The sequence below is a fragment of the Botryllus schlosseri genome, chromosome 3 (assembly GCF_051294905.1).
Source record: "Botryllus schlosseri isolate E-star chromosome 3, Bs_hap1, whole genome shotgun sequence".
In the NCBI taxonomy this organism is placed as follows: Eukaryota; Metazoa; Chordata; class Ascidiacea; order Stolidobranchia; family Styelidae; genus Botryllus; species Botryllus schlosseri.
The window spans coordinates 14,367,056-14,438,227 of NC_137238.1; the positions used below are offsets into that span (position 1 = coordinate 14,367,056).

Consider the following 71,172-nt stretch of genomic DNA (forward strand, 5'->3'; position numbering starts at 1 on the left):
TTGAATTCGTATTAGCCACCAGATTAATCTAATTTTTGCGGATATAATATTTTCGACGTGGTCTGGTGCACAAGACCTTAGTAGTTAAGCACCATTAACCCCACATACAACACACACACTTAACACAAATTGCTGTTTCTTTTTGACTAAGCACTATCTAAAAAAAAACAAGCAAGGTAAATGAAACAGACCATAGTAAGTAAACAATAACATAATCAAGTTATAACGAACTACGATAGATCTACTTGCGTCATCCCCCCTCCCCCCATCCCCCTGTCTTGCTCACTCTCACTCTTAAATTGTAATAGCATGTATCGTAGCATTAGAATCTTGAAAGTGGAAGACATTTTCAAATTTGAGGTAATGAAATTTATGCATAGCTATCATCAGGGTGAACTGCCACTATATTTTGATAATCTGTTCAAGATACCTTCAGATACCCACCAACATCATACCAGATTTTCTTCTAACTTGTCTCTGTCTGTGCAACACCACTCTACCAGTCTAGTACAAAATTCGATCAGTTTTATTGGTGTCAATGTTTGGAATAAGCTGCCACCTAATCTTCGCAATTTAGACTCTTGTGCATTTAAAAAACAATGTTCTCATTCTCTTATCTCTAACTACCACTGAATTGTATTTGCATTGTATTTCAAATTGGTCCATGATACTGTGTCTTATTTTTCCTTTCGTTCGTTATTTTATTTTAATTTCATTTTTTATTTATTAGTTATCGACTGAGAAAATTGCTCCTGTCCCGGGTGGCTCGGCTCTGAAGACTATGTCATATCGAGCCTCCCGTCTACCTTGCATGTCACATTTCACTGTTACATTTGTGTAGTGTTATGTTGATATGTAATGTATACGAATAAAGATTCTCTCTCTCTCTCTCTCTCTCTCTCTCTTACCCCCTGAAACAGATACATAATTATATTTTTATTTTCATATATTCCTTTTGCATATATATCCTGCTTTTCTGTTGATAATTCATTAGTTTATAGCCTTTTGTTCATATTTTTATGTTAATATTTTCCCCAATTTGAATTTTTATCCTTTGGAACGTTTTTGGTCATAACTTTTTTTCCCCAAGAAAAGCTGGTAAAATTATCTTTCCAACAGTATATAATACGTCTTAATGAGAATTTTTTCTAGGTTGACCCATTTTTAGACCAAATTCTACAGGACTAAAGCGTAGTCGCTTGCATACAGGAGATTGAAACAAAACAAGCTGATACAACCAAATCTGCGACTGTTGTATTTTACAGCGAAACCTTTCGATTATCTCATACCCTTGTATTTCCAAAAATTAATAAACGCCACTTCCTACTGTAAATTTTGTAAAAAATCAACTTTCTCGCGATTTTAAGTGCAACAAAATCTTGCCCTAATTATGACTATTTTCACAATTTTACTTACCTACTTATTCGACTACATTTGAAGTCAGACAATTCTACATGTAACTCAAGTAGCTGTAGGTTGCTTCTAAAAGTTAAAAGTGATATTTCTATTGGTTTTTGTGTAGACCTTTACGTCGCTAAGCTTACTACAATTTGAAAAGCTTTCTTGACTACTTTGCCTACTCTAGGAGCTGTATATATATCTAAGTACGGTTGGCGCATTTGAATGACAACATAGATTACGACATGCACTGAACTGGAGCAACTGCAACATCCCAGATGCAAATTTTTTTGCTTTTTAAAATAACAAATACAAAACACTAAAATAAATTGACTAGACAATGTTCTTGATAGCATGAATGTATATGAATTGCACCTTATATAAAATTAAGGAACCAGACTACAATATGATTGCTCATTTAAATTGATGCAACAGTTGAGGGCATCTTTCCCCAGCTAGACACTAGCTGATAACATTGAATATGCTTCAGCGAATTCATCACTGCACCTTGGTTATAAACGATGATCATTCAATGTGCATCATACAAAACAAATCAATATGTATTACGCTTATTCTTACATATGCACTGTTCCAAAATACAGGGTTGTAAATTGTAATGACTCGAGCCACGACTTGACTCCAGTCGCGATTTTGGTGACTCGACTTGACTCGAATCATTTTTGTATTCTGCGTGGAATGCTTATTTGCTATAGTACCCATCACAGTGACCTACGAAACGAAAAACTGCCAACAGGAAATTGAGCGAAGCACGGAGATATTTTTTAGCAGGAAATTCAACAAATAAAACATATCTATTAGCAGATATCGTTTCTCACAACCAGAACGCTGTGTTGTAGGAAACTGATTTTGTTGTTCCCTCGTTGTATTTTTCGTGTACCAGCTACAAATAGTCCAAATTTCATGCTGGTGACGTCATATTTAGTGATACGATTGTTGATATACGATGTCCTTTTGAATTATCTGCTAGTTTCTGACGATTACTCCAGACGGGTGTCAGCCGGAAATATTTGGATTCCTTCCAATATGGATATACTTACTATTCAATGGTACATTGAATCTCTGTACCTCCATGAAGCTGTTCAATAAAAATATTTAAAAATAAAACTAGATAAATACAGGAGGGGCTTCAGAAGCGTGCAAGTAAAATGAAGTATGCCTGAAAAGCATTGAATCGCTTTCTTATTGACTGGATTGACCTCTGGTATAAATATGCGAAGATTCTTCTCTGCTAATCACGAAATTATTTGTTTGCTTCAAAACGAAGTATTAGGGGACTTTTGTCACGAATCCAGAGTTTTAGTGATTGATCCATCTGTACGGTATAATCCTAATAATGGGTACACCGATTTTTAAGTTTATTCGCTGATTGATAATCCTTGAAAATGCGCGTAAACCAACTGTGCCTACTGGGTCTTCGAATGATCTCACTTCTAAAGTCACCGCTGCAAATTGTATACTAATTGAATATATGATTACAGAAGCCGAAATTCAGTCCAACAAGGTGTGGATTTTCATTAAATACTCGGATCGCTCAGCGAAATTCAAGGGTAGATATGGACTGGATCAAACAATTTATGACGTAATCGCTGATATGCTGGAAAATACTGAGAAAAAAGTTGAATACATTCGAGGTCCTGAATCGGATAAAGCGCTTGACGATGACACTCTTCTTGCGACCCTTCGGGATGACGGACACTTGCACAAATTGACAGCAGTGCTCTCAGAGAAAGAGTTCCATGCACAGTAAAACACGAGTGATGACGATATCTCATTGCAATTCACTAGAAAAAGACGATGTCAGTAGAATATTCATCTAAAATGCATGAATGTTGGTTTTCTGATCGTTACTCACGTAATAATTGAAATATGATTGCTGCATAGCATACAATATATATATATTTTCACAAGGGCCTTGTATATATAATATTGTTTGGCATACTTCTATTATCCGATTGGCTAATGCGTAATGAATTGTTGTAGGGATGGTGTGAACCTCTGAAAGGTTCAGGTATGTGTGAACGCGAACCTTTTTGAAAGGTTCTGTGCAAACGTGAGCCTCATGACGTCAAGTGACGTCATATTCCTCGTTCCAACCCTACATATCAGCGAAGGGATAGAGAGAGAGAGATATGGTATTCTTTTTCGCCTGCACCATCGAGATGCTTTGGCGACGGAGATGCGATACGGCCTTTATAGTATGGTCATCTAGTCTGCACCCCCGGTTTTTTCTCCTCCATGCTATCCGTGATTGCTGAGCGCCTAGCAGGATAGCCGCGGATACCAGTTTTCGAGTCTTTGGTCTGACCCGGCCGGGGATCGAACCCACGACCTACCGATCGAGAAGCCGGACGCACAACCATTACACTATCTCGCTCGGGATATTGATGTACTGTACACGATACCCAGCGACGACTCGGGCCACAAAATGCCACAATGCTAAAAAAATCAAAAAATCAATCTCTTCCGTCACTTTGCCAGCAATTTCGACGAGGACTTGCAATAGAATATAAGCTTACGCCTTAACGGCCCAGGCCAGACCGGACAATGTATGAGGCGTTCGAGTATTGGTACGTGGATATTTAGCAGAGTGCAAAACGGGTTTCTATTCTTGCCACCAATATCACCCAATTAACAAGTTATACAGCAGTAGCGACCTCCACAATCACGCGGATTTGGTTTTTATGACACAGTAAACCTATGAAATCAAGATTGACCCGTACGCCAGCTAGATTTTTTACATCAGACAACGATATCAATTTCCGTAATTGCTTAAATATGCATCATTCCCTGACTACGTATATGTAGTATATTTCGCTCTTGATGTTATGTGATTGCAGGTCAAGCTCACAGCAGATAGTCACTAAATATTCACTTAAGGGAAGTTGGATATTTCGAACAGGCTTTTGTAACAAAGCAAATAAAAATTTTGAGATTGTCAAGGCTCATATGCTCGTTTCGTGTTTTTTTTTAAATGCTGCCAGCACCATTGTTAGAGTGGCTCGCAGTTGAAATGCAATCAATTTCGACCAAAGATGTTATAAATAAATGAAAATTGTAATATAGGAAAAGGTTCTCAGTGCAGAACCTACCAAGGTTCGTTTGAGAACTTGAACCTTTAAATTTCTGATATTCACACTTAGACCCCAAACGTGAACCTCACGCTCACACCATCCCTAGATTGGTATTTGTTATTCAATATCAATGACTATGATCACGCCTGTAAAATAATCAAAGATGAGTAATTAATTGGGTGTAACCTCAACGAACTCAAGTTATAGTCTCGAACATTTAATCGAAAACGAGCCTGCTGTGCTAGTAATAAAAAGACTGCAAGCATTATATTGTAGACGTAGAGTTTCACATTGTAGACGTAAGGTTTTTGACATGCCAATTTCTGTAATGATTTCCGTATTATGTGAATGCATCACTGGTTTATAAATAAATATAGTTTTTGGTCCCGAGAAGATGATGTAACCATGCCCCAATCTTTCGGTTTGTACATCTATGCGAGACAATTTCAGCTAAGTAGTCTCATCCTTCGTTGGATATGCGTTCTCGTACACTTCCACTTGGATGCTGAAGCGAACACTTTCGCATTTTTTTTTCAGAATTGTATTTAATATTTGGAGTAGGTAAAAACAACTATTTATGATGCCTAAATACAAGTATCAGAATTGTCGCTAAAGTTCACTAATTGAAGGTAGAAGTATTTTCCATATACTCGATAACTATTTTAAGTAGAAGTAGAAAACTGCAAATTTGTGAATTCCTTGAAGCAAATAATTTTGAAAAGTGAATTGTGACGACGATTCGCAGTGACGATAAACCGAACCTTCGTTTCGTACGATCTGTAACACGAGAAATTAGGGATGGTGTGAACCTCTGAAAGGTTCAGGTTCGTGTGAACGCGAACCTGTTTGAAAGGTTCTGTGTGAACACGAACGTGAACCTCGTGACGTCACGGGACGTCATTTTGCTAATTTCATCTCTATCTTTCAATGAAGCGATAACCTATATCAATTTACACGATACCTAGCGACGACTCGGGCCACATAAGGCCACAATGCTGAAGTACATATTGGTGTTTTAAACGCCGCTAAATGTATCAACTGAGGCAATCAAAGGATATAACACTCCCATAAAATCAATATCTTCCGTCGCTTTGCCAACAATTTCGACGAGGACTTACGAAGAAATATAAGCTTACGCCTTGAAGGTCTAGGCCAGACCGGATAATGTATTCGGCGTCTGGGTATTACTACATTGATATTGAGCAGAGTGTAAAACGGGTTTTTATACTTGCTACAGATATTACCCCATTAACAAGTTCTACAGCAGACAGCAGTAGCCAACATCTCAATCGCACGGATTTGGTTTTAATGATACAGTAAAGATATGAATTTAAGATTGACCCCGTACGCCTGCTAGATTTTTTGCATCAGAAAACGATATCAATCTCATTGATTGGTTGAATAAGCATCATTCGCTGACCACGTATTCGGCTCGTGATGTTGTGTGATTGCGGCTCAAGCTCACAGCAGAGTGTCACTAAATATCTACAAACGGAAAGCTGGATATTTCGAGCAAACTATTGTAACAAAGCAAGTAAAACTTTTGAGATTATCAAGGTGCATGTTCGTTTAGTGTTGATTTTTAATGATGCTAGCGCCATACATAGAGTGGCCCGCAGTTGAAATATAATAAATTTGAACCAAAGATGTTACAATGAAGTGAAAATTGTAATCTATGAAAAAGGTTCACAGTGCAGAACCTACAGAGGTTCTGTTGTGAACGCGAACCTCTAAATTTCCGAGGTTCACACACAGAACACGAACGTGAACCTCGCGTTCACACCATCCCTACGAGAAATGATCACATGATTGTGAGCCTCACAGCTCAATAGTGACCTCGCTGGGGAGATTTTTTCCCGTGTCCTGATAGTCACGGGTCGAAGTTTATTCTTTTGTTGCTTGTAATATAAATCAGTGATTGAAATTAGGATATATTTAAGGATACCAAAGGGCAATATTTGTATTGTGTAAGTGTTGTATAATATCAGGCCATCATTCACGTGACTGTATTTTATTGATTTAGATTGTAAGTTTAGAGCCTAGAGAGTAAACTGTTGTCAACCTCTATTGTGACTATTGCCTCGACGTTGACGTGATCTTTCTATGTAGTAAATTTGTTATTCTATTCTGTAATTGTTTCAGTTACATCTGACCGGGTCTCAGGGGTAGGCTTGGAATATAGGAGGCAAAGAAGGGACGTGGTAGTCTCAATTCCAGTTGGCAAGCTAGTCGACAAGCCCAAATTCTTACAGCCAAATCAAGTAAATCGAACGAACTATCGTTTGAGATAGGAACGAACAATACCTAAGTTATACGATCCCTGACATGGAAGTTCAAGTGGTTGTAATGGCTGGATAGTACAATTTCAATTGGCACATTGGCAATAGTTTCACATTGCGGAAAAACAGAAGAGGCTGTCAGAGAATTTCGTTATTGCTCATCGTAAACAGAGCTGGTTAAATTTAGCACGGTTATTAGAACAACTTGACCCGTAAAGATTTTTAACTGATGCTAACACTACAATACGCCCGGACTTATTAAAACTACAAATTAGAACAATGAAGAGTTTCGCCTAAACAAGTGTTTAAGTAGAGGTAGTCCAATGACGAGCGATCATGGAAGCAAGTAAGGCACAGAGGAATCAAGCCTCTCCTGAGATACCATGATTCATCGTGGAAAGACATATATCTGTTCATAAAAGGCTCTTCGACTGACTCTTGTTATAGCCTACAATCAAACGTTAGTAATATGATGAACCAGCATCATCGAAGTTTAGGAAATATTATGGCTATCATGATCTTCTGTTAAACACAAGAATGGGCTCTACCCTCTAGTGCGGAGCATGTACCGGAGCCGGATTGCATATCCGGCTGGATTAGTTCAAATTTGGCGGACCGGATCGGAGCTGCATCAGTTCTTTTTTGATAGGGACAGAATCTTTATTAATAAGTATGAATTTTGTAACTGAATAACTACCGACCACACGTCAGTAACTGCCAAGCCAGTGCGAAAGAAACGAGCCATATTTATAAATTCACGGAACCACCGTATTTATGCACAGTCAATTCTGACTAGGCATTTTCTCTCCAATATTCTAGTCTCGTTGTTCAGTGAAGTGGCATGTATTGTCGAAGACAGCAATTAAAGCTCCTTATGCAGAAGACAAACCGAAAGTCGATACATCAAGGGCAATGAAAGTGGAATACGAAACAATGTTACCATGATCAATCGCACTTGTGAGGGAAACTAATCTGGATCTGTCGTGTCAGGAGTCAGCAATGAGTGTGGTGACACAGTCAAACAGGAGAAGCTCATTGGCACATCACATTTATGCACCCATATTAAGATGAATGCATTTATCCAAAGAGAGCGCATAAGGGCAATGTTTGATGTCATAATTTGAGAGAAACCAAAAGATCTGCTACTTCGTTGCAAAATAATGCCAAGATCCAATTACTTGAAACGGCCAAATCATATATTTTGAAGGATTTTATACCATCATGTCATCCAGATAATGCTGTTGGAAGAGGAGTTATGCTGCAGAGAATAAAATAGTAATTCCAGCAATTTGAATTAGGCTATCGACGAATATGGAATGATTGCGTTCACCACATAGACGTGGACTGATAGTGATATCCCTGACTGAAAGGGAAAGAGCCATGGTACACCGGCTATCTGGTCTTCTTGCATAAAGAAGCAAGATCTCCAGATATCAAAAATGAAGATAAAAAAAATATCAAAAACGAAGAACTGAAAATCTGGAATTTCAGTCAGTCAAAAGAATATTTCGCTTCTTACAACGATTGACATTGACTTCTGCTTCAATAGCATCATCTAATGCTGCTAGTGAGCGACTATATAGTAAATGTGGCGATGCTGTTACAAAGAAAAGGTCAGCCATGTCCTCTTTAACCCTGGAATCCAAAGTTACATAGAACAGTTCATGGAAATGAACCGCTTGCTAAGTCCAAGTTGGTAAAATTACTTCAGCTAAAGGCTGGGCTTGGTTGAGTTTACAATTTCTTGTTTGTTTTGTTTCAATCAATATTCAATACCAACCTGTGAACTTGAAACTTATTGTGATGATGTTCATCAATTTGCAATAACAACATATGAGGTTTTAATGTCAGGCTGTTTTTTGGCAATATAACATTTGCCCTTATCGCATAATCCATTGTTTCTGTAGTTGAATAGAAGTAGGAACTGACAGATGATTATTAGCGGAGTTTTCCGGACCGGATATTGCTCATTTTATGAATCCGGCTTCGGAGTCGGATTGGAGTCGGACCAGAGAATTGAACCACAGAATCGGAGTCGGACCAGAGGATTCGTCGATCCGCTCCGCACTACTAACCACACGTTCGAAATAGCTACTCAGTCGCTGTGCGATTGGATGGGGCCTTTAGAGTTATATTCTTTTACGTGGTGAATTGTGTCGAATGATGCTCAGTTTTAGATAGTTTTGAGGATTTTTAAGGCAGTGTGCAACATGAAAATAGTGCCTTGAACTCAGAATAATATCTACTGTGAGGTTTTGTGTTATCCCGAATCACAACCGCCGATAAAACTCTGACATATATGGAATTTTAGTAGGCTACGTAAATCGCAGCACTGTGATTTTAGGCGAATTCCCCATTTTCAGCCAATATTCTTCCAGCTCAACATGCATACAGGTCCAATGAATGAGTTACAAATAAATGTATCTAGAATACGATTTTAAGATCTAAGGCCTAAGAAATGAACTGAAAAGCATGACTTTTTGAAAGTCGGTCCGTTCTGAACAATCCCTCTGCGGTTGCATATCATCGGCATTTCGACACTGACGATTTCCGTGCCAGGATATATCGCAAGACAAAAGAAGGTTAGGCCAGCATGTGACTTCCCGAGAGGAGAGTTGCCACATAGAACACTTGCGACAAAGCTGTAGCCAAAAACTGTTACCGTATGTTGGATAGAACCTTCAGTATTGATTCTGGCACTGAATAGTCCTAATCTTAGCACCACGTGGTAGACATGCTTCCCATGTTGAAGGTCAACTATATTGACCAAAACAACTTTGGCTCATTTTGAAGAGTATTTATGCTGATTATAATAATATACATCACACCTTCTAAAATTAAGTATTTTCTGAGATATCGCAGTGCAAATTGCCGACGTCTGAGAAACGGCTGTATAACCAGCAACCGTGTCCATGACCTACAACCAGGAGCGACACATAGGCAGAACCCCCACCTCGGAATCCACGTATGCAGAATCACCATGCACGTAGATGTATGGCTGAGTATCGTCCACCATCGCATCCACCGACGTGGTGACAACCTGTGCGAATCGGTTCGGCGACGCTTCATACGGCTTTGTCGCGACCACGACCTCGCACGTATTCGAAATATATCAGTCTGTGCCTATGAAAAATTCCTTCCGCTATTCCCCACACTTGCTGGTTCCGTAGCCAGGATTGTGGTTGGCCGGAACTGCTAATCTGCAGTTTATTAATAATCACTAATCAGGGATAGTAGTGTTATGGGAATTGTTTGTTGCAGGCCAATCCCCGACCTGAGGCTATTTACGTTCATCGTGCACCGGTAGACTATCGCCGTGTGTATTTATGAGCATCTCTCGCCGCTACACTACCGAAACTTTCCTCCGACATTCTATTATGTGTATTTAGGACTAATGCGACATCTATTGCGTAGAATATGCGTACTGAGCTGATTTTGAGAATATGAATTCTCGCATAATACACTTAACGTTGAACTAGATTTCATGACATCATCACAGAGGAATTAGGCGACTATCTAGGTTGTAGGTTCGATTCTTGTAGTCACCATATTTCATACGATTCAGTCATTTTCATGTCACTAGAATAAGGGTAATTAAATCGACAGATGTTCGCGAGATATTCTATGTGTATTTAGGACGACTTGATAAGTGGCTATATTCGCCGAATAATTTTATTATGTGTATTTTTACTTTGTATTTTAGCGGATAACATGACCTCTCAGATAATACTCATCAACGTTGAACTATAGTCGCAGTTTTATGATGATTACGTTAGATGATTAAATTCCGAAACTTCATAATAACTTGCTTTCATGGATATAAATAACATTCAGATTATACACATGAATTTCGAAAACTATGATGTCAATGCAAGACTCCACCGCCGCGATCCTAGTTCTTGCGTTCGATCTCGATACTTTTCTCCGATATTTTATTATGTGTATTTAGGACTAATGTCATCCGTCCATATTTTTTAAACTTGATTTTATGTGTAGGCCTACAAGTTACGGTCTCTGCGGGTTCCACATTTTACGACTTATTTTCATTAGACGCAGGCAAGCGATTCTCAAGTTCGAAGCTACGGAAACAAATCACTCGCATGTGCGCGTTCCGACGTCGTAACAGCTTATAGTAGCATATACGTGAATCCCAAGACGAAAATAATCGAACGAACTATAGCCACAGGCGTGCGATTCGCAGGGCTTTAATTATACATACACTTTCGATGCCTGTACGTGAACCTCAGCGTCATAACGACAAGGTCTAATTAGCGCGTTCTGAAGCAGTAAATTTAGTCAACGTCATTGAGAAAGCCATGATTTAAAGATGGTAACCGAGTGTGACAAAAGCACTCGTCACGGTTATACAAACATAACCTTAAACTACTTTCTACTTCACAAAATATAAAGTAATAAAAGTAAGCAGATTTGTATGAAAACCCGTTAAATAGAAGTAAAAGTAGCCTAGAAACATAACTACTTACTGAAAAATCGTTACGTAGACGTGGGGTTAATCTACGAACGTAACCACTTACTTACTTTGAAATCTCTATTTGTACTTGTATTCGAGCAGAATTGCGACCGATGCATTAATGACTTTAATACTATGTATTTTAAATTATCCACACCTATGAGTCGAAATGTTGTTAAGTAACTCATGTTTTCAACATAACCTAAACGCAAAGTGCACGAATTTCCATGTTTATCAAATACCACAAACTTTGCTTGCTTTCAGAGTTAGTAACTAAGCGCATAACAGAATTTAGAAGTACATTTCGCGCGATCAACTACGCATGATTTTATGTGAATTTCATCGATAGTATCTGAGCTCTATGTGACATAAGTACAATACACTGTAGAAAATAAACCGTGTATTTAACGTGTTTTTTGCATGTTTTTTCCAATAACACGTTAAACGACGGAAAACGCCGACGTGTTTTTGAAATAAACAAGTTTAAAACCGAAAACACGACGTGTTTTCCAATTAATCAAGTTCAAAACTGAAACGTAACATGTTATGTAAAAAACATGTTGCGTTTCAGTTTGGAATAACGTTGCTCTGATTTGAAAGCTACTGTCGCACTGATTCCGAAAATATGCATTAAAATCTAATCAGGGCAATGGAACGCCTTCGAAATACACCCCAAAGTATGAAATTCGGCATTGTTCCGAATATTCGCAATCAAGTCCAAAACTGAAACGCAACATGTTTTTTACATTCTATGTTAAGACCATGCAACTACCAAATATATTGGTTGGATATATAAAAACCAAAGATAACTATGATGAGCACCAGACGGACACAGAAGTAGTGTCAGGGACGCGGATTCTGCGCAATGTTGATACAGTTGGATCAGATTCGGATTTTACTGCACCAATCGGAACGCAACATAATTGCTAATCCTATCGCTGACGATCCGAGCACTCAAATTAAATAAAGTTGAGCTTATTTATAAGCTACTGTCGCATTGATTCCGAAAATATACATTAAAATCTTATCGGGGCAATGGAACCCCCTCGAAATGCACCCTAAAAGTCTGCAAATCGGCATTGTTCTGTACAATCGCAACAACGAAAAGGCCGTTGTTATGGTGATTGTGCTGCATCGCTGCACGATGCCGATTTTCAGATTTTGAAGGCTATTTCGGGTTAGTTCCATTGTCCTAATGAAATTTTAATTTATATTTTCAGAATCAGCGCGACGGTAGCTTTCAAATATGATCAACTTTATTTAATTTGAGCGTTCGGGTCTTCAGCTATTGGATAAGCGATCATGCTGCGTTCAGATTGTTGAGCACTTCAGTAGTCATTTCCTCACGGCGAGCAAGGATGATGATGGGTGCTGCGAATCTATGCGTAGGTTAGTTATCTATAAAATAAAAAAAGACATTTGAGTATTGGTCGTGATTGGTTGAAAAACTGAGGTATAATTTCAGTTCACGGCTCACACGATTTCCGAATCCGTGTTTGGAAAACAGGAAATTTTAGTTCACGGTACTCGATTTCAGTATCCGTCGTGTCGTGATTGGTTGCAGAACGACGGTAAAATTTCAGTTCACGACTCACACTATTTCACGATCCGACGTGATTGGTTGAAAAAACGGAAGTTCTACTTCACTGCTCACGTGATTGCCGTATGCGTTACGATTGGTTTAAAAAACTTTCAGTGCCGGGAAGCCACTTCCCTCAGAGATCACTGCGCGGCCAGCAAAGTTGGCGAAACTGAGTGTAGAGTTTATTACCGGCTGACGGTTATTGATCGGATTTGTCCAGTTAGTAGAGGATGCATTTCACATCAGTTTTCATCGGGAAAAGTGTTTCCGATTCATATACGCGCCTACGGGGTGTGTATAGTTGGTGTGCTGCATTTAACTGCAGTATGGTACCGTGTGGAGGCAGCAATCCACCAGTATCGTTTAGCACTTACCATATAGCTTCAGAGTGCATACGGTAACCAGTCGATTACAGTATATCATGTTGGGGAATGTCTTCGCTTAACTATGTAAATGATGGACCTAATAAAGTTGAGCCAGTTAACATATTATAAGGATGTGTACACCAAGCCAATATGTTGCATTTTGTCGAATGCAAGATATGGAAGGACAAGTTTGCTCTGTAAAATTGTGTGACAAATACGGCAAAAGAGAATTCATGTTGTCAATCAGGATCAAGATGGTCCAATATTTTTCTATGAAAATTTTGACGGGCACTGTCACATTTGTGGTATCCTCAAGTCAGACTTTGGGCGATATTTACACTGTTATTCCTGTGTTTGCTCGCTCACGCATTGAAACAGAGAGTTCGGTTCTCTGGTGGAAGAGTTTGAAGGAACATATAACGACTTTGTAACGAATGCAATGCACGCTCCATGAAGGGAGTTACTTGCGCCGCTGGAAGATACTTATTCTCACAGAAATACAGCAACTGCAAACTTTCGAACGCCGTCCATCAAAATGTCCTAAATGCCAGTATGCGATTGGTGAATAGGCGCGCTACAGAAGCCCAAATTTAATAGTATAGCCCAAAAATACATGGTAATAATGTTCTGCGGCCCGCAGCGTCATTTACTGTTGAAATGCGGCCCGCTATACAACGGAAGTTGAGAACCCCTGGCTTAGATTGTGAACTTACAATGCCAACAAAAAATTACAATTATGGCTGCGACACTTGGGATGTTGATGACTAAAATATCAGTTCCGACGCATTGGCAGATCCAGGGTCCAGTCACATTTTCAGTAAATCGTCGTACATTACAATAAATTAAAATAGCAGCGAAATTTTTCTTCACGCTTCGCGTGTTTAATTGTCGCACGATGTCTTGCTTGGTAGCCTATCCCTACTGAAAACGAAAAAAAACGCCTAATTTATCCGATTTAGTCTAACTGTATTCGCAATTACGGGAGAAAGTCTTTTCGCGTTTGCGCTCGCATAAAGATCGTCAATGGTGAAATGTAGGCACAAAATGATTTTCGCATATTATCGGAGATCTTCGATATCAATGTGGCCAGACGCCGAATAGTCGTGTCCTTGCAAACTGAGCCTAGCGGGCGTTATATAATAGACCCGCAATACTCAAGTAATAATATTATTGACCTTGTTTATTCATAAACTTCGAAATTTTTGCCCGCTTGGCGTGGCTAGTGGATCGCGCACTCGTTCGTCAATTGCATGTGGCCCTTTAGCCGAAAAGGTTGGCCATTTCTGGTCTATATAGATTACTAATCTGCCATAGAATAGAACATGTCGGAATATGTTGATATGAACTTCTTCAACGAATACGTGATGTTTTCCTAGGGTGATTTTATTTGAATCTAAACACCGAAGATTATGACCGATAAAATCTGACATTCTGACAATTTTGACATTTTTCAGCCTAAAAATCTTAATTTTCATGAAAATCGTGATCTCGTATATGTAAATTGCCTTTTTTCCACCAGCTTAGAATTTTAGGCTACTGCTTATCTTCATTTCTGGTCGGAACTGTCTGTTCTTACGAAATAGTTAGGCCTGAAAAAACTTTTGTTATTTCTGCAATAAATTGACTCAATATTACCGGCAAGCTGATGATTGGCTGGACTTTAATGAAGATATTTATTACAGAGTCAACCTCAATCGGTATATTCTCCAGAAGACGAGCGCGGCATCGAGGTACAGCAAAAAGCAATAAGTGTCGAGTGGGTGAAAAGACTACGTGACAAGAAAAGATGGGATAGGCCTATCAACACAAAGTCTGTTCGAGATTAAGCCGATGTTGATCGATGCGCATTGGGCAGGTATAAAGCAGTGTTGGGATCAAGTCACTGATAATGAAAATCCCCCTACCACTTTCATGCAATAGGCTAGTCCTACAACGTATGCATGCACCAATTATTGACGATTAATATCAATGTGTAATATCATACAGCAGGGGCGGCATTACATTCCAATTTATCAATGTTGGTGACAGACATGTCAGAAGTTTGTCCAAACTTAATCCAAACCTTTCTTCAACCATGCCTCATTGCAGGGATCATGGAAAGACAAGCTCTGCAACAAGTTGAGGGAATGGCGAAGACACCATGAAAAAGAAGTTCCCGTCTTAAACTTGAAATAGCAGAAGCATGGACGCTGCGGCAAACGGAAATCTCAGCAGCTTGTGGAAAAATCTAGTCAACGCTGCAAGAATTCTCGAGTCTCAACATGCAATGTGAGCATTTTAGTATCTTGCTTTCTTCATCTAGATATCCTCAATATGAATATTTTGATATGATACTGATACCAACAGACAATGATACGTCTAATTTTTCTCGAGTCTGTGCGCATGCGAGCAGCTTAGAAGGAACATTGGCGAGAAGTAGCACCTTGCACCGATAACCAGTCATGTTTTAATTAGGATCTATTTTGTCCTACAGAGTCAACATGTATACTATCCACAGACGACGAGCGCAGTATCGAGATAGATCAAAACGCAATAAGAGGCAAGTAGAGAGTACCTGACAAGGAAACGATTTTGAATAGGATGAAATGAACATTCGAATCGCGTCGCGAGGCCATTCTGAATGGGATGTCAACACAGTCTGCTGGAGATTTACCCGATCTTGATCGATGCGCATTGGGTACCGTCGGTATAAAGCAGTGTTATGATCAAGTCACAGACGGCACAATCCCTCGGCATTTGTGGCATGCGCAATCATTTTTCATGACACAACAAATGACATATATATTATAACTGCGGCCATTTTTATATGACCTTAAAAAATCAATAACATGACTTTATTTTCTGGAAAATATGAATCTATGTGAAAATGGTGTATTTTTACATGCAAACATCAGCACTGACGGAACTAAAGAGTAAAACCTATGCACAACAACAGTTATTCACGTCCATTTTCTATTCTAAATCACTGTTGTAGTAGAGTAGGCTAGTAGTGTGAAATGTTGAAGTCTTTGAAGTTACGATTCGGACGTGAAATGACTTTGGTAAGGAAAGTGAGAGCTCCACAGACGCTGATGTGGGTTGCCACTTCTGCAGGTGTGCATAAAGCGCTGGTGAAATGTCTTGTATTTGCAGCTCCATTATTTGATAAACCTCGTTTTAGTCCAATCGCTTCTTAATGTACATTTTGAGCTTTATGACCTAACCAGGAAAATGTGACTTCATAGCTTTCTTAATATACCTCAAAGGGATACGGTTTTGTGTTGAAATTGATTTCACGTCTTGCTGATGCATAGAACAAAATATGACTTTGAATGGCCCTAATTATAACCATGGGTTAGCAAAAAGTGAAGTCAGTTTTTAAAATGTACAAAACTCGTAGGTGACCTAAAGATACTTTTTAAATTAACATACATTGCTCTTTTCGAGCAGATTTTAGTTTTCTTGAATTTTTTAATCGCACATACTTCCAGACGTAGACATTTCTTCCTTAGATATACGGGCTACCAACCCTCGGGCTGCAAGGCGATTCTAGAAATTGATTATAATATTTATTAGTACTCGCAGAAATATCGTCAGCGGTGAAACCTTTGCACAACGCGATATACGCAGCGTCGCCGCAACCTTGATATTCATATGTCCAAGCTGGGAATATTACTAGTCAAATGAGCCCAGCGGTATACAAAGGCGACTTGCAACTCCGCGCAGGACATGACTGCACACTTGCTTGTCATAACATAATTGTCATCGAATTTGCTGCGTAGTAATATATGTCATGTTTTCACCCTTGCCCAACCCTGTTCCTTCCTGTCGGATGACTGAAAATCTTTATCAACATTAGAGTGGCCCGCGCAAGGTTTCGAAGTCGCTGATTTACTTTACGACATCGCAGTCGCGTCAAAACATACATTGAGTTGATTTCTGGCACTTCTCGTTCAGGTCGTCAAAAACTGGGGTGGATGGTCGGGATCCCAACGATCTTCAATGACAACTATGGTAGCTTCCTGTTTGTTGACAAAGTGAGTTGTTTGGTATATGTGAAAGCATTATGTCCTACTGTGTTGTGGACACAAGCAAATCGCATGGCTCACTGCCATCGGGCTACATCATTCACATCATACAAAAAAGGCAATTTACGGCACTATTAACACTGTATTGCTGTATTCACACTGAATTTGATAAAAATTGGTATCTCGACAGGTCACTGTAAATCTTAAGAACGATGTAGTCCAATTTCAGTGAGTAACGAGATTTTCCCGTGTCCATGCTACTGTAGGACACTATGGTGAAAGTGTCACTAGTATATGGTGTCCAATCAAAGAAGATGATGTGAAACCAATATTGGCCCCTACTATTTCACTTAGAAAGTTGCAGTGTTACGACTGATGCTAAAATCATTCCACTCTGGGTACCATTATGCTCGCTCGATATCCTTGAAAGCACCATCACGTATGATCGTTTTCTTACCTCTTTGCATGACCCCGACTCGCGCGGTAATGACTTATTAGGTAGGCTTACCATATTTTGGAAATCTAAATAGAGGACACTTTTTCATGAAATTTGAGACTTGCAAAACCAGAGAAGAATTCTCAAAAATCGGTGAATTTTTCCCACTTTGTGACCGGTTGACTAAAAAAATTAAAAAAAAGGTCAACTTTTCGCTCAGAGCTCCAATCACCGTTTTTCATTCCGAAATACCCGCCGTAGCGTCACTTCTGTGCTGATTTACGGCATATCACTCGCATTTCGCTCTAAATGTGACCTAAATTTTCAAAAAAGAAGACAAAATCTCAAAAAAGAGGACAAAACGATAGGCTCAGATTTGCCGTAGTCTTTGATATTCATTTGTCCAAGAGTGGATTAATCCTTGTCGAATAAGCTTAGCGGCATATAGAGGCAACCCGCTAATTCACGCTGGACATGACTGCACACGTGCTTTTATTAACACATTTTTCATCGAATTTGCTGCGTAGTAATATTTGTTGTAGAGTGGCCCGCGCAAGGTTTCAATGCTGCTAATCTATTTTTTTACGTTGAGTTGATTTCTGGCACTCCTCATTCAGGTCGTCAAAAACTGGGGTGGATGGTCGGGATCCCAACAATCTTTAATGACAGCTATGACAACTTCCTGATTGTGGACAAAGTAAGTTAATGGTGTATGTGAAAGCATGATGTCCTGTCTTGTGGACACAAGCGAATCACATGGCCCACTGCGATCGGGTTACATCATCAATTGGTATCAACTAGAACAGGGGCGGGCAACATACGGCCCGCGAAAAGATTTTGTCCGGCCCACGGACTGTTTTCCGTCTTGCATCGTAAAGTGGCCCGCTGCCCTTGTCCGCCGAGATTCCATACTACTTGCTTACTATTAGGTTCAATTTTAGTGACTGTATGTTATTATACATGTGTATGCGCAGCGTGCGAGAGTGGATCTTACGCGTTAGTTCATTGTAGACGGAAGACTAAGGCCTTGTGGTGATCACGGTGTTTGTCGACTGCAATGGTCATTTACACCAGGCTGATATTTCTTATTTTTGATTCCGTAACTGACAACATGTAGCACGGCACACTTATGGGCTTTTGTAAGGCACCGCTTATGCCAGTGGTTGCCCACTCGAAATGGGTCGCTGGTAGGACTGGGCAAAATTATTCGAGTACTCGAATCTGAATCGAGTATTAATTTTAATGATTCGAGTCGAGTAGTAAAAGACAATTTTTTCGCTCGCTGAAATTATTCGCTCCTCGCCATTGAAAGTTGATTTATCAATGAGAATTATAGTTTCAATACCAATTTTCCCTGCTGAAGCCTTGAAACAGTGAATGACCGTATTGTAGCATACGAAACATATAGTAGCCTACCAAGCTACGAATGTGACTGGAAATTGCACATTTCCGAAGTCATGACCATCCAACAACATTGTCAACTAGTGCAATGAAACCTGTATGGTCGAAAACATACCAAAGTATCTTAAATGTGATCGATACACCAGGCATTATATTCTTTGTGGGTGCATAAAAGGTACATATTTGAACTTTGAAATATCACATTCCGTTGTGACGTCATAATAAGTGATACTCAATTACTCGACTCGAAGCATAATCATGATTCAGAATCGAATCACTCAGCTACTCGATTTTGCCCAGCCCTAGTCGCGGGCCACTATTTAAATTTCTTAAAGGACGCAGGCCGCATGAATTCAATATCGAGATTAATTAGGCCCCACAGTTGAACGCGACGCTATCTCGTCACCTACTCAACCCTCATGAATTGATATCTTTGTAAATTTGAGGTACTGGACTTATCGAACGTCTTGAAATCTTGATGAAGGATTGCACCGTGTGTTGATTGATCACAGAGAACCAAACATGGTGGCGTCTCTATAACAATGTTATTCTCAAATCTACATTGTCTTCGTCATTATTGGCGAGAAATGTCTGTGATGTGACATTGCTGCCGATAAAAGACATTAAATAGATACTTGTATATGTGGATAAATGGGCAAATATTGTATCGATTCAGCAATCTGACCCTCCAAGTACTTAATTTTCCTATATCCGGACTGCAAAAGTTGCCCGCCCCTGAAATAAAAGCTACCAATGTAACCATCTGATGATCGTTTTTGTACCTCTTTGCATGAGCTCGACTCGTGCTGTCATGACTTGTAATGTCTAATACTCGATCTATCTTTATTTGACACTCACACCTGTAGTACCGAGTTAATAACATTTTTATTTATCAGGAGCCAAAGAATGTATACCCGACGATCGAGTACAATACGATCCTGAATGAGTGGAAAGTTCTCTTCGATGGCAAAGTTGTCAAAGGGGTCTTGAGCTTCCATCATGCGATGGCTATAATACTGTCAATATACTGAGTGTTCAACATCAAGTTCGCTCCGTCACACTGTTAAAAATATTCTATGCCAAATTACTGGTCTGGTCCTGGCAGCAGTTTTACGACTCTGAGACCGGTAAATTTGAAAAATATTTTCCCGTAAATATTATTGACCGTAATTTATTTTTACAAAGACTGACTGTTAAAATTTTTACGGAAAATTCCCGTTACCTGATGTAACGGAAAACGGCTGTAATACCATGTTACTGGTCTGGTCCAGTGCAGCAGTTTTACGCTGATGAGACCAGTAAATTCGAAATAACTCTCCCCGTAATATCATTTTACATATGCTGACCGTAGGAAATTTTACAGAAAATTTCCGTAACTAAAGGTAACAGAAATCTGCTGTAATATCAATATACTCGTATGGTCCCTTGCAGCAGTTTTACGATCCTGAGACCAGTAAATTTGAATCAGGTTTATTTGGTGCGGGAACACGTAAAAAAAAAGTAAGTGTGGATAATGACGAAAATCCAGTCTTTCTTGTGGAGATCATCAGTCAGCAACTGCCTGAATGAAGAGGGCTTCATCAAAACTTCAGCAGCAGTTGAATGACTGTACTTTGGGCCATGCTCTTTTGTAGGTTCTTCTATAATCTGAACAAAGATTATGCTGTCATCAACACAGTTTCAATTTGGAAACTTTAAGACGCTATAGTATGACATACTGCGACTTTCCATATTCTTGTCAATTTCTCGAATAATGATGGCCTAGGATATCGGTGTCGAACATAACGCCAGCAGGCCGCATGCGGCCTGCGAAGCAATTCTTAGTAGTTTGAAAAAACCCTGTATTACCCAGCACATTTTCTAACAAATGTTGAGATATTATTGTAAGAAATACTTCCCGCAAGGCCACAAATGTCAAGATCATAGACCGTGATATAATTATCCAACAGTGGTGTTATGGTTTTACTCTAGTCATCATCAGGAACAAGTTGCTGATACCGACATCCAATTCCCAAAACTCCAAAAAGTGCACACTGAGTTCATATTTTTATGAAGAAATGAGCCAAAAAGTAGTTATTCGTGAAGTGAAAAAAAACTGTTATATGGAGGTCGCATGGAGAATATAATAGTTATAAAAATACAATTCAAATATATTTGGTCACACTGCTGTATCACTTTTACTCAAAGGCCCCAGACAGACAGAAAAACCCGAATGACGATTAATAATGAGCCAAATTCCAACGCCTGCGTTTACAATTAAATCACTTGTGTTCCTCAAAGCGCATACGATTAGTTAACGGCAGATTACGAATAAAACAAAGGGAACATACAAATATGTCAGCTTATTCCTTCGTTAGAGTCAGTGTTTTAACGGTTGAATTCAAACGATCAATCTTTGAATTTTTGCCAAAATTCCGTTGTTTGCGAGTAAAGGTGCTGCTAGAATATATCCATATGATATGATCGTGAATGTTATGTAATATACCAAAATGTATACAGGATTCATAATAAACTATTCAAGCGAAAAGTAAGGTCGGGTGTTTTGATGTACCGTAACATTTTGGAATGATTTGACTGATCCGGCCCGCGAGCGGTTTGAAAGTTTGAATCCGGCCAGCGACGCAAGTTGAGTTTGATACGGATACCCCTGGCTTAGGATTTCGTACCTGAATCATCTTTTCCAGCGTGATTGCAAACTTTTCTGGCAATATTCCTTTGCATCGCACGTCCAATGTATTTCGCACGGCATCGTGCTAGAAGCGAGAGGCGAAATGATCCCTTTCTATCACATAAGCATTCAACGTCATGATTCATAATGCCATAACGCTTCCATTTTCGTGTAGTTCAATGTCAGAAAATGTAATACATTCTTATAAGCCATAGCTTCTGTTCACCATTAAACTGTAACGAAAATACATACGTCTTCAGAAACAGGACTGAGAATAACTTGCCAGATTTGAGCTCGGATACTGCTATACCTACAATATCTGCTATCAACACCTGCAATATTCTAAAGCTAGAGTTAAGCTGAGGCTTCGAAACCCTCAATATCTTACAGCAACGCATCTTGTTATTATCCAATACGAAAACATCGCGTCGATATAATATCTATCTCGGAAAATTCAGCCGCACGTGCTCAGGCTCAGACATGTCTGACGTCTGACGCCGCTATGTCTGGAATATTTATGACGTCACAATGTACTGTTCGCTCGAGCAGCTACGAATTCGTGATCAAACAATTCATAAGGCCATTCGCAGGAAAAAGGTAAAGGACGTCTACTACTCTCGTCGCAATGGCAAAGGAGCGTGGCGGCTAAACACCAGCTCCAGGGTTTTGATATATAGTTTGCATCATACATGCGTTAAGGAGTCTACAATGGTGGCAGAACTGGTACAACAGATAATTACACAAAAGATCATACCTGCAGTAAAACTGCATAACATACCAAATTTGCTTGCCATGGTACTATTGCTAGATATTGATGTCTCAAAGGATACTATTTATAAAGCGATATAAACGATGGTATCTGCAATGCCCAGATGTTCGGATACCATTCACCGATTAGCAATCAGCACGGCCATCGATGTCGTAATTTGCTTGATGATTGAAACATGATGTAATGACGAAAATCACATTTTATATATGTCCATAAGACCGTAAGCGTGTAAAATGATCGAATTGTGAGTGCAATAGCAATGTTGCAAATAATGATTATCCAGTAAATCGCTTTTACGAATGCAAAAGTAAATCCGGAGCACTTATTATCCAGTAAATTGCTTTTACAAATCCAAAAGTAAATCTGAAATACTGGTTATCCCGTAAATTGCTTCTACGAATTTAATCTGTAATTTTTTTACCCTCTAAAAACAAGTAAATTTACTCTTGACGTGCCCGTATATTAATTTAACGGGCATTTACCGTTAATATAACTGACGGGACAAATTTACCGGTATAATTTGGGTAAATCTACGAATATTTCTAAGAGTGCAGCCTCGAATTCCTGGTCCTTCGTTGCAAACTTCCTTTCAAGACTCCCGAACGTTAAGTACACTGCGGCTGTTCGTAGCAAATTAAATTTGCTTGTGGATTGATCAGTGGCAGATACATTTTTGGCCATTGATATAATATTGACCGGTTAATATTTTTAGCCTTTATAATCCTTGTTTCAATAAAACGTTCCGAAACTGTCCAAGGTTAGGTTCACTGTGGCTGTTCACAGTAAATTATTTCGTTGAGGTCGGGTCAATACTTCTAGCTGTTATAATTCTCGTTTAATTGCAAATGTACCAAAACTTCCAAACGTAATCAGCAGCTGTTTGTAGTTTGCAGCGAAGATTTACAAGTTGTCATGAACGTCCATCATGTGCTGGCTACATTACTGGCTATTGATTCATTGAGGATGGGTAAATGTCTTTAGCCGTTATAAAAATTATCGTTTCATTACATACGTTCCGAAACTTTTTAACGTTAAGTACACTGTATCTGTTTCAATATAACGCCTGCGGTCGATTGTAAGAAAGGAATTCTCAACTACGTTGATCAAACTTTCAAATCTCGTATACTCAAACATATTATGTTAATTTCAAGTCACCGGCACCGAGAAGTGATTACTTTTGGCTTACAAAATATACCGCATAGTAATTTCTTTGTCTTGCAGAATAGTAACGACTTTTACAGTTGAACAAAAAAAGACGAGTTATGGGTATATGCCTAAAACCGAACTTGCTATGGATTTTAGATTGTAGCGATTACTCGCGCAATCTTGTTTACTTTTCATACGGATACTGTTGAGCTGGCATGGTACGTTACAAACGGATTTACTTGACAAGGTTTTCGTATTTAATGTTGAGACGTAATACTATTTCCGTTAACTCAATTGCAGCAAAAAAAAATAACCAGACAGCTTGTTCAAGGTTTCGACAAATAGATTGAAATATTCCGATTTAACTCGTCGCGTCGCAACTAGATCGTGGTATGCGCAAGTGGTTGTCAAGTTAGAAATATTTACAACAGGTGGTATTGCATTGACTGACTCGATTGTGTGTAGTAACACATTAAAATATCGCGATAGTAATTACTGAAACTCTATTTGACAAACGGTAAACTCAGTCGTGAATAGAGTTGTAAGGTTTCATTACTTGTTTCAAATCAATGCTCGTATAATTTCGAAATATGGATGGGTTGAAAGTTGGTAGTCATGTTTGTCGATCCTATTTCAATTCACACTATGTCAAAGTCAAAATATTTCGTTTTTGATTATCTCAGTTACCTGTAGTACATCTGACGAACGGATTTAAAGTTGGCAAATTACCAAAATGATTGAATATTATCGGGTTAGAGATAGTTTGTATTGATTCTATAAGTGTTAAAACAGCGGCGTGGAATGTGTGAATGATCCGGAAACGGAGTTGAAAGTTGGTCAAGTCAAGTAATATTCAGTTTCAAAAGGATTATACTCTTAAAAAGATTCGAGTTATACCAACAATTGACAATTTGATAGTATTCAAGTCGCCGCCGTTGTGGTTGTGTTATTCGTTACCCTTGTCAGTGATCGTATGATTTTACAATTATTTCACACCTATTTGAGTATGCGGTGAACGCACAAAGGATTAGGGTTAGGACGGAAATAAGTGACAATTTGTTGCTATTCAAGTTACCGACACTGGCGGTTCTGTTAGTCGTTACTTATGAAATCTTACCAGCGTAATCAAGTTCTGTGACAAACTGATTACTAAAATTTCACCGCGTGAGCGATCGGTATGGCTATGACACCAAGTCGTGAAAGATGACTATGTCTGAGGTGTTATCTTATGGGCGATCGTAGGATTTTACAAATATTTCACACCTTTTTGAAATGTTAGTATGCGAACGCGGCTATTGTTGGTATTTGAATCACCGTCTACGCCGGCTCTGTGGCAAACTAAATACCTGAAAGTACGACTTGTCACCAGGGTTGTAATGACTCGAGTCATGACTCGACTCGAGTCAGACTCGAGTCACGATTTTTTTGTGACTCGACTTGACTCGAGTCATTTTCTAGAAATGGGAAAATGACTCGACTCGACTCGAGTCAATATTTGGATTGACTCGACTTGTACTCGAGTCATTACGCATGACTCGACCCAAGTCATTGACTCGGCTTATTTTATATGACTTGAAGATGAAAAATTTTGCGAATCGTAATGGCTAGATCAACGCATCTGACGAATTCTGCCGACATCGCTATTTGTCGCCACTGCTTTCGTTGCACTGAACTGATATCAGATATGTCGCCGTAAAAACAGCAGACAATGGTACCCATAGTAGCAATGCATTGTACAAAATCATCCTGTGATGAAGAGGTAATAGATCCACCGCAATCAAAGTACTCAATACTTTTCAATTATACAATCAATCGAAGCAAAGTTCAAGTAGGGCCAATGAAATGACTCAGATGGTCAAGTTGGGCGACCAGAAAATGAGCATCCGATGCTCTTCAATGTGGTTCAAAAATGATTGTCAATTCCTGTATCTAGTGCACCAGTGGAACGTGTTTCAGTAGATGTGGATTTATTCTAAGGCTTTGCCGCTATAACATATATGAGGATCTCCTTTCCACTTTAGTATTTTCTAATTGTAACTCATCATTGATTTGATCTGCTGTCAGTGAAAACACACAATACACTCCATCGATTTGACGTTTTGTTAGGTATATGTGCATATTGTGCACGTTGTGTGATGTTTGTACAATAGGGTTGTTCAAAAATAACTTATTTATTTTACTGGGTGGCTACTTGGTAAAATTGTTATGTTGCAGAAAAAGAACACCGAATCTGGCTTAATTTTAAAAAGTAAAATCAATAATATGAGAGGAGAAAATTTTATATTTGAAAATAAAGGGAGTGTTTTTGGTGAGAAATTATTTCATATAATATAATTACATGCTAGTAGTAAGCCGACTATTTTTTCATATCCAAAATATTCCACTCTAATAAATTTGCTTTTTCTAGTTGGAATTGAGCCAAATTTGCTATGAATCATATTTTCACACAATATAACAATATCATGAGGTGGCCAGTAAAATTCGAAAATCTCTATTTGTAGTTAATCCAAAATTTCCTTTCATATTAGTAACGCTCCGGCGGCTATATCGGGAGCTGAGCAGGAAAACTGACTTTTTTTTAGTAAACCACCTGATAATGTGAAAGAAAAACTGTACGTCTACATAAACATGATGCATCTGTCTGATTCACCATCAGCTGATATATAACCAATGATGAATGATTATATATATATATATCATTGATCAGCTGGTATTTAGACGTGAATTCGTTATTAGTTCTATATCAGATAGCATGTAGAATGAATTCGATCATTCTCTATAAGCTATAAGCAAATTCAGGATTGAAAACACGAGTTGAACATGACTTCAATACTGTGACTTGGACTCGACTCGAGTCATAACACTATGACTCGGACTTGAGCCTTTAAACGGTGACTTGGACTCGGACTCGAGTCGGTGATGAATTGAAAATGACTCGACTTGACTCGAGTCAAAACCACAAAAGTAAGATTGACTCGTGACTCGGAACAATGTGACTTGGTTACAACCCTGCTTGTCACCGCAGTCATAAGACACCACACGAAAGATACCTATACCCGAAAGTACGACATGTCAGCGCAGCCTACACCCGAAAACGTTAGCATGCGACCGATCCCTATCTCTGTAACGCTATCATGCGACCGGAGCCTATACCTGAAAATACGACTCACCAACGCAGCCTATACCCGAAAACCAGTGGCGGCTCGTCCTATAGGGCAACTGGGGCATTGCCCCACCTAAAATTCTGTTCAATAACAGTTCTTTACCATTTATAGACGCACAGCAATCTATATATACCGAAATCACAGCAAAAATCGTATTCTTCTTGTCCTTTCGCTTGTAAATGCCCATATATATAGCGAAGTCTTTGCGAAAATCGAATTCTCTTCCGTGTTTTCGCTTTGCAAATGCCTAGCCGGGGCATGCCCCGGTAGCACTCATAACAATCGTATCTAGATCTGAACTCGGTTACCGTCATATGCGTTTAGTCGACCTTTGCTGGTATAGGTCGATTTTGATGGTGTTTCACACCATGATAATTCTTGAAACTTGGTATGTCATGTCGTGATGGTGGTATTTAACATTGTCCCAAGTTTCAGGGTTTCTACTTAAAGTTTAGGGTAGTAATTCCGTTTCCGAAGTTGAGTGTGTGCTGATTCGTCATGTATCGCAAACAGATTTTACTCAAAAGCCGGTATTGGTATCCATTGATTTTGACGATGTTCCATACCGAGATCGGTCATGACATTTGGTACGGTAAGTCTTAATGTTAGTATTCAACGCGGTACCAAGTTTCAAGTTTGTCACTGTACTGTGTTAGTGGTAATTTCGTTTCCTAAGTCGAGTGAGAGCTGACTCGTCATTTATCGCAAACATATTTTACGCAAAGCCGGTATTGGTCTCCATTGATTTTAACGATGCTCCTTACCTAGATCCGTCATGAGCTTTTGCATGGTATGTCTTGATTTTAGTATCGAACGCTGTGCCAAGTCTCAAGGTTGGCACTCAATGATTAGGGCAGCAATTACGTTATCAAGGTCGAGTATGTTAAAGATGTGCGCTGATCTGGCACTTAGCCTACCTAACGCATTGCGGATTTCACGCAAAAGTCGGCGTATCTGTGTTAACGCTAACTGTGTTTCATACTGAGATAAGTGATGAGATGATGATATCATGAAACAGTTTACTAACATCCTCGGTTTGCATTCAAATATTTAATTTTATTTTATATTCTCCAATGTCAATTTTGACCGTGAAATTGTGGCCTTCAGGACATTTGCTTACAATTACAACCCCTGTCAAGCGCGATAGCTGTTTCGTTTTCGATGGCGGCTAACAGCTGATCGCTTGAACAATGATAAGCCTATTCCTCAGTAAATTTTACGCAAAATTCGGTGTTGGTCTGTTTGTATTAATTTTGACAGTGTACCATACCGAAAACGGTCATGAGGCTACTTCTCGTTGATTTCATGTAACAGTGTACCAAGTTTTCGGCTTTCATCCACGTATTTATTCGGTAATATATTTTCCAAAGGCGATTTTGCAGCAGACATATAGACCGTAAGCCGTATGTGTCGTGTGACAGTCTCCAGCATCAAGGCCAAAATATCTCCTATGCTGTATCGGGACCGAATTTCCGAGGCTGCTATCCGTAGTTCTTCAGAATTATGTTTTGGATTCAATATGACATTGTCCAATCTATGAGATAACAATTGCGTATGTGTCCGAACTCGTTGACCTTTCCAGCTAGGCTTACGCAATCTCTCGAGTTATAGTCATTTCCATTTCTGCAGATAATTAGTCAAGTCAGGTATAGTGCGAACGTGAGCCGTGTGAAATCTTTGTTCCGCACGCCGTTTACGCAGTTACCACACTTCAAGTCACAGCTCACCGGCAGACCTCTCGCGGCACATACGTTACATCACTGTTGTCGGGAAGTTCGTGTTACCGTAGTTCGTACCAATAAGTTACTTGTTTACGTTGGAAAGCTCCATTGTGACGTCATCTTGATAAAAAGTCGCTTGCAGCCCTTGCCCCACCACCCGATATTGTCACGAGCCGCCACTGCCGAAAACGTTAGCATGCGACCGATCTCTATCTCCGAAACGCTATCATGCCACCGAGAGGGGCCGAAACACCACTTCATCACCCCATAACTGAAACGTTAGCATGTCGCCGCACTTATACCTAAAAACATTAGCATGCCACCACGAGTTTTCACGTTAGCATGCCGCCGCCACCTATACCCGAAAACGTTAGCATGCGACCGATCCCTATCTCCGTAACGCTATCATGCGACCGAGAGGGGGGTCAAAAGGGTCACCGTGCCACCCCCGATTTCGCGTTATCATGCGACCGCACCCATAAGAGCCCCTGCCACCGGTTGTGCGATCTATACTACTACTCCCGACTTTAAAAATTCAATCACATTAATTTACTACAAACAGCTTAAGTCCCCAGCTTTAGAAAGTTTCGTAACGCATGTACGAAAAAAAGAATTACAACAACAGATAAAAGTATTGATTCGCCCTTAATGAATCGATCATCTACAAACAGATACTGTGTACTTAACGTTAAAAAGTTTCGGAACGTATGTAATGAAACGATAATTTTTATAACGGCTAAAGACATTTACCCATCCTCAATGAATCAATAGCCAGTAATGTAGGCTTACCATATTTCGGAAATGAAAAAAGAGGACACTTTTTCAGAAATTTCAGACAAGCAAAACTGGAGAAGAATTCTCAAAAACAGGTAAATTTCACCCGCTTCATGATCGGATGACTAAAAGAAAAAAAAAAAAAAAAAAAAAAAAAAGTCATCACTTCCGCTCAGAGCTCAAAAACACGTTTTTCACTCCACATTGCCAGGTGGATGACTAAAAAAAATTTGCGGCATATCACTCGCGATTTCCTCTAAATATGACCTAAATTTTCCAAAAAGAGGACAAAATCTCAAAAAAGAGGACAAAACGGCGTCCTCCGAGGACACTTTCAAAAAAGTCAAAAAAGAGGACAAATCCTCTTAAAAGAGGACGTATGGTAAGCCTACAGTAATGTAGCCAGCACATGATGGACGTTCATGACAACTTGTAAATCTTCGCTGCAAACTACAAACAGCTGCTGATTACGTTTGGAAGTTTTGGTACATTTGCAATTAAACGAGAATTATAACAGCTAGAAGTATTGACCCGACCTCAACGAAATAATTTACTGTAAACAGCCACAGTGAACCTAACCTTGGACAGTTTCGGAACGTTTTATTGAAACAAGGATTATAAAGGCTAAAAATATTAACCGGTCAATATTATATCAATGGCCAAAAATGTATCTGCCACTGATCAATCCACAAGCAAATTTAATTTGCTACGAACAGCCGCAGTGTACTCAACGTCAGTGTTGCCAATTTAGCGATTTTCGCGCTAGATCTAGCGATTTTTCATCCGGTTTAGCGCCAAAAAATATGGATCTAGCGCCTAGCGATAAATCTAGCGATTTTTGAAAAGGTATTTAGCGATTATTTAGCGCTTTTTACCGAAAATTACTAATAAAGATTAGTTCTGGCGACGAATGCATTGGCTATACCGGCCACCAGAGTGCGGACTCCGATGATATATTCTTAATTACTTGTAGATTGCTAACCTACGCAACTCCTCGCGGTTACGCATGGGCAAACAGTGTCGCTTCTTGCTGAGTAATCTAAAAGTAGCATAATTGACAGAGCTACATCTGGCGACCTGAGCGCTGAAATTTAATATAATTGGCCTTATTGATCGAAAGCTATAGTCGCAGTGATTTGAAAATACAAAATAAAATCTCGTCAGGACAATGGAACCATGCACCCCGAAACAGCCCTTAAAGTCTGAAAACCGGCATTGCTCCAACAATGGCACCGCCGCAACACAATGAACATAACAATGACCAATTTCGTCCAGCGATTGTTCTGATCAATGCCGATATTAAGACTTTTGGGGCTGTTTTGAGGTCGTTCCATTGTCTTGACAATAATTTAATTCGTATTGTCGGAATCAGTGTGACACTAGCTTTCGTTTAAGACCAGATTCATTAAATATCATACCCCGGGTTGGTCCTCGAATTATTTTCTGAAGGTCTCAACTTATACTTATAGTGGCTGGCAAACCCGGTTCAAGTCGTGTTGTGTCGGGTCAAGTCGCATGTCGTGTACAAGTGTGTCAAGTCGCATATCGTGTTCAAGTACTCCAACACAGTTTATAGAAGTCAAGCGCATTTCCACGGTACATCGCATCACGTATTCACGGACGCATCGAGTAAGGCACGCTTATATAGTGAGCACTGAGCAGTTATGCCTGCCAACCTGGTCAGTGGTCACGTATAGCGATCATTGCGCAATGCGATCTGCTTTATCGAAATGCACTGCACGTTTTCTCCCGCTTAGAGATGACTATTACGTATTATGAACTAGAAATATGATAAGTGACTTTGGCCCCAGATGAGTAAAATATAGCTGAGAAGAATGTATTGATATCATGGTTCAATTTAACACCTTTGGCAAATAATGCAGATTTAGCGCTATTTTTAGCGCTTTTTTCTCAATATTTAGCGACATCTAGCGATTTTCGACTCCAGTTTTAGCGATTTTCTACCATCCGGAGTTGGCAACACTGCTTAACGTTCGGGAGTCTTGAAAGGAAGTTTGCAACGAAGGACCAGGAATTCGAGGCTGACGGAGCGAACTTGATGTTGAATACCCAGTATATTGACAGTATTATAGCCATCGCATGATGGAAGCTCAAGACCCCTTTGACAACTTTGCCATCGAAGAGAACTTTCCACTCATTCAGGATCGTATTGTACTCGATCGTCGGGTATACATTCTTTGGCTCCTGATAAATAAAAATGTTATTAACTCGGTACTACAGGTGTGAGTGTCAAATAAAGATAGATCGAGTATTAGACATTACAAGTCATGACAGCACGAGTCGAGCTCATGCAAAGAGGTACAAAAACGATCATACGTGATGGTTACATTGGTAGCTTTTATTTCAGGGGCGGGCAACTTTTGCAGTCCGGATATAGGAAACTTAAGTACTTGGAGGGTCAGATTGCTGAATCGATACAATATTTGCCCATTTATCCACATATACAAGTATCTATTTAATGTCTTTTATCGGCAGCAATGTCACATCACAGACATTTCTCGCCGATAATGACGAAGACAATGTAGATTTGAGAATAACATTGTTATAGAGACGCCACCATGTTTGGTTCTCTGTGATCAATCAACACACGGTGCAATCCTTCATCAAGATTTCAAGACGTTCGATAAGTCCAGTACCTCAAATTTACAAAGATATCAATTCATGAGGGTTGAGTAGGTGACGAGATAGCGTCGCGTTCAACTGTGGGGCCTAATTAATCTCGATATTGAATTCATGCGGCCTGCGTCCTTTAAGAAATTTGAATAGTGGCCCGCGACTAGGGCTGGGAAAAATCCAGTAGCTGAGTGATTCGATTCTGAATCATGATTATGCTTCGAGTCGAGTAATTGAGTATCACTCATTATGACGTCACAACGGAATGTGATATTTCAAAGTTCAAATATGTACCTTTTATGCACCCACAAAGAATATAATGCCTGGTGTATCCATCACATTTAAGATACTTTGGTATGTTTTCGACCATACAGGTTTCATTGCACTAGTTGACAATGTTGTTGGATGGTCATGACTTCGGAAATGTGCAATTTCCAGTCACATTCGTAGCTTGGTAGGCTACTATATGTTTCGTATGCTACAATACGGTCATTCACTGTTTCAAGGCTTCAGCAGGGAAAATTGGTATCGAAACTATAATTCTCATTGATAAATCAACTTTCAATGGCGAGGAGCGAATAATTTCAGCGAGCGAAAAAATTGTCTTTTACTACTCGACTCGAATCATTAAAATTAATACTCGATTCAGATTCGAGTACTCGAATAATTTTGCCCAGTCCTACCAGCGACCCATTTCGAGTGGGCAACCACTGGCATAAGCGGTGCCTTACAAAAGCCCATAAGTGTGCCGTGCTACATGTTGTCAGTTACGGAATCAAAAATAAGAAATATCAGCCTGGTGTAAATGACCATTGCAGTCGACAAACACCGTGATCACCACAAGGCCTTAGTCTTCCGTCTACAACGAACTAACGCGTAAGCTCCACTCTCGCACGCTGCGCATACACATATATAATAACATACAGTCACTAAAATTGAACGTAATAGTAAGCAAGTAGTATGGAATCTCGGCGGACAAGGGCAGCGGGCCACTTTACGATGCAAGACGGAAAACAGTCCGTGGGCCGGACAAAATCTTTTCGCGGGCCGTATGTTGCCCGCCCCTGTTCTAGTTGATACCAATTGATGATGTAACCCGATCGCAGTGGGCCATGTGATTCGCTTGTGTCCACAAGACAGGACATCATGCTTTCACATACACCATTAACTTACTTTGTCCACAATCAGGAAGTTGTCATAGCTGTCATTAAAGATTGTTGAGATCCCGACCATCCACCCCAGTTTTTGACGACCTGAATGAGGAGTGCCAGAAATCAACTCAACGTAAAAAAATAGATTAGCAGCATTGAAACCTTGCGCGGGCCACTCTACAACAAATATTACTACGCAGCAAATTCGATGAAAAATGTGTTAATAAAAGCACGTGTGCAGTCATGTCCAGCGTGAAATAGCGGGTTGCCTCTATATGCCGCTAAGCTTATTCGACAAGGATTAATCCACTCTTGGACAAATGAATATCAAAGACTACGGCAAATCTGAGCCTATCGTTTTGTCCTCTTTTTTGAGATTTTGTCTTCTTTTTTGAAAATTTAGGTCACATTTAGAGCGAAATGCGAGTGATATGCCGTAAATTAGCACAGAAGTGACGCTACGGCGGGTATTTCGGAATGAAAAACGGTGATTGGAGCTCTGAGCGAAAAGTTGACCTTTTTTTTAATTTTTTTAGTCAACCGGTCACAAAGTGGGAAAAATTCACCGATTTTTGAGAATTCTTCTCTGGTTTTGCAAGTCTTAAATTTCATGAAAAAGTGTCCTCTATTTAGATTTCCAAAATATGGTAAGCCTACCTAATAAGTCATTACCGCGCGAGTCGGGGTCATGCAAAGAATTAAGAAAACGATCATACGTGATGGTGCATTCGTGATTAGGCGTCGTCGTGAACGGTCGTCTTCAGAGTAGCTCGAGCTAATCAACGAATTCTCGCAGGTTAACAGTACGCTTGACTCAGTCGCTTAAGCCCCAACGGAGTTCTCTATAATAGGCTTGTTTAGGAACTACTTTCCGCCTGTAGATAGTGTTCATGAACACAATTAAGTCGCCTTCTGCGGGTAAGCGCGTGTCGTCCGAAGCGTTCAGTTCAGCAGATGGTGATGATAGTGATGACTCACCAGGTCGAGCAAAAGTAGCGTCGAAATCATACGCCGTAGCAGGAGAAATTAGCAATACCGTGAATGAAGTTGCAGATACTATAGACGCAAATACTGAACCGATGATCTGCGCCACATCCAAAGTTATCCCTTCAGTTCCTGTATATAACGCACCATCTATTCGTGACCTCGCATACTCAGGCAGTAGCGCTAGCTCACCGAACGCTCAGAGTTCTAGCAGCAGTAATGAATCTCGTAAAGATGCCTCGTTACAGGTAGTACTATCCGCAAATGGCGAAGGTAGGAAACTCAAACACTATCGTCCCAATGTGATAAATTCTTGGCTTCATAAAACAATTGGTCCCTACAAGGCCATCCGGGTTTTCCCTTCGGGTGATTTATTAATAACCTGTAATAACAGCAAGCAGGTTACCAAATTGGTTACCAGCAACTCGATAACTGACGGTAAAACGAATATAGAAATCAGGGCGTCACAATACCCTGCTCGATCTTACGCCAGTCGCGCCGTTATTTCTGGTGTTCCACTAGAGTTCACTGATGATGAATTGAACGGAGATCTGTCGGAATTCGGGGTCAGCTCCGTGAAAAGACTCACGAGAATGAATAGTGAACGTAAGAAGGTGGAGACAATGTCTGTATTGCTCCACTTCCAGTCAGAACAGTACCCCCGCTCTGTATCGATTGGTTACTTATCTTTCCGGACGAGGCCGTACAAACCACCTCCATTACGTTGCTATAAGTGCAATCGTTACGGGCATACCAGCGACAACTGCCGTGGGAAAAAATGCTGCACAAAGTGCGGTAGTCGAGACCACGAATATGAGCAATGCCAAAACGACAAAAAATGTGTTAACTGTCTCCAGTGTCACAGCGCAGCATATGGCGGATGTCCCGTATATAAGGATGAAGCCAAAATCTTAGCAATAAAAGAAAAGACCAATGTGCCATTCGAAAAAGCAAAAGAAATGTTCGCAGAGAAAGTTGTTCTGTTGGGGAATGATACGTTGCCTAGCCCGACCGTCGGTTCAGTACCACGGAATACACGACGCACGAGTAGGAACTGGCGATCCGAATACCAAGCGGCATATCCTGCTCTTAACGATGGTGACCTCCGAAACGTACACAGCAATCAACAGCAATCCACACCAGCTGAGAAAACGCCAAACTGCGCAAATCCTTTGAATAGCACAGGGCAATTCGACACCGTCCGTCTTTTAGCGCTAATAGCCGAGATAGTCAACATTACCATATCTGCCTGTCGTTCTGGTGATCATGATGTTTTCAACATCGTCAGTGAAGCTTCCTTCAAGTATCTTGGAATGTCCATTGAACCTCAAACTCTGAAAAATGTCCTCAAAACGGCTTCCCGATGAAGTGCTCTTCCGTGATATCTTTCTTACAATGGAACTGCCGTGGAATTTATAGAAAATTACCCGAATTTAAACATTATCTCACCACTCTCCGACCACCACCGGATATTATTCTGATCCAAGAAACCCACCTCATCAGTAAATATACTCCGCGACTTAACGGCTATACCCTCTATAGGAAAGACCGAACCCTGCACTCGGGAGGTGTAGCAACCTTTGTGACAAACTCGTTGCATTCATCATGCCACCGAATTAGGACTCCACCAGAAATCGATGCCATACTAGTACAGGCGGGTGGTCTGAAATTATGTAACGTGTACATATCCCCGAGCTATCAACTGCAACCAAGTGACCTGGAGTTCCTCGAAGGGCTAACTTCAAAGTCCATCGTGTTCGGCGACTTCAACGCACACCACTCATCTTGGAGCACAACAACAAACAACCGTGGTATCCATCTTTACGATGTCATAGGAAAACATAATTTCGTGCTTCTGAACACCTCGATACCTACCCGCCTTAACTTAGCATCCAATGCCAGATCACGGTGGTCCCTTCTTGACCTGACTATCACTTCGCCAGATGTTGCCAGTAAATGTCATTCGACTGTTACCGATCAATTGCTGGGAAGTGATCATTTCGTGGTACGCACTTCTTACAATGTTAGGACAATAAAAACTTCAGTGACGATAGATTCGTGGAATCTAAATAGAGCTGATTGGAATAGCTTTTCCAGACTCGTGGATTCCGAGATCATATCCACTTATCCCGATGATGTGGAACGATCTAATGAGGGCATCAGGCATGCGATCGTATCAGCAGCGACAAGGTCTATACCCCGGTCAAAACACTGTGGTAAAAATCCAGTTACCTGGTGGAACGATCTTTGTAACCGAGCGATCAGGCGTAAACGGGCGGCCTACATGAAAATGAAAAGATCGTTCAATCCTAACGATATTGTATCATTCAGAAAAATGCGAGCGGGTTGCCGTAGAACTATTGTACAAGCGAAACGAGCGAGTTGGGAAAGCTTTTGCGGATCATTGGATCGGAAAACGAACCTATCAAAAGTCTGGAGAGTAATCCGGTCAATTTCTGGGGGCAGCTCGTACGACACATCAAGTTCGTCATCTTCAAACAGTTTGACTATGCTCGACGATAAATCGAAAGCGGACCGGCTAGGTCTTCACTTTGCTACGGTGAGCAGTAACGAGAATCACAGTGATACTTTCTCGCAACTCCGATTAAACTTCGAGGCGGACGAGATGCAAGCGGTAATGTTTCAAACCGACGTCAACAAGGATTACAACGTCGCCTTTTCAATAGACGAGCTGAAAGATGCCGTACATTCTCGCCGGAGCACATCACCCGGTGAGGATACCATATGCGCGCCAATGTTGAAAAATCTTTCCCCTAGTGCCTTGAACCACCTTCTCTCTTTATATAATGCTAGTTGGGACCAGGGTACTATCCCTCCTGAATGGAAAAATGCAACGGTCGTCCCTATACTCAAAACAGGAAAGGACCCAGCATTACAGGAATCGTACAGGCCAATCTCTCTAACAAGTAACGTCTGCAAAGTAATGGAAGCAATGGTGGCGAGTAGATTGAGATGGTATCTAGAGAAAAACGGACTATTTGACAACTCGCAATGCGGTTTTAGACAGGGTAGAAATACCCTGGACCATATTTTGAGACTACACGACTCGGTATATAAGTCAATTAACAGCCAAAGGTCAGTGATAGCGGTGTTTTTAGATATTGAACGCGCGTACGATATGCTATGGCGGAACGGGCTATTGTATAAATTGTCGTAACTAGGCATATGTGGGAAAATGCTCTCTTGGATTCGAGCCTTTCTAGATGAAAGGACTTTTCGAGTAAGGATAGGATGTACATTATCCAAATCGTATGTTCTCGAAAACGGTACTCCTCAAGGGAGTACAATTAGCCCCCTCTTATTTAATGTCATGATTAACGACCTTCCGTCCAGCGTACAGTGCGAACAGCAGGCACTTTTTGCCGACGATTTCGCGATGTGGGAAAGTGGACTATCCATCGAGTCACTTCTCACTTCGACGCAATCTTCTCTGAACCGCGTGCATGATTGGTGTACGAAATGGGGATTCAACGTATCGATGAGTAAGTCAGCCGCCATCTTGTTCACTCGGAAACGTAAAATCTGTCCGCTCTCGCTTAGCGTGGGCGGCGTGGAACTTCAATTCGTTCAGTCGTACAAATATCTTGGAGTCGTTTTCGACACATCCTTGTCCTACAAACATCACGTCGACCATATCATTTCAAAGTGCTCAAAGCGGCTTAATATCCTTCGACTTCTTACAGGAACGTCGTGGGGTGCCTCCAAAAAGTCACTCCTTTCTATATACAGAGCTACGATTCGCTCAGTAACAGATTACGCACTACCAGCTTATGGCTTCGCCCCAAACCGCTACCTCGAACAAATACGCAGTATGCAGAACATGGCTCTACGCCTTTGCTGTGGAGCCATGCGCAGTACACCCATCTGCACGCTGCAAGCTTAATGCCACGAAATGCCCTTTCATATTAGACATCAATACCTCTGTTATAACTACCGCAGTCACCTATTGAGTAAGTGTTCTGCCCACCCGTCTCGTTGCCTAACCGAAGATTCCTGGCATGAAATCTACTATCTCATGAACGACAGATTGAATTCATTCAACACGGTCACTAAATCATTTTTCAGAGAAATCTCGTTGGATACGCGTGAGGTACTCGATAGTCCTCCGTGGATCATGCCTCGGCCTCACGTAGAGTGGCATCTCTCAACTGAAATTGATAGACACACGAAACCGAATTCGATGCATCTTTGCCTAGACTATGTTTTGGAAAGCTGTGCGGATTTAATTCCCGTGTACACTGATGGTTCAAAATCGCGTGGTGGCTGCGGGCTAGCAGTGTGGATTCCATCCCATAAAACCATTTTATCAGAACGATGCCCTAGTGAACTGTCTATTTTCACTATCGAACTTTTAGCCATATCTATTGCGTTGCGTTGGATATTAGAACAGAATGCACCGTCGAAATACGTGATTCTTTCTGATTGCCTGAGTGCTCTAAAATTAATAAGTTCTTGCCCTTCTAGACCAATCGATGGATTCCTTGCAGAAATTCTCTCACTACACGTGCGCATTACGGAAATAGGTGCCAGCGTCAAATTTGTATGGATACCCGGACACGCGGGGATACCTGGAAACGAATACGCCGACGAGCAAGCAAAGAAAGCGATACAGAAAATAACAACTGCGCGTTACCCAGTTCCTCAAAAAGACGTTAAAGCACTTGTCCGCTATCACTGCGAAAGGGCGTGGAACATTGAGTACCAATCCGATACCAGAGGTTCCCACTACAAACAGTTTGTGGAATCAATTTTCGTATTACCACCTCAGGCATCCATTCGTGTATACGACCGTATATTATTCCGTCTGAAGACTGGTCATTGTCTCCTGAACTCGCATTTATACCGTATCAACTGCTCGGATACCCCCAATTGTGGAACATGCGGCACTCCAGAAACAGTATCGCATTTTATAGTATATTGTTCTCGATTTGATTTTCACCGTCGATTTCTAGTTGAATCGTGCAACTATTACGGCATCGTATTTTCTCTTGAGAATGTTCTCACGTCTCCCCAACTGGTTACCCCGGTGGTGGAATTTGTTCTGTCGTGTGCGAAATATCTTTGAAATATTGTTTACGCTAATCATCTCGTACGTGGCGCAAAAGACCTAATCGGTTATAAGCGCCACTATTCCTATAATAATAATAATAATATTAATACGTGATGGTGCTTTCAAGGATATCGAGCGAGCATAATGGTACCCAGAGTGGAATGATTTTAGCATCAGTCGTAACACTGCAACTTTCTAAGTGAAATAGGAGGGGCCAATATTGGTTTCACATCATCTTCTTTGATTGGACACCATATACTAGTGACACTTTCACCATAGTGTCCTACAGTAGCATGGACACGGGAAAATCTCGTTACTCACTGAAATTGGATTACATCGTTCTTAAGATTTACAGTGACCTGTCGAGATACCAATTTTTATCAAATTCAGTGTGAATACAGCAATACAGTGTTAATAGTGCCGTAAATTGCCTTTTTTGTATGATGTGAATGATGTAGCCCGATGGCAGTGAGCCATGCGATTTGCTTGTGTCCACAACACATTAGGACATAATGCTTTCACATATACCAAACAACTCACTTTGTCAACAAACAGGAAGCTCCCATAGTTGTCATTGAAGATCGTTGGGATCCCGACCATCCACCCCAGTTTTTGACGACCTGAACGAGAAGTGCCAGAAATCAACTCAATGTATGTTTTGACGCGACTGCGATGTCGTAAAGTAAATCAGCGACTTCGAAACCTTGCGCGGGCCACTCTAATGTTGATAAAGATTTTCAGTCATCCGACAGGAAGGAACAGGGTTGGGCAAGGGTGAAAACATGACATATATTACTACGCAGCAAATTCGATGACAATTATGTTATGACAAGCAAGTGTGCAGTCATGTCCTGCGCGGAGTTGCAAGTCGCCTTTGTATACCGCTGGGCTCATTTGACTAGTAATATTCCCAGCTTGGACATATGAATATCAAGGTTGCGGCGACGCTGCGTATATCGCGTTGTGCAAAGGTTTCACCGCTGACGATATTTCTGCGAGTACTAATAAATATTATAATCAATTTCTAGAATCGCCTTGCAGCCCGAGGGTTGGTAGCCCGTATATCTAAGGAAGAAATGTCTACGTCTGGAAGTATGTGCGATTAAAAAATTCAAGAAAACTAAAATCTGCTCAAAAAGAGCAATGTATGTTAATTTAAAAAGTATCTTTAGGTCACCTACGAGTTTTGTACATTTTAAAAACTGACTTCACTTTTTGCTAACCCATGGTTATAATTAGGGCCATTCAAAGTCATATTTTGTTCTATGCATCAGCAAGTCGTGAAATCAATTTCAACACAAAACCGTATCCCTTTGAGGTATATTAAGAAAGCTATGAAGTCACATTTTCCTGGTTAGGTCATAAAGCTCAAAATGTACATTAAGAAGCGATTGGACTAAAACGAGGTTTATCAAATAATGGAGCTGCAAATACAAGACATTTCACAAGCGCTTTATGTACACCTGCAGAAGTGGCAACCCACATCAGCGTCTGTGGAGCTCTCACTTTCCTTACCAAAGTCATTTTACGTCCGAATCGTAACTTCAAAGACTTCAACATTTCACACTACTAGCCTACTCTACTACAACAGTGATTTAGAATAGAAAATGGACGTGAATAACTGTTGTTGTGCATAGGTTTTACTCTTTAGTTCCGTCAGTGCTGATGTTTGCATGTAAAAATACACCATTTTCACATAGATTCATATTTTCCAAAAAATAAAGTCATGTGATTGATTTTTTAAGGTCATATAAAAATGGCCGCAGTTATAATATATATGTCATTTGTTGTGTCATGAAAAATGATTGCGCATGCCACAAATGCCGAGGGATTGTGCCGTCTGTGACTTGATCATAACACTGCTTTATACCTACGGTACCCAATGCGCATAGTTCAAGATCGGGTAAATCTCCAGCAGACTGTGTTGACATCCCATTCAGAATGGCCTCGCGACGCGATTCGAATGTTCATTTCATCCTATTCAAAATCGTTTCCTTGTCAGGTACTCTCTACTTGCCTCTTATTGCGTTTTGATCTATCTCGATACTGCGCTCGTCGTCTGTGGATAGTATACATGTTGACTCTGTAGGACAAAATAGATCCTAATTAAAACATGACTGGTTATCGGTGCAAGGTGCTACTTCTCGCCAATGTTCCTTCTAAGCTGCTCGCATGCGCACAGACTCGAGAAAAATTAGACGTATCATTGTCTGTTGGTATCAGTATCATATCAAAATATTCATATTGAGGATATCTAGAATAGATGAAGAAAGCAAGATACTAAAATGCTCACATTGCATGTTGAGACTCGAGAATTCTTGCAGCGTTGACTAGATTTTTCCACAAGCTGCTGAGATTTCCGTTTGCCGCAGCGTCCATGCTTCTGCTATTTCAAGTTTAAGACGGGAACTTCTTTTTCATGGTGTCTTCGCCATTCCCTCAACTTGTTGCAGAGCTTGTCTTTCCATGATCCCTGCAATGAGGCATGGTTGAAGAAAGGTTTGGATTAAGTTTGGACAAACTTCTGACATGTCTGTCACCAACATTGATAAATTGGAATGTAATGCCGCCCCTGCTGTATGATATTACACATTGATATTAATCGTCAATAATTGGTGCATGCATACGTTGTAGGACTAGCCTATTGCATGAAAGTGGTAGGGGGATTTTCATTATCAGTGACTTGATCCCAACACTGCTTTATACCTGCCCAATGCGCATCGATCAACATCGGCTTAATCTCGAACAGACTTTGTGTTGATAGGCCTATCCCATCTTTTCTTGTCACGTAGTCTTTTCACCCACTCGACACTTATTGCTTTTTGCTGTACCTCGATGCCGCGCTCGTCTTCTGGAGAATATACCGATTGAGGTTGACTCTGTAATAAATATCTTCATTAAAGCCCAGCCAATCATCAGCTTGCCGGTAATATTGAGTCAATTTATTGCAGAAATAACAAAAGTTTTTTCAGGCCTAACTATTTCGTAAGAACCAGAAATGAAGATAAGCAGTAGCCTAAAATTCTTAGCTAATGGTGGAAAACAGGCAATTTACATATACGAGATCACGATTTTCATCAAAATTAAGATTTTTAGGCTGAAAAATGTCAAAATTGTCAGAATGTCAGATTTTATCGGTCAAAATCTTCGGTGTTTAGATTCAAATAAAATCACCCTAGGAAAACATCACGTATTCGTTGAAGAAGTTCATATCAACATATTCCGACATGTTCTATTCTATGGCAGATTAGTAATCTATATAGACCAGAAATGGCCAACCTTTTCGGCTAAAGGGCCACATGCAATTGACGAACGAGTGCGCGATCCACTAGCCACGCCAAGCGGGTAAAAATTTCGAAGTTTATGACTAAACAAGGTCAATAATATTATTACTTGAGTATTGCGGGTCTATTATATAACGCCCGCTAGGCTCAGTTTGCAAGGACACGACTATTCGGCGTCTGGCCACATTGATATCGAAGATCTCCGATAATATGCGAAAATCATTTTGTGCCTACATTTCACCATTGACGATCTTTATGCGAGCGCAAACGCGAAAAGACTTTCTCCCGTAATTGCGAATACAGTTAGACTCAATCGGATAAATTAGGCGTTTTTTTTCGTTTTCAGTAGGGATAGGCTACCAAGCAAGAAATCGTGCGACAATTAAACACGCGAAGCGTGAAGAAAAATTTCGCTGCTATTTTAATTTATTGTAATGTACGACGATTTACTGAAAATGTGACTGGACCCTGGATCTGCCAATGCGTCGGAACTGATATTTTAGTCATCAACATCCCAAGTGTCGCAGCCAGAATTGTAATTTTTTGTTGGCATTGTAAGTTCACAATCTAAGCCAGGGGTTCTCAACTTCCGTTGTATAGCGGGCCGCATTTCAACAGTAAATGACGCTGCGGGCCGCAGAACATTATTACCATGTATTTTTGGGCTATACTATTAAATTTGGGCTTCTATAGCGCGCCTATCCACCAATCGTATACTGGCATTTAGGACATTTTGATGGACGGCGTTCGTAAGTTTGCAGTTGCTGTATTTCTGTGAGAATAAGTATCTTCCAGCGGCGCAAGTAACTCCCTTCATGGAGCGTGCATTGCATTCGTTACAAAGTCGTTATATGTTCCTTCAAACTCTTCCACCAGAGAACCGAACTCTCTGTTTCAATGCGTGAGCGAGCAAACACAGTAATAACAGTGTAAATATCGCCCAAAGTCTGACTTGAGGATACCACAAATGTGACAGTGCCCGTCAAAATTTTCATAGAAAAATATTGGACCATCTTGATCCTGATTGACAACATGAATTCTCTTTTGCCGTATTTGTCACACAATTTTACAGAGCAAACTTGTCCTTCCATGTCTTGCATTCGACAAAATGCAACATATTGGCTTGGTGTACACATCCTTATAATATGTTAACTGGCTCAACTTTATTAGGTCCATCATTTACATAGTTAAGCGAAGACATTCCCCAACATGATATACTGTAATCGGCTGGTTACCGTATGCACTCTGAAGCTATATGGTAAGTGCTAAACGATACTGGTGGATTGCTGCCTCCACACGGTACCATACTGCAGTTAAATGCAGCACACCAACTATACACACCCCGTAGGCGCGTATATGAATCGGAAACACTTTTCCCGATGAAAACTGATGTGAAATGCATCCTCTACTAACTGGACAAATCCGATCAATAACCGTCAGCCGGTAATAAACTCTACACTCAGTTTCGCCAACTTTGCTGGCCGCGCAGTAATCTCTGAGGGAAGTGGCTTCCCGGCACTGAAAGTTTTTTAAACCAATCGTAACGCATACGGCAATCACGTGAGCAGTGAAGTAGAACTTCCGTTTTTTCAACCAATCACGTCGGATCGTGAAATAGTGTGAGTCGTGAACTGAAATTTTACCGTCGTTCTGCAACCAATCACGACACGACGGATACTGAAATCGAGTACCGTGAACTCAAATTTCCTGTTTTCCAAACACGGATTCGGAAATCGTGTGAGCCGTGAACTGAAATTATACCTCAGTTTTTCAACCAATCACGACCAATACTCAAATGTCTTTTTTTATTTTATAGATAACTAACCTACGCATAGATTCGCACCACCCATCATCACCCTTGCTCGCCGTGAGGAAATGACTACTGGAGTGCTCAGCAATCTGAACGCAGCATGATCGCTTATCCAATAGCTGAAGACCCGAACGCTCAAATTAAATAAAGTTGATCATATTTGAAAGCTACCGTCGCGCTGATTCTGAAAATATACATTAAAATTTCATTAGGACAATGGAACTAGCCCGAAATAGCCTTCAAAATCTGAAAATCGGCATCGTGCAGCGATGCAGCACAATCACCATAACAACGGCCTTTTCGTTGTTGCGATTGTACAGAACAATGCCGATTTGCAGACTTTTAGGGTGCATTTCGAGGGGGTTCCATTGCCCCGATAAGATTTTAATGTATATTTTCGGAATCAATGCGACAGTAGCTTATAAATAAGCTCAACTTTATTTAATTTGAGTGCTCGGATCGTCAGCGATAGGATTAGCAATTATGTTGCGTTCCGATTGGTGCAGTAAAATCCGAATCTGATCCAACTGTATCAACATTGCGCAGAATCCGCGTCCCTGACACTACTTCCGTGTCCGTCTGGTGCTCATCATAGTTATCTTTGGTTTTTATATATCCAACCAATATATTTGGTAGTTGCATGGTCTTAACATAGAATGTAAAAAACATGTTGCGTTTCAGTTTTGAACTTGATTGCGAATATTCGGAACAATGCCGAATTTCATACTTTGGGGTGTATTTCGAAGGCGTTCCATTGCCCTGATTAGATTTTAATGCATATTTTCGGAATCAGTGCGACAGCAGCTTTCAAATCAGAGCAACGTTATTCCAAACTGAAACGCAACATGTTTTTTACATAACATGTTACGTTTCAGTTTTGAACTTGATTAATTGGAAAACACGTCGTGTTTTCGGTTTTAAACTTGTTTATTTCAAAAACACGTCGGCGTTTTCCGTCGTTTAACGTGTTATTGGAAAAAACATGCAAAAAACACGTTAAATACACGGTTTTTTTTACAGTGTATTGTACTTATGTCACATAGAGCTCAGATACTATCGATGAAATTCACATAAAATCATGCGTAGTTGATCGCGCGAAATGTACTTCTAAATTCTGTTATGCGCTTAGTTACTAACTCTGAAAGCAAGCAAAGTTTGTGGTATTTGATAAACATGGAAATTCGTGCACTTTGCGTTTAGGTTATGTTGAAAACATGAGTTACTTAACAACATTTCGACTCATAGGTGTGGATAATTTAAAATACATAGTATTAAAGTCATTAATGCATCGGTCGCAATTCTGCTCGAATACAAGTACAAATAGAGATTTCAAAGTAAGTAAGTGGTTACGTTCGTAGATTAACCCCACGTCTACGTAACGATTTTTCAGTAAGTAGTTATGTTTCTAGGCTACTTTTACTTCTATTTAACGGGTTTTCATACAAATCTGCTTACTTTTATTACTTTATATTTTGTGAAGTAGAAAGTAGTTTAAGGTTATGTTTGTATAACCGTGACGAGTGCTTTTGTCACACTCGGTTACCATCTTTAAATCATGGCTTTCTCAATGACGTTGACTAAATTTACTGCTTCAGAACGCGCTAATTAGACCTTGTCGTTATGACGCTGAGGTTCACGTACAGGCATCGAAAGTGTATGTATAATTAAAGCCCTGCGAATCGCACGCCTGTGGCTATAGTTCGTTCGATTATTTTCGTCTTGGGATTCACGTATATGCTACTATACACTGTAAAAAATAAACCGTGTATTTAACGTGTTTTTTGCATGTTTTTTCCAATAACACGTTAAACGACGGAAAACGCCGACGTGTTTTTGAAATAAACAAGTTTAAAACCGAAAACGCGACGTGTTTTCCAATTAATCAAGTTCAAAACTGAAACGTAACATGTTATGTAAAAAACATGTTGCGTTTCAGTTTGGAATAACGTTGCTCTGATTTGAAATCTACTGTCGCATTGATTCCGAAAATATACATTAAAATCTTATTGGGGCAATGGAACCCCCTCGAAGTGCACCCCAAAAGTCTGCAAATCGGCATTGTTCTGAACAATCGCAACAACGCGAAGGCCGTTGTTATGGTGATTGTGCTGCATCGCTGCACGATGCCTATTTTCAGATTTTGAAGGCTATTTCGGGTTAGTTCCATTGTCCTAATGAAATTTTAATGTATTATTTTCAGAATCAGCGTGACGGTAGCTTTCAAATAAGATCAACTTTATTTAATTTGAGGGTTTGGGTCATCAGCTATTGATAACCGATCATGCTGCGTTCAGATTGCTGAGCACTTCAGTAGTCAATTCCTCACGGCGAGCAAGGGTGATGATGGGTGGTGCGAATCTATGCGTAGGTTAGTTATCTATAAAAAAAAAGACATTTGAGTATTGGTCTTGATTGGTTGAAAAACTGAGGTATAATTTCAGTTCACAGCTCACACGATTTCTGAATCCGTGGTTGGAAAACAGGAAATTTTAGTTCACGGTCCTCGATTTCAGTATCCGTCGTGATTGGTTGCAGAACGACGGTAAAATTTCAGTTCACCACTCACACTATTTCACGATCCGACGTGATTGGTTAAAAAAACGGAAGTTCTACTTCACTGCTCACGTGATTGCCGTATGCGTTACGATTGGTTTGAAAAACTTTCAGTGCCGGGAAGCCACTTCCATCGGCGATCACTACGCGGCCAGCAAAGTTGGCGAAACTGAGTGTAGAGTTTATTACCGGCTGACGGTTATTGATCGTATTTGTCCAGTTAGTAGAGAATGCATTTCACATCAGTTTTCATCGGGGAAAGTGTTTCCGATTCATATGCGCGCCTACGGGGTGTGCATAGATGGTGTGCTGCATTTAACTGCAGTACGGTAACGTGTGGCGTGTGGAGGCAGCATATCGTTTAGCACTTACCATATATAGCTTCAGAGTGCATACGGTAACCAGTCGATTACAGTATATCATGTTGGGGAATGTCTTAGCTTAACTATGTAAATAATGAACCTAAGAAAGTTGAGCCAGTTGATATATTAGGAGGATGTGTATACCATGCCAATATGTTGCATTTTGTCGAATGCAAGATATGGAGGGACAAGTTTGCTCTGTAAAATTATGTGACAAATGCGGCAAAAAAGAATTCATGTTGACAATCAGGATCAAGATGGTACAATATTTTTCTATGAAGATTTTGACGGGCACTGTCACATTTGTGATATCCTCAAGTCAGGCTTTGGGCGATATTTACACTGTTATTCCTGTAAGGCTATGACGCAGAAACCGGTTTCCTTTGTGTTTTACAACCTGGTGAAATATTTTACCAGAGACTCCATAATTTACCGGTATACTGTATTGGTAAATTACAGTATGGTGAGCAATGTTCCCTCTAATTTTTGACGAGTCTGCGCACACTCACCAACTCACTGCGCAGACCCTTGGACAACAGTGCGTAAAGACTAAAAAAACGGCTAGTCTTCGTAACCACGCTCAAGTACAAACGCTCATGTTTTGAGGCCAAGATATCAAAATCACTCGAGTGTGAACGCCAAAATTTCGTACTGGTTCGAGAACTTCATGCTATGTGAATGGGTTGGCTTTGACGACTGGTTTCACTATAGCTATCAAAACAAACGATGAACGCAGCCTTAGAGGGAACATTGATGGTGAGATGGCTACATTAGACTGCATCATAGAATATGTTTCAAAGTTTAATAGTGAACTATATGCCGATAGAGAAAAGTACCGGTAATTAAAATAGCGTAATTTTGAACATGACGTTCTATTTTTCAGATTCATCAGACTGGTTAGCGATTTATTACTCTTGTGCTATTAAATATGAAAATGCTGATCATCCATGGTGATATTAGAAAGGTGATCACAGTTGATGTGATCACAGTTCATCACCTATCTGAGATTTATGATGTTGTGAGATGCGCTTGAATTGAATGGCGATTTTTATGAATTGTCTGCCAAAGATATGGGACAATATGACTGGTTTGACGATGGAAGTGAGTAATTATATTCTATGCATGTCAACAGAATTATCGTCGTAAAGCGATGATCATGGTAATCATACTGTACTAAAATTATCTTGTCTTGTTCGATATCTGTAATAGAAACGAATATAGATTTTTAGCCAAAATCACGCCGTGTTATGCAGGGCTTTAGAGCAGCGGCAAATTTAAACTGCTCCTGCTCTAGCTGCTGCTCCGGCTCTGAAATTATCGCATTGGCCTGTCTATATCAGGGGTGGCCAACCCGTGGGCCAAATATGACCAGCGACAGGGTTTTGCGTGACCCGTGAGCTAATTTCCTATTATATTATCGAAAATGAATTGCTCAGATTGTGAACTTGCAATGCCAACAAAAAATTACAATTCTGGCTGCGACACTTGGGATGTTGATGACTAAAATATCACTTCCGACGCATTGGCAGATCCAGGGTCCAGTCACCTTTTCAGTAAGTCGTCATACATTACAATAAAGTAAAATAGCAGCGAAATTTTTCTTCACGCTTTGCGTGTTTAATTTTCGCACGATTTCTTGCTTGGTAGCCTTCCCCCTACTGAAAACGAAAAAAACGCCTATTTTATCCGATTGATTCTAACTGTATTCGCAATTACGGGAGAAAGTCTTTTCGCGTTTGCGCTCGCATAAAGATCGTCAATGGTGAAATGGCGATATCGATGTGGCCAGACGCCAAATAGTCGTGTCCTTGCAAACTGAGTCTAGCGGGCAGTATACAATAGACCCGCAATACTCGAGTAATAATATTATTGACCTTGTTTATTTATAAATTTCGAAAATTTTATCCGCTTGGCGTGGCTAGTGGACCGTGAACTCGTTCGTCAATTGCATGTGGCCCTTCAGCCGAAAAGGTTGGCCATTCCTGGTCTATATAGATTACTAATCTACCATAGGTTAGTACTTTTTTGTTTCCCGAATAGAATATGTTGGAATATGTTGATATGAACTTCTTCAACGAATATGTGATGTTCTCCTAGGGTGATTTTATTTTTATCTAAAAACCGAAGATTTTGACCGATAAAATCTGACATTCTGACAATTTTGACATTTTTAACCCTAAAAATCTTAATTTTGATGAAATTGTGATCTCGTATATGTAAATTGCCTGTTTTCCTCCATTACCTTAGAATTAAAGGCTACTGCTTATCTTCATTTCTGGTCGCAACTGTCTGTTCTTACGAAATAGTTGGGCCTAAAAAAACTTATGCTCTTTCTGCAATAAATTGACTCGCTATTACCGGCAAGCTGATAATTTGCTGGGCTTTAATGAAGATATTTATTACAGAGTCAACCTGCATCGGTATATTCTCCAGAAGACGAGCGCAGCATCGAGGTACAGCAAAAAGCAATACGTGTCAAGTGGGCGAAAAGACTACGTGACAAGAAAAGATTCAGGTTAGGATGAAAAGAACATTTGAATCGTGTCATGAGGCCATTTTGAATGGGATATCAACACAAAGTCTGTTCGAGATTTAGCCGACGTTGATCGATGCGCATTGGGCAGGTATAAAGCAGTGTTGGGATCAAGTCACTGATAATGACATCCCCTTACCACGTTCATGCAATAGGCTAGTCCTACAACGTATGCAATGCATGCACCAATTATTGACGATTATTATCAATGTGTAATATCATACAGCAGGGGCGGCATTACATTCCAATTTTTCAATGTTGGTGACACACATCTCAGAAGTTTGTCCAAACTTAATCCAAACCTTTCTTTAACTATGCCACATTGCAGGGATCAGGGAAAGACAAGCTCTGCAACAAGTTGAGGGAATGGAGAAGTCACCATGAAAAAGAAGTTCTCGTCTTAAACTTGGAATAGCAGAAGCATGGACGCTGCGGCAAACGGAAATCTCAGCAGCTTGTGGAAAAATCTAGTCAACGCTGCAAGAATTCCCGAGTCACAACATCCAATGTGAGCATTTTAGTATCTTGCTTTCTTGATCTAGATTAGGGTTACCATATTTTTGTGAAGCAAATTCCGGACACTGTTTAGCGCCCACTAGCGGATTTTAAAATGAGGTGTAGCACATTATCCGTCGATATGACGTCACACTAGCCACGCATTGCCCATCAACTGTATAATACACAATAATGGAGTGTAACATGGGTCATGAATTGTGCCATATGTAATGTGATCTCTGGTGATTGCTACTTGCTAGGGTCTACAATAGATTTCTCCACGCGCCGGATGAAATCGTCTGGTGGGCTGTGTCTGGCCTGTGGGGATTGTGTTTGACAGCCCTGCTGTACTGTTTGGTCAGTGTGGCTATATCTGGTTATGTGTTTAATCAGGTCCTAAACAACATTTTTCTGTCCCATCCGCCCAAAAAATACTGATCTAGGGCCCACCATAGGGTAGTCGATTTAACTTGTGCACTTAGTATATGCATTTGGTTGTTAAATTTTATGTATGAATTCTGTCAATAATATTGATTATTCCATGTATTAGGCTACTATAAAATGCACCAGCAGGTTTCGCCGGTGTTTTCCAACTATTTATGGTCGCGGCCTCATTTCCAACTTGAAAATGTTCCGTGGCAATAAAGTTCAAAACTTGATAAGCTGATTACTAAAAAAAATTCAGCTTGCCCAAACTTACTCGCGGCCTAGGAAGCTGATTACGTCCAACATCATCGCGATCCCCAGATATAGGCAACGACCCCAAGATTTGGAACCACTGTCTGTGACTGAAGCATCCAATCGACCTTAACCAACTCTAGGAATACACCGTTAGCTTATAATTGCAATTACAATCCAACTTATTTCAGTAAATGATGGTTTTTTATATTTATTTTGATAGCATTTTTCGGTGAGGGTGGTGCCTGGTGCCCATACTAATATCATTATACGTTGTATTAACTCGCGCGCGGCGCGAAGGAGGATTTTAAATAGCATAAATCAGCTTAAAAATTGTATTGTTTATGTTGATTTATGAAAAACTTTTGAGCCTGCTTCAAGCCTTCAAAATTCCGGACATTTAGGAATATTTTAGAAATTCCTCCTGGACGCAGGTTTTTGAGTGAAATTCCGGACATGTCCGGGAAATTCCGGACGTATGGCAACCCTAATCTAGATATCCTCAATATGAATATTTTGATATGATACTGATAACGCCAACAGACAATGTTACGTCTAATTTTTCTCGTGTCTGTGCGCATGCGAGCAGCTTAGAAGGAACATTGGCAAGAAGTAGCACCTTGCACCGATAACCGGTCATGTTTTGATTAGGATCTATTTTGTCCTACAGAGTCAACATGTATATTCTCCACAGACGACGAGCGCAGCATCGAGATACATCAAAACGCAATAAGAGGCAAGTGGAGAATACCTCACAAGGAAACGATTCTGGATATGATGAAAAGAACATTCGAATCGCGTCGCGAGGCCATTCTGAATGGGATGTCAACACAGTCTGCTGGAGATTTACCCGATCTTGATCGATGCGCATTGGGTACCGTAGGTATAAAGCAGTGTTATGATCAAGTCACTGACGGCACAATCCCTCGGCATTTGTGGCATGCGCAATCATTTTTCATGACACAACAAATGACATATATATTATAACTAGGGCCATTTTTATATGACCTTAGAAAATCAATAATATGACTTTATTTTTTGGAAAATATGAATTTATGTGAAAATGGTGTATTTTTACATGCAAATATCGGCACTGACGGAACTAAAGAGTAAAACCTATGCAACAACAGTTATACACGTCCATTTTTTATTCTAAATCACTGTTGCAGTACAGTAGTAGTGTGAAATGTTAAAGTCTTTGAAGTTACGATTCGGACGTAAAATGACTTTGGTAAGGAAAGTGAGAGCTCCACAGACGCTGATGTGGGTTGCCACTTCTGCAGGGGTGCATAAAGCGCTGGTGAAATGTCTTGTATTTGCAGCTCCATTATTTGTTAAACCTCGTTTTTGTCCGATCGCTTCTTGATGTAAATTTTGAGCTTTATGACCTAATCAGGAAAATGTGACTTCATAGCTTTAATATAGCTCAAAGGGATACGGTTTTGTGTTGAAATTGATTTCACGACTTGCTGATGCATAGAACGAAATATGGCTTTGAATGGCCCTAATTATTACCATGGGTTAGCAAAAAGTGAAGTCAGTTTTCAAAATGTATAAAACTCGTCGGTGACCTAAAGATACTTTTTAAATTAACATACATTGTTCTTTTTGGGCAGATTTTAGTTTTCTTGAATTTTTTAATCGCACATACTTCCAGACGTAGACATTTCTTCCTTAGATATAAGGGCGACCAACCCTCTGGCTGCAAGGCGATTCTAGAAATTGATTATAATATTTATTAGTACTCGCAGAAATATTGTCAGCGGTGAAACCTTTGCACAACGCGATGTACGCAGCCTCGCCGCAACCGTGATATTCATATGTCCAAGCTTGGAATATTCCTTGTCAAATGAGCCCAGAGGTATACAAAGGCGACCTGCAACTCCTTGCAGGACATGACTGCACACTTGCTTGTCGTAACATAATTGTCATCGAATTTGCTGCGTAGTAATATATGTCATGTTTTCACTCTTGCCCAACTGTGTTACCTCCTGTCGGATGACTGAAAATCTTTATCAACATTAGAGGGGCCCGCGCAAGGTTTCAAAGTCGCTGATTTGCTGATTTACGATGTCGCAGTCGCGTCAAAACATACATTGAGTTGATTTCTGACACTTCTCGTTCAGGTCGTCAAAAACTGGGGTGGATGGTCGGGATCCCAACGATCTTCAATTCTTCAATGACAACTATGGCAGCTCCTCTTTGTTGACAAAGTAAGTTGTTTGGTGTATGTGAAAGCATTATGTCACTGTGTTGTGGACACAAGCAAATCGCATGGCTCACTGCCATCAGGCTACATCATTCACATCATTCAAAAAAGGCAATTTATGGCACTATTAACACTGTATTGCTGTATTAACACTGTATTTGATAAAAATTGGTATCTCGACAGGTCACTGTAAATCGAAAGAATGATGTAATCCAATATCAGTGAGTAACGAGATTTTCCCGTGTCCATGCTACTGTAGGACACTATGGTGAAATTGTCACTAGTATATGGCGTCCAATCAAAGAAGATGATGTGAAACCAATATTGGCCCCTCCTATTTCACTTAAAAAGTTGCAGTGTTACGACTGATGCTAAAATCATTCCACTCTGGGTACCATTATGCTCGCTCGATATCCTTGAAAGCACCATCACGTACGATCGTTTTCTTACCTCTTTGCATGACCCCGACTCGCGCGGTAATGACTTATTAGGTAGGCTTACCATATTTTGGAAATCTAAAAAGAGGACACTTTTTCAGAAATTCGAGACTTGCAAAACCGGAGAAGAATTCTCAAAAATCGGTGAATTTTGCCCACTTTGTGACCGGTTGACTGGAAAATTTTTAAAAAAGGTCAACTTTTCGCTCAGAGCTCCAATCACCGTTTTTCACTCCGAAATACCCGCCATAGAGTCACTTCTGTGCTAATTTACGGCATATCACTCGCATTTCGCTCTAAATGTGACCTAAATTTTCAAAAAAGAGGACAAAATCTCAAAAAAGAGGACAAAAGGGCGTCCTCCGAGGACACTTTTAAAAAAAGTCAAGAAAGAGGACAAATCCTATTGAAAGAGGACGCATGGTAACCCTATTATTAGGCCTCATACTCAACTCAATTCTTAATCTCAGACCACATCGATAGTACTAAGCTAATATCATTTTTATTTATCAGGAGCCAAAGAATTATATCCGACGATCAAGTACAATACGATCCTGAATGAATGGAAAGTTCTCTTTTTTGGCAAAGTTATCAAAGGGGTCAGAAGCTTCCATCATGCTACGACCATAATACTGGCAATATACTGGCTGTTCAACATCAAGTTCGCTCCATCAGCCTCTAATTCATGGTCCGTCGTCACGAACTCTCCTTCGAAACTTCCAAACGTTAAGTACACTGCTGCTGTCTCGAAACTTTGTAACGTTAGGTAGGCTTTGGCTGTTCGTAGTAAATTAATTTGAATAATTCACCAAGGACAGGTCAATATTTTTAGCCGTTATAATTCTTGTGTCATTGCATTAGGTACTCGGCGCCTTTCACTGTGACAATTTGTAATAACCTAATTAATCGAGGACCGGTCAATGTTTCAAGCCGGTATATTAATTCCTGTTTCATTACATACGTTTCGAAACTTTCTAACGTTAGGTGTGGCTGACTGTGGCTGTTCAAGTGTTCATTGTAATTTAATTTGATTCATTTATTGAGAACGGGTCAATGATTTTAGCCGTTATTATAATTCTGGTTTCATTACATATGTCCAAAACTTCAAAACATTAGGTACTAGGCGGCTTACACTGTGGCTTTTTGTAGTAAATTAATTCATTGATGACGGGTCAATATTTTTAGCTGTTGTTGTAACAATTCTTCTTTCATGTTGTAATAATTCTTCATTCATTGCATAAGTTTATAAACTTCTTAACGTTAGGCACTCTGCGGCTTACACTGTGGCTTTTTGTAGTAAATTAATTCATTGATGACGGGCCAATATTTTTAGCCATTGTTGGAATAATTCTGGTTTCATTACATATGTCCAAAACTTCAAAACATTAGGTACCGTACTATAGGCGGCTTACACTGTGGCTTTTTGTAGTAAATTAATTCATTGAGGACGGGTCAATATTTTTAGCTGTTGTTGTAATAATTCTTCATTCATTGCATAAGTTCCAAAACTTCTTAACGTTAGGCACTCTGCGGCGCACACTGTGGCTTTTTGTAGTAAATTAATTCATTGATGACGGGCCAATATTTTTAGCCATTGTTGTATATAACTCTTCTTTCATCGCATAAGTTCCAAAACTTCTTACCGTTCGGTACTCTTCGACTTACACTGTGGCTGTTAGTAGTAAATTAATTGCGCCATGACATGTCAATATTTTTAGCCGTTATAGTAATTCTTATTTCATTACGTATTATCCGAAACTCTCGCCATTTCAGAATTTTTCTTGTTTTGATGCATTTGTTCTCAATATACCATCATTTGATCCAACACTGAATTGCTTGTTTTAATTCATATCCTGGCTACAGATTTTGTGCCAGTCGGTCCAAGGTGAAAGGTCAATTGAAGTCTCAGGTCAGACGTGTTTTCGAGATTACATGACGGGCAGAAACATGTTAGGCAACAGGTGGAACTAAACCTGTCGTATGGTTTTACATGACGGACATGTATTAAGAGGTACCAGGTGTAAACATGTCTATGGACACCTTTATTTTTTACAGTGTAAGCTGTTACGACGTCGGAACGCGCACATGCGAGTGATTTGTTTCCGTAGCTTCGAACTTGAGAATCGCTTGCCTGCGTCTAATGAAAATAAGTCGTAAAATGTGGAACCCGCAGAGACCGTAACTTGTAGGCCTACACATAAAATCAAGTTTAAAAAATATGGACGGATGACATTAGTCCTAAATACACATAATAAAATATCGGAGAAAAGTATCGAGATCGAACGCAAGAACTAGGATCGCGGCGGTGGAGTCTTGAATTGACATCATAGTTTTCGAAATTCATGTGTATAATCTGAATGTTATTTATATCCATGAAAGCAAGTTATTATGAAGTTTCGGAATTTAATCATCTAACGTAATCATCATAAAACTGCGACTATAGTTCAACGTTGATGAGTATTATCTGAGAGGTCATGTTATCCGCTAAAATACAAAGTAAAAATACACATAATAAAATTATTCGGCGAATATAGCCACTTATCAAGTCGTCCTAAATACACATAGAATATCTCGCGAACATCTGTCGATTTAATTACCCTTATTCTAGTGACATGAAAATGACTGAATCGTATGAAATATGGTGACTACAAGAATCGAACCTACAACCTAGATAGTCGCCTAATTCCTCTGTGATGATGTCATGAAATCTAGTTCAACGTTAAGTGTATTATGCGAGAATTCATATTCTCAAAATCAGCTCAGTACGCATATTCTACGCAATAGATGTCGCATTAGTCCTAAATACACATAATAGAATGTCGGAGGAAAGTTTCGGTAGTGTAGCGGCGAGAGATGCTCATAAATACACACGGCGATAGTCTACCGGTGCACGATGAACGTAAATAGCCTCAGGTCGGGGATTGGCCTGCAACAAACAATTGCCATAACACTACTATCCCTGATTAGTGATTATTAATAAACTGCAGATTAGCAGTTCCGGCCAACCACAATCCTGGCTACGGAACCAGCAAGTGTGGGGAATAGCGGAAGGAATTTTTCATAGGCACAGACTGATATATTTCGAATACGTGCGAGGTCGTGGTCGCGACAAAGCCGTATGAAGCGTCGCCGAACCGATTCGCACAGGTTGTCACCACGTCGGTGGATGCGATGGTGGACGATACTCAGCCATACATCTACGTGCATGGTGATTCTGCATACGTGGATTCCGAGGTGGGGGTTCTGCCTATGTGTCGCTCCTGGTTGTAGGTCATGGACACGGTTGCTGGTTATACAGCCGTTTCTCAGACGTCGGCAATTTGCACTGCGATATCTCAGAAAATACTTAATTTTAGAAGGTGTGATGTATATTATTATAATCAGCATAAATACTCTTCAAAATGAGCCAAAGTTGTTTTGGTCAATATAGTTGACCTTCAACATGGGAAGCATGTCTACCACGTGGTGCTAAGATTAGGACTATTCAGTGCCAGAATCAATACTGAAGGTTCTATCCAACATACGGTAACAGTTTTTGGCTACAGCTTTGTCGCAAGTGTTCTATGTGGCAACTCTCCTCTCGGGAAGTCACATGCTGGCCTAACCTTCTTTTGTCTTGCGATATATCCTGGCACGGAAATCGTCAGTGTCGAAATGCCGATGATATGCAACCGCAGAGGGATTGTTCAGAACTGACCGACTTTCAAAAAGTCATGCTTTTCAGTTCATTTCTTAGGCCTTAGATCTTAAAATCGTATTCTAGATACATTTATTTGTAACTCATTCATTGGACCTGTATGCATGTTGAGCTGGAAGAATATTGGCTGAAAATGGGGAATTCGCCTAAAATCACAGTGCTGCGATTTACGTAGCCTACTAAAATTCCATATATGTCAGAGTTTTATCGGCGGTTGTGATTCGGGATAACACAAAACCTCACAGTAGATATTATTCTGAGTTCAAGGCACTATTTTCATGTTGCACACTGCCTTAAAAATCCTCAAAACTATCTAAAACTGAGCATCATTCGACACAATTCACCACGTAAAAGAATATAACTCTAAAGGCCCCATCCAATCGCACAGCGACTGAGTAGCTATTTCGAACGTGTGGTTAGTAGTGCGGAGCGGATCGACGAATCCTCTGATCCGACTCCGATTCTGTGGTTCAATTCTCTGGTCCGACTCCAATCCGACTCCGAAGCCGGATTCATAAAATGAGCAATATCCGGTCCGGAAAACTCCGCTAATAATCATCTGTCAGTTCCTACTTCTATTCAACTACAGAAACAATGGATTATGCGATAAGGGCAAAGGTTATATTGCCAAAAAACAGCCTGACATTAAAACCTCATATGTCGTTATTGCAAATTGATGAACATCATCACAATAAGTTTCAAGTTCACAGGTTGGTATTGAATATTGATTGAAACAAAACAAACAAGAAATTGTAAACTCAACCAAGCCCAGCCTTTAGCTGAAGTAATTTTACCAACTTGGACTTAGCAAGCGGTTCATTTCCATGAACTGTTCTATGTAACTTTGGATTCCAGGGTTAAAGAGGACATGGCTGACCTTTTCTTTGTAACAGCATCGCCACATTTACTATATAGTCGCTCACTAGCAGCATTAGATGATGCTATTGAAGCAGAAGTCAATGTCAATCGTTGTAAGAAGCGAAATATTCTTTTGACTGACTGAAATTCCAGATTTTCAGCTCTTCGTTTTTGATATTTTTTTTATCTTCATTTTTTATATCTGGAGATCTTGCTTCTTTATGCAAGAAGACCAGATAGCCGGTGTACCATGGCTCTTTCCCTTTCAGTCAGGGATTTCACTATCAGTCCACGTCTATGTGGTGAACGCAATCATTCCATATTCGTCGATAGCCTAATTCAAATTGCTGGAATTACTATTTTATTCTCTGCAGCATCACTCCTCTTCCAACAGCATTATCTGGATGACATGATGGTATAAAATCCTTCAAAATATATGATTTGGCCGTTTCAAGTAATTGGATCTTGGCATTATTTTGCAACGAAGTAGCAGATCTTTTGGTTTCTCTCAAATTATGACATCAAACATTGCCCTTATGCGCTCTCTTTGGATAAATGCATTCATCTTAATATGGGTGCATAAATGTGATGTGCCAATGAGCTTCTCTTGTTTGACTGTGTCACCACACTCATTTCTGACTCCTGACACGACAGATCCAGATTAGTTTCCCTCACAAGTGCGATTGATCATGGTAACATTGTTTCGTATTCCACTTTCATTGCCCTTGATGTATCGACTTTCGGTTTGTCTTCTGCATAAGGAGCTTTAATTGCTGTCTTCGACAATACATGCCACTTCACTGAACAACGAGACTAGAATATTGGAGAGAAAATGCCTAGTCAGAATTGACTCTGCATAAATACGGTGGTTCCGTGAATTTATAAATATGGCTCGTTTCTTTCGCACTGGCTTGGCAGTTACTGACGTGTGGTCGGTAGTTATTCAGTTACAAAATTCATACTTAATAATAAAGATTCTGTCCGTATCAAAAAAGTACTGATGCAGCTCCGATCTGGTCCGCCAAATTTGAACTAATCCAGCCGGATATGCAATCCGGCTCCGGTACATGCTCCGCACTAGAGGGTAGAGCCCATTCTTGTGTTTAACAGAAGATCATGATAGCCATAATATTTCCTAAACTTCGATGATGCTGGTTCATCATATTACTAACGTTTGATTGTAGGCTATAACAAGAGTCAGTCGAAGAGCCTTTTATGAACAGATATATGTCTTTCCACGATGAATCATGGTATCTCAGGAGGGCCTTCATTCCTCTGTGCCTTACTTGCTTCCATGATCGCTCGTCATTGGACTACCTCTACTTAAACACTTGTTTAGGCGAAACTCTTCACTTGTTCTAATTTGTAGTTTTAAGAAGTCCGGGCGTATTGTAGTGTTAGCATCAGTTAAAAATCTTTACGGGTCAAGTTGTTCTAATAACCGTGCTAAATTTAACCAGCTCTGTTTACGATGAGCAATAACGAAATTCTCTGACAGCCTCTTCTGTTTTTCCACAATGTGAAACTATTGCCAATGTGCCAATTGAAATTGTACTATCCAGTCATTACAACCACTTGAACTTCCATGTCAGGGATCGTATAACTTAGGTATTGTTCGTTCCTATCTCAAACGATAGTTTGTTCGATTTACTTGATTTGGCTGTAAGAATTTGGGCTTGTCGACTACCTTGCCAACTGGAATTGAGACTACCACGTCCCTTCTTTGCCTCCTATATTCCAAGCCTACCCCTGAGACCCGGTCAGATGTAACTGAAACAATTACAGAATAGAATAACAAATTTACTACATAGAAAGATCACGTCAACGTCGAGGCAATAGTCACAATAGAGGTTGACAACAGTTTACTCTCTAGGCTCTAAACTTACAATCTAAATCAATAAAATACAGTCACCTGAATGATGGCCTGATATTATACAACACTTACACAATACAAATATTGCCCTTTGGTATCCCTAAATATATCCTAATTTCAATCACTGATTTATATTACAAGCAACAAAAGAATAAACTTCGACCCGTGACTATCAGGACACGGGAAAAAATCTCCCCAGCGAGGTCACTATTGAGCTGTGAGGCTCACAATCATGTGATCATTTCTCGTAGGGATGGTGTGAACCCGAGGTTCACGTTCGTGTTCTGTGTGTGAACCTCGGAAATTTAGAGGTTCGCGTTCACAACAGAACCTCTGTAGGTTCTGCACTGTGAACCTTTTTCATAGATTACAATTTTCACTTCATTGTAACATCTTTGGTTCAAATTTATTATATTTCAACTGCGGGCCACTCTATGTATGGCGCTGGCATCATTAAAAATCAACACTAGACGAACATGCACCTTGATAATCTCAAAAGTTTTACTTGCTTTGTTACAATAGTTTGCTCGAAATATCCAGCTTTCCGTTTGTAGATATTTAGTGGTCAGCGAATGATGCTTATTCAACCAATCAATGAGATTGATATCGTTTTCTGATGCAAAAAATCTAGCAGGCGTACGGGGTCAATCTTAAATTCATATCTTTACTGTATCATTAAAACCAAATCCGTGCGATTGAGGTGTTGGCTACTGCTGACAGGGTTGTAATGACTCGAGTCATGACTCGACTCGAGTCCGACTCGAGTCACGATTTTCTGATGACTCGACTTGACTCGAGTCATTTTCTCAAAATACGGAAATGACTCGACTCGAGTCGAGTCAATTGGTGTATTGACTCGACTTGGACTCGAGTCATTGCGCATGACTCTAACCAAGTCATATGACTCGAGACTCAGACGGCCAAGACCGACTTTTCATTGTAATTTCGAAGAATACTAAAGTAACCACACTATTGGGATTTCGTCTATTGGTACTGGTACTTGAAAATGCGACCAGAAACTGCTATAAGTGAGGAAGATTACTATATTGTAATTGCGAACCATTCGATATCACCAAACAGACTTACAAAAAGTCGGTTAACAAGACTTTAACTGGAAACTGTGCATAGTCAACAAAATGACTTGGACTCGACTCGAGTCATAATGCCATGACTCGGACTCGACCCTCTGCTCAATGACTTGGACTCGGACTTGACTCGGTGGTAAATTGAAAATGACTCGACTTGACTCGAGTCAAAACTATAAAAGTGAGATTGACTTGTGACTCGGAGCCTTGTGACTTGGTTACAACCCTGACTGCTGTAGAACTTGTTAATGGGGTAATATCTGTAGCAAGTATAAAAACCCGTTTTACACTCTGCTCAATATCAATGTAGTAATACCCAGACGCCGAATACATTATCCGGTCTGGCCTAGACCTTCAAGGCGTAAGCTTATATTTCTTCGTAAGTCCTCGTCGAAATTGTTGGCAAAGCGACGGAAGATATTGATTTTATGGGAGTATTATATCCTTTGATTGCCTCAGTTGATACATTTAGCGGTGTTTAAAACACCAATATGTACTTCAGCATTGTGGCCTTATGTGGCCCGAGTCGTCGCTAGGTATCGTGTAAATTGATATAGCTTATCGCTTCATTGAAAGATAGAGATGAAATTAGCAAAATGACGTCCCGTGACGTCACGAGGTTCACGTTCGTGTTCACACAGAACCTTTCAAACAGGTTCGCGTTCACACGAACCTGAACCTTTCAGAGGTTCACACCATCCCTAATTTCTCGTGTTACAGATCGTACGAAACGAAGGTTCGGTTTATCGTCACTGCGAATCGTCGTCACAATTCTCTTTTCAAAATTATTTGCTTCAAGGAATTCACAAATTTGCAGTTTTCTACTTCTACTTAAAATAGTTATCGAGTATATGGAAAATACTTCTACCTTCAATTAGTGAACTTTAGCGACAATTCTGATACTTGTATTTAGGCATCATAAATAGTTGTTTTTACCTACTCCAAATATTAAATACAATTCTGAAAAAAAATGCGAAAGTGTTCGCTTCAGCATCCAAGTGGAAGTGTACGAGAACGCATATCCAACGAAGGATGAGACTACTTAGCTGAAATTGTCTCGCATAGATGTACAAACCGAAAGATTGGGGCATGGTTACATCATCTTCTCGGGACCAAAAACTATATTTATTTATAAACCAGTGATGCATTCACATAATACGGAAATCATTACAGAAATTGGCATGTCAAAAACCTTACGTCTACAATGTGAAACTCTACGTCGACAATATAATGCTTGCAGTCTTTTTATTACTAGCACAGCAGGCTCGTTTTCGATTAAATGTTCGAGACTATAACTTGAGTTCGTTGAGGTTACACCCAATTAATTACTCATCTCTGATTATTTTACAGGCGTGATCATAGTCATTGATATTGAATAACAAATACCAATCTAGGGATGGTGGGAGCGTGAGGTTCACGTTCGGGGTCTAAGTGTGAATATCAGAAATTTAAAGGTTCAAGTTCTCAAACGAACCTTGGTAGGTTCTGCACTGAGAACCTTTTCCTATACTACAACTTTCATTTATTTATAACATCTTTGGTCGAAATTGATTAGATTTCAACTGCGAGCCACTCTAACAATGGTGCTGGCAGCATTTAAAAAAAAACACGAAACGAGCATATGAGCCTTGACAATCTCAAAATTTTTATTTGCTTTGTTACAAAAGCCTGTTCGAAATATCCAACTTCCCTTAAGTGAATATTTAGTGACTATCTGCTGTGAGCTTGACCTGCAATCACATAACATCAAGAGCGAAATATACTACATATACGTAGTCAGGGAATGATGCATATTTAAGCAATTACGGAAATTGATATCGTTGTCTGATGTAAAAAATCTAGCTGGCGTACGGGTCAATCTTGATTTCATAGGTTTACTGTGTCATAAAAACCAAATCCGCGTGATTGTGGAGGTCGCTACTGCTGTATAACTTGTTAATTGGGTGATATTGGTGGCAAGTATAGAAACCCGTTTTGTACTCTGCTAAATATCCACGTACCAATACTCGAACGCCGCATACATTGTCCGGTCTGGCCTGGGCCGTTAAGGCGTAAGCTTATATTCCATTGCAAGTCCTCGTCGAAATTGCTGGCAAAGTGACGGAAGAGATTGATTTTATGATTTTTTTAGCATTGTGGCATTTTGTGGCCCGAGTCGTCGCTGGGTATCGTGTACAGTACATCAATATCCCGAGCGAGATAGTGTAACGGTTGTGCGTCCGGCTTCTCGATCGGTAGGTCGTGGGTTCGATCCCCGGCCGGGTCAGACCAAAGACTCGAAAACTGGTATCCGCGGCTATCCTGCTAGGCGCTCAGCAATCACGGATAGCATGGAGGAGAAAAAACCGGGGGTGCAGACTAGATGACCATACTATAAAGGCCGTATCGCATCTCCGTCGCCAAAGCATCTCGATGGTGCAGGCGAAAAAGAATACCATATCTCTCTCTCTCTATCCCTTCGCTGATATGTAGGGTTGGAACGAGGAATATGACGTCACGTGACGTCATGAGGCTCACGTTTACACAAAACCTTTCAAAAAGGTTCGCGTTCACACATACCGGAACCTTTCAGAGGTTCACACCATCCCTACAACAATTCATTACGCATTAGCCAATCGGATAATAGAAGTATGCCAAACAATATTATATATACAAGGCCCTTGTGAAAATATATATATATTGTATGCTATGCAGCAATCATATTTCAATTATTACGTGAGTAACGATCAGAAAACCAACATTCATGCATTTTAGATGAATATTCTACTGACATCGTCTTTTTGTAGTGAATTGCAATGAGATATCGTCATCACTCGTGTTTTACTTTGCATGGAACTCTTTCTCTGAGAGCACTGCTGTCAATTTGTGCAAGTGTCCGTCATCCCGAAGGGTCGCAAGAAGAGTGTCATCGTCAAGCGCTTTATCCGATTCAGGACCTCGAATGTATTCAACTTTTTTCTCAGTATTTTCCAGCATATCAGCGATTACGTCATAAATTGTTTGATCCAGTCCATATCTACCCTTGAATTTCGCTGAGCGATCCGAGTATTTAATGAAAATCCACACCTTGTTGGACAATTTGCAGCGGTGACTTTTGAAGTGAGATCATTCGGAGACCCAGTAGGCACAGTTGGTTTACGCGCATTTTCAAGGATTATCAATCAGCGAATAAACTTAAAAATCGGTGTACCCATTATTAGGATTATACCGTACAGATGGATCAATCACTAAAACTCTGGATTCGTGACAAAAGTCCCCTAATACTTCGTTTTGAAGCAAACAAATAATTTCGTGATTAGTAGAGAAGAATCTTCGCATATTTATACCAGAGGTCAATCCAGTCAATAAGAAAGCGTTTCAATGCTTTTCAGGCATACTTCATTTTACTTGCACGCTTCTGAAGCCCCTCCTGTATTAATCTAGTTTTATTTTTAAATATTTTTATTGAACAGCTTCATGGAGGTACAGAGATTCAATGTACCATTGAATAGTAAGTATATCCATATTGGAAGGAATCCAAATATTTCCGGCTGACACTCGTCAGGAGTAATCGTCAGAAACTAGCAGATAATTCAAAAGGACATCGTATATCAACAATCGTATCACTAAATATGACGTCACCAGCATGAAATTTGGACTATTTGTAGCTGGTACACGAAAAATACAACGAGGGAACAACAAAATCAGTTTCCTACAACACAGCGTTCTGGTTGTGAGAAACGATATCTGCTAATAGATATGTTTTATTTGTTGAATTTCCTGCTAAAAAATATCTCCGTGCTTCGCTCAATTTCCTGTTGGCAGTTTTTCGTTTCGTAGGTCACTGTGATGGGTACTATAGCAAATAAGCATTCCACGCAGAATACAAAAATGATTCGAGTCAAGTCGAGTCACCAAAATCGCGACTGGAGTCAAGTCGTGGCTCGAGTCATTACAACCCTGTATTTTGGAACAGTGCATATGTAAGAATAAGCGTAATACATATTGATTTGTTTTGTATGATGTACATTGAATGATCATCGTTTATAACCAAGGTGCAGTGATGAAATCGCTGAAGCATATTCAATGTTATCAGCTAGTGTCTAGCTGGGGAAAGATGCCCTCAACTGTTGCATCAATTTAAATGAGCAATCATATTGTAGTCTGGTTCCTTAATTTTATATAGGGTGCAATTCATATACATTCATGCTATCAAGAACATTGTCTAGTCAATTTATTTTAGTGTTTTGTATTTGTTATTTTAAAAAGCAAAAAAAATTGCATCTGGGATGTTGCAGTTGCTCCAGTTCAGTGCATGTCGTAATCTATGTTGTCATTCAAATGCGCCAACCGTACTTAGATATATATACAGCTCCTAGAGTAGGCAAAGTAGTCAAGAAAGCTTTTCAAATTGTAGTAAGCTTAGCGACGTAAAGGTCTACACAAAAACCAATAGAAATATTACTTTTAACTTTTAGAAGCAACCTACAGCTACTTGAGTTACATGTAGAATTGGCTGACTTCAAATGTAGTCGAATAAGTAGGTAAGTAAAATTGTGAAAATAGTCATAATTAGGGCAAGATTTAGTTGCACTTAAAATCGCGAGAAAGTTGATTTTTTACAAAATTTACAGTAGGAAGTGGCATTTATTAATTTTTGGAAATACAAGGGTATGAGATAATCGAAAGGTTTCGCTGTAAAATACAACAGTCGCAGATTTGGTTGTATCAGCTTGTTTTGTTTCAATCTCCTGTATGCAAGCGACTACGCTTTAGTCCTGTAGAATTTGGTCTAAAAATGGGTCAACCTAGAAAAAATTCTTATAAAGACGTATTATATACTGTTGGAAAGATAATTTTACCAGCTTTTCTTGGGGAAAAAAAGTTATGACCAAAAACGTTCCAAAGGATAAAAATTCAAATTAGGGAAAATATTAACATAAAAATATGAACAAAAGGCTATAAACTAATGAATTATCAACAGAAAAGCAGGATATATATGCAAAAGGAATATATGAAAATAAAAATATAATTATGTATCTGTTTCAGGGGGTAAGAGAGAGAGAGAGAGAGAGAGAGAGAGAATCTTTATTCGTATACATTACATATCAACATAACACTACACAAATGTAACAGTGAAATGTGACATGCAAGGTAGACGGGAGGCTCGATATGACATAGTCTTCAGAGCCGAGCCACCCGGGACAGGAGCAATTTTCTCAGTCGATAACTAATAAATAAAAATGAAATTAAAATAAAATAACGAACGAAAGGAAAAATAAGACACAGTATCATGGACCAATTTGAAATACAATGCAAATACAATTCAGTGGTAGTTAGAGATAAGAGAATGAAAACATTGTTTTTTAAATGCACAAGAGTCTAAATTGCGAAGATTAGGTGGCAGCTTATTCCAAACATTGACACCAATAAAACTGATCGAATTTTGTACTAGACTGGTAGAGTGGTGTTGCACAGACAGAGACAAGTTAGAAGAAAATCTGGTATGATGTTGGTGGGTATCTGAAGGTATCTTGAACAGATTATCAAAATATAGTGGCAGTTCACCCTGATGATAGCTATGCATAAATTTCATTACCTCAAATTTGAAAATGTCTTCCACTTTCAAGATTCTAATGCTACGATACATGCTATTACAATTTAAGAGTGAGAGTGAGCAAGACAGGGGGATGGGGGGAGGGGGGATGACGCAAGTAGATCTATCGTAGTTCGTTATAACTTGATTATGTTATTGTTTACTTACTATGGTCTGTTTCATTTACCTTGCTTGTTTTTTTTTAGATAGTGCTTAGTCAAAAAGAAACAGCAATTTGTGTTAAGTGTGTGTGTTGTATGTGGGGTTAATGGTGCTTAACTACTAAGGTCTTGTGCACCAGACCACGTCGAAAATATTATATCCGCAAAAATTAGATTAATCTGGTGGCTAATACGAATTCAATAACAGTCTGAATTGTATATGGACTGGATAATAGGGCCCGTACTGTCATGTCGACATGGTTCCTTCTCCTTCTTGTTCCTTCTTCTCCTTCTTGTGTTAAGTGTAGAAACGGCTATCGGACTGGTGATTCACTGTGTCATTCGGGAGCTTATTTCTGATACCACACACCCTTTAAACTAGGGTTGCATTTAAAACAAAAATCAGTTAAAAACAAACTTGTTTAAAACAAGGCCTAATTTGAAACATGTTTTTTTATTATTTTTCGTTTTTAAGCCATGATATCACGAATATTCAATTGTGACGTCATAATGGACTGAAATCGACCATCGATAATATAGGGTAAATCGAGCCCCTTTGACAAAATATATGTACTACAACTTTCGAACCGACTATTTTGCGGGTTCCACTTCCCACCATCCCATAACGATATACGTCGGCTAAATTTGGTAGTAATTGTCCGTGTGCTCATACAACATGTTTTTGGAAAGTATTTACACAATTATGGCATAATTTTATAACTTGAAAACTTGAAAAAATACAATTTTGTATTTCAAAACACCGTTTGTTTTAAATGCAACCCTACTTTTGACACTATAATTGGTCATGCTTTGAAACTGATTGTGAAACGCTGATCGCAACTTTTCAGAAAAATTAAGGAAATGGCCATGGCCATATTACGTACATCCACACATCATGCCGGCTCTACTAGTAACAAACTAATATATGATATTATTCAGTTGTGCGCAGATCTCGACAGAAAAGGATTGGAGACAAATTTGATATGGATCCCTGGCCACATGGGAGTTGGACAAAATGAAACGGCTGACGAACTAGCAAGAGCTGCTGCATCCACGGATCACGCAGATGACATTGGAGAACCGGTCGAACTGTCTGTTCCAGAAGTGAAAACGCTCATAGCATCCGTATGCCGCGAGAAATGGATTGAAGACTTCAACTCGTCACATGACGGGTCGGCATATTACAAAATACACGCACCCATCACAGAAATTCCTGCGCCGCTGAATTTTTCACGAAGGCACTCCTCGATAATCCTGAGGTTGAAATCGGGTCATTGTCGGCTGAATTCGCATCTTTATCGTATAAAGTGCCACGAAGATGGCCTGTGCCGCACGTGCATGGCCGAAGAGACCGTCGAACACTTTCTGATTGTGTGCCCAGTATATGCTTCTCAGAGACAATGGGCCGTATGCACCAACATGTTTTGAACCCAAACTGGAGCTCAAACAGGGGTTCAGGAGATATTTCCAAAGCACCAACACCGAAACGTCAATGATCTAGCGTTCACTCGCGCCGAATTTGATCGAAAAGTAAACAACCGCGGGAGGTTGTTTAAAACGTAGATCAGTGCTTTGGCTTGATTGTCGCTGATCGTGGTCTCCGGTTTCTCGCGACTGGTTCACTGTAAATTGGTTCATGGTGAAGACGTAGGTGCACTATTTTCTATCTTTCCGTAAATTAGCAGACTTTCTAAGCTGTAGGAATAGATTTAATATGTTTCCGAACCCAGTTTCACCACTGCGAGGCCGAATGGCTTACAGTTAACAGTTGATCGGTATACCGGTATTATCGAGTTAAGTGGTGAACCAGGAAATCCATATGCCTGCCTCAAGGTACTGGTAATAAAGATGTGATATTCTTGTCCTGCGCCTTGTAGATTTGAATGAAAGACCTTTGGGTCAAAAATATACGGAAATTATGACCAAGTCTGACGTCTGTAGGTATACAGTGTACCAGTGTTGGGATCAAGTCACTTGGAGGAGTGTATCAACTATATTTGATTTCAATAAAACAAGAGGTTTGGATAAGGTAAGAACGGAGAACAGATATAGAAATTTTCTATTAAATCACTTTACTACTAGTTTTCGACAATATAAGCTATAAGCTTCGATCAATTCGTTTGTGGTCAATATATTTGTGAGAGAACAATGGAGGCTCAGTAAAACGCACGATCATTGAATGATTGGTCGCTCTCACGGGTTACATCAGTGTTTCGCGAACAATCCGAACATATACAAGATTCAGTGATTTCTATAGACATTGATTACTTGATGACTTGAAATTGACTCGTGAATTTTGCTCCGAGTCACGAGTCAATCCATATTTCTGATACGCCGAGTCAAGTCAAGTCAAGTCATTTTAGCAAAGTGACTCGAGTCAAGTCAAGTCATACGAAGAAGGTGACTCGAGTCATCCCAACACTGCAGTGTACAGTTTTTGAAGTACCCTACGGGGTGCGATTGATGAGGCGTTTTCCCTATAAAGCTTGATATATTTCACCATCGTTGAAGCTATGCCAGTACAGCCGATATTACAGTAGATTGTCATCATAGCCCAAATGACCGGGTTGGAATCCCGGTACGTTTAGCGTAATATATTTGGTGTACCAAGACAGTTTTCAGCGTCACACCTGTGTGTATTAGTAGAATCTTTGATTTACACGAGACACCGATTCCATATTGGCGAAATGGAAAGCACGTAGCTGCCGGCTGCCAATGTCACGGCATGTCATGATTTGCTGAATCCTCTTTTATGTAACTGTTTCAAGTTTAGTATGAAGTATGAGTACGGAATATAGTAAAATGGACATAATACAAAACTGAAAGTAGATTTGCTTGATAATGATGTAGGTTGTCGATTGAGTAGTGGGAGCAGAAGTTGTATGGATTTGTACTAGACGTCAGGAATCGTGGTCCTGTGATTTGCGCTCGCGGTCGGCTGTAGATAGGTTGGTTTTGGAGCCGCGTGTCTTGCAAATCTCTATATTATAGTAATTTTACAGGTTTTAGGTTACATGAGTGAAATATAACAACAATAAAGCGTTTCACTAATCTGGAGATTCTCGGAATAGGTCACAGTCAATGAGTACCGGCATTATCAAGTGATGTCGGCCAAGAGACCATCCTCAAAAATGTGCATAATATGCAAAAATATTATGTTGGAAGAAGACACATTTACAGATACAAAAGAATCACCATCAAACTGAAGGTTATAGATTCCGATTTTGATGTACTTCGCAAAGAAGAGGGGCCTAACTATCCTGAGTCGTATGTCAATCGCTAAAGATTTGAGCTGAATATCATTACAAAGTTATCTATCTGAGTCAAATTCCCCAAAATGTAAATGACTGCAAGAATACTCTACTGGTAGGACCGAGAAATCAAGAAACCAGTCATGGAAATGTGCATAATATGACTGATTTGGAATTGAATCATGTTGGGGCAAGGTAGCCTACATCAACATGGACCACATTCATCTCGATTTCTACAATATCATCAACATGCAACTGAAGGTCATCCATTCTGATATGGATTTACTGCTCAAAGAGGCGACAAACTGCACTGGGCCGAACGTCAATTGCTAGAGATTTGGGCAGAATGTCATTACAAAGTTTGCTGTCTGTGTGAAATTCCCCAAAAAGTCAATGACTACAAGAATACTCGAGTGGTAGGACCGTGAAATCAAGAAACCAGTCATGGAAATGTGCAAATATGACCGATTTGGAATTGTACCATGTTGGGGGAATGTAGCCTACATCAACATGGACCACATTCATCTCAATTTCTACAATAGCATCAACAATTCAACAAGCAACTGAAGGTTGTCCGTTCTGATATCGATGTACTGTGCCTGTGTAATGATGGGACTAACTACCTTGGTCCGAAAGTCAATTTCTTTAGATTTTGACTGACCGTCATTCCGAAGTTTGATGCTTGAGTCAACTCGTCAAAAATATGAATATACCACCAATCAAAATATAGTGAATGATTAGATCGACTCTGAAAAATGCTTCGGTTGGCACTATGACAAGGGATATACCATGACAAATAATCTTTTATCTCTAGCAAGGTGCTGACAATAATGCTTGAAAGAATTTGGTATGTATAGCATGGTATTTTATCATGTCTAGCAGAAAATGTTAGGTGTTCACACTGTGCAGTACTCATGATTGAAAGAAAAGGTTTTTACTTGGATGAGTTTGTCTTTGTAGACTATTTTCATTTCATGTGTTTGGCTATCATCATAATTTATTGTGTGATGATGAAGACCAGACCCTGGAGATTCCTATTTACTCAACAAAAATGTAAATTGAAGGATTTCAGTTCTTTTCAAAAACTGTTCAAGTATACAACATGATCATGAACAATGAAATAAGTCTGTCGATTTGTGTTACTTTATCAGTTGAGAATGTTGAATATATGCTGTGCAGATATGGTAGTTGGATTGGA

General features: G+C 39.9%; 4 long non-coding RNA genes across 7 annotated transcripts; 2 read left to right on the plus strand and 2 right to left on the minus strand.

Moving 5' to 3' along the window:
- The first annotated feature begins 14,857 nt into the window (after nt 1–14,857).
- LOC145435829 (uncharacterized) lies at nt 14,858–16,163 on the plus strand. The gene is made up of 3 exons (XR_013914048.1): nt 14,858–15,042; nt 15,276–15,455; nt 15,661–16,163. It is a non-coding gene; the product is annotated as an uncharacterized LOC145435829 (long non-coding RNA).
- Nucleotides 16,164–20,485: 4,322 nt separating this feature from the next.
- On the minus strand, nt 20,486–23,016 carry LOC145435830 (uncharacterized). The gene is made up of 2 exons (XR_013914049.1): nt 21,698–23,016; nt 20,486–20,678 (listed from the first exon to the last, which is right to left on the minus strand). It is a non-coding gene; the product is annotated as an uncharacterized LOC145435830 (long non-coding RNA).
- A 17,689-nt stretch (nt 23,017–40,705) lies between these two features.
- Nucleotides 40,706–42,100, minus strand: LOC145435831 (uncharacterized). The gene is made up of 3 exons (XR_013914050.1): nt 41,820–42,100; nt 41,407–41,586; nt 40,706–41,196 (listed from the first exon to the last, which is right to left on the minus strand). It is a non-coding gene; the product is annotated as an uncharacterized LOC145435831 (long non-coding RNA).
- A 5,765-nt stretch (nt 42,101–47,865) lies between these two features.
- Nucleotides 47,866–54,688, plus strand: LOC145435832 (uncharacterized). Of its 4 annotated transcripts, none has more exons than XR_013914051.1 (6): nt 47,866–48,223; nt 49,528–49,637; nt 49,984–50,163; nt 51,499–51,711; nt 52,955–53,041; nt 53,988–54,688. It is a non-coding gene; the product is annotated as an uncharacterized LOC145435832 (long non-coding RNA). The 4 variants fall into 3 exon arrangements; XR_013914052.1 differs by having other exon boundaries at nt 47,866–49,637; nt 52,955–53,045; nt 53,991–54,688; XR_013914053.1 differs by lacking the exons at nt 52,955–53,041; nt 53,988–54,688 and having other exon boundaries at nt 47,866–49,637; nt 51,499–52,946.
- Nucleotides 54,689–71,172: the final 16,484 nt, after the last annotated feature.